At 48.6% G+C, this 72,089-nt stretch overlaps 1 protein-coding gene and 1 pseudogene across 1 annotated transcript; one reads left to right on the top strand and one right to left on the bottom strand.

Moving 5' to 3' along the window:
- The first annotated feature begins 33,871 nt into the window (after positions 1-33,871).
- LOC146005843 (U2 spliceosomal RNA) lies at positions 33,872-34,047 on the top strand (annotated as a pseudogene).
- A 7,671-nt stretch (positions 34,048-41,718) lies between these two features.
- On the bottom strand, positions 41,719-50,610 carry UTP23 (UTP23 small subunit processome component). The gene is made up of 3 exons (XM_083186721.1): positions 50,286-50,610; positions 46,608-46,782; positions 41,719-42,224 (listed from the first exon to the last, which is right to left on the bottom strand). Exons 1-3 carry the CDS (start codon positions 50,471-50,473, stop codon positions 41,847-41,849), a joined length of 741 nt encoding a protein of 246 aa, XP_083042847.1. The 5' UTR covers positions 50,474-50,610; the 3' UTR covers positions 41,719-41,846.
- Positions 50,611-72,089: the final 21,479 nt, after the last annotated feature.

The following is a 72,089-nucleotide window of genomic DNA, read 5'->3' as shown; positions in this document are numbered from 1 at the left end:
CTAGACGAAGTGAAGTGGTGCTGCCACTAGGCAGGCAGAAAAAAGAAGATGGAGGCTGGAGAGGCCTGCAGGGGGTAGCAAGCAAAAGAGCTAGTGAAACTCCCCCCTGCAGCTTCTCCCAACTCCAGGTAGGTGGCTGCGGGCCACCTACCCCCTCCCTAGACCACCTGGTGTTTAGGCATTAGGCCTGTGTGACATATTCAGGCCCTGTCTGCCTGTCCATATATTATTGCCTGGCCCCTTGGTCCGAGGCCAGAAGGATTAGTCGGGCGCTAGGTCTGTGGCCCTTTTCAACCGTGCTGTAGGCCCAGTGGCCCCCACATGCTTTTGGAGCATTAGGCGGGCACTAGGCCTGAGGTTTCAGATCAGGTATTAGGCCTGCAGGTGATTAGGCCCCACCCCCTCTCAAAGTGCGATAAAATGCGTTAGGCCCTGCAAGGCGGTGTTGTTGTTGTGGTCGTCTCCTTACAGGGACCTGTAAGTGGAGGAAGTGCAAGATAAGTGTCACGGAGTATCCTCTCTGTCCATCCTTCTTTGTGTGTTTGTCTCTATCCTCCTTCCTTCTGGGCGGACCGTGGACCGAGGTCGAGTTTGTCACCTGGTGCGCAAGTGCCAATAGTGATACTTCAGTCTCTGAGGCCAAGAGTGCAGAGGATGTCTTTCTCTTAAGCCGAAACTGGATTTGAAGCCACGTCAAAAGATGAAGGGCGAATCGTTCTGCGAAGGACAAATCTCATCTTCCTCCTAGGTCATCGTGTCCGGGTGCAAGTGAATTACGAGGACCCTGGTCCGTCATGGCCTGAAGGTGAGAGGGTGCGGCACCAGGTAAGTAGTGCAGCTACACCTGCATGACAGCAGGCACTGCACCGCACCCACCAAGCCTAACACGAGACCAGAATACTACAGTCCTGAGTCCAGTCCCCGAACAGCCAGAATGACTTTACAGACATCCTAGTGTCCTCTGATGGAATCACTGCTGGAACATTCATAGCTACTAATTCCACCCAGTAAATGAAGACATGGGAACCCAATCAGCTTCTAACACTCCCAATCCCGGACGGTCTCAATGACTTTGTTATCATTTTTGTAGCTTGCAAAGTTAATAGCTGCATGACAAGTGGCGGACATTATAACATTATAGCCGCATCCAACTTGAAATCTCTACTTTACGGTATCATCAATCAGCTGGCGCATAATACTCCTGCTAATGAGGGAAAAGGCCAGCGGACTGTTTAATATACATATATTGGCTATACAGTAATTGTATACTCGCAAATGTCAGTCTTGTGTTTTATGTTCAATAAACTCCTTTAGTTCATTGCCTTATCTGTTGCTGGCGGAATGTATTATTAAAATCCAATACAAAACAAACATTTGTATAAGAGCCGATCCTTCACCAGGAATACGCTGGCGGGTATCAGGGAATAGAACGCGGATATGAATGACTGGTAAATAGGCGGCAAACAGGTGATTTATAGCGCACGTTACGGTGAGTGATCTGTGCGCTGATGACGGCGTTGTCCTTTACCTGTGGAACCAGATAAATCACCTGCTTGCGGAAGTGATTTGCATAATATGCAGCAGGTAAATGGGTATTTTAAAATTCTGAATTGCATATTGCTGTAAGGAAACCGCTATTGGGTGATTTTCAGTAATCTGCGCATACACGCACGTGGTAGTGCGCATGCAGGAGGCAGGGCCGGTGCTAGGCACCGGAGCGCCCTAGGCGGGGGGGCTCCCCGGCGCTCGCCTGCTCCATGGGCAATATCTCTACGGGTGGCGGGGGGGGGTGTTCGATGTGGCGGCGGCAGCATGGGGGGAGGAGAGTGTACACTCACCTCCTTTTGCTGCCGGTGGCCGTGCTGCTGCTGCCGCTGAGTATCTTCACGGGGGGCGGGGGGAGGATGTGCGATGCGGCAGCAGCGCGGAGGGGAGGAAGAGTGTAACAGTCTCCGGCTTGTGCTGCTGGATCTGCGGGGAGCTCCGGGGCGCAGGGCTCTGGCCAGACTCCGGCTCCTCGCTGTGCTGGACGGCCAGGGGGTGAGCCTGGCTGCGTGCAGGGCTCTCCGGCTCTCCCTGGACCCCACCTGGGTTGCTCAGACACAGGCTGAGCTTAGAGCGCACAGGTAGAGCTGGGAGCGGAGGCTGGCCAGGCACAGGCTGCGGTTGTCCCCTTGCTGCTACCACTAGTATCCCCACAGGGGGCGGGGGGGGGGGGGGTGATGCGGCAGCAGCACGGAGGGAGTAGGAGTGTGTCTTCTCACCTCTGGCTGCCGGTGCTGCTGTTGCTGCCAAGTCTCGACGGGCACAGGCGATGCGGCGGGCGAGGACGACACCTAGTCCAACTCCCGCCCTCCAGTGGCCGGCGCCCTAGGCAAATGCCTAAAGCTGCCTAGTGGTGGCGCCGGCCCTGGCAGGAGGACCTAAACTGCCGTCGTATTCAGGAAAATGTGGCCGAAGTGGGGGGAGACACAGCATTGGGAACTTCAAGATGGCGTTGCTGGGGCACTGATAATGCATTGTGGGGCGATGTCTGGTATGTCCGGACCCAGGGCTGCCATCAGGAATTTTGGGGCCCGGGACTCATTTCCAGTCTTGGCACCGGCCCCCCCTCCTCACTTGACTTACCGTAACCCGGCTCTTGCTCCCCATCTCCTCTTCCGCTGAGCTGCAGCCCGTGGGTCCCGGAGAGCAGGCTTCTTCAACTCAGGATGCCGGCGGCCAATTAAAATGCAGCACCGGCTGGTGAGTCAATCAGAGCTTGCATACCGGCAGCCACTCTGATTGGCTGCCAGTACGCAAGCTCTGGTTGGCTCAAAAGCCGATGCAGCATTTTAATTGGCTGCCGGCATCCTGGGTTGAATAAGCCTGCGCTCCAGGACCTGCTTTGTTCAGTGCACTGAGCACAGAGCAGCGGAGGCAGTCTGGGGGTTGCAGTGGGCAAAATGAGCTGCCCGGGCCCTTCCAGTACCGGGGACCGGGACCGCTGTACCCATAGCACCCCCCCTATATGTGGCCCTTTCTGGACCTTTAGTGGGGTGGGCCGTGGTGGCTGTGTGGCATCACATGCAGTGGGGTATCTTCCCCTCTTCCCTACCCCACAGCTCTTATGGCCATAATATAGATGGACCAGAAAGGAAAGAACCCACCCAGCATGGGGGTCTCTAAATGTTACATTTCATAATTGGTCATTATGGTCCACAATGCCTGGAAAGGTGGATCCTTAGGATCCCTCTCCGTCAGCCCCAGCCCCCAGTGACACATGACCGCCTACTCGATCACAACACTTTCAGCTCTTCTCCAGGGTTGATCCCATGTTCTCCCACAAGAGGTTGTTTGCTGAATTCGTGATTCATTATTGCTTTACAAATTTAGGCGAAAATAATTGACAGCGTTTGCATTTAAAATTTGGATTAGTCTCTTTAACGTTTTGGAAATATGTTCCCAGTGTCTACCCAGAGTTGTTGCTTTGCCTGCTCCTCGTAATACTGCCAGGAGCATGGCACAACAGAAGTGGACAGTGATGGGGGTCAGGCAATGCGATGACATCATAGTGGCCACACCTCCCCCTATAAAATACGATTATTACCGGCATTGTGAAGCAAGGGGTGGAGCCATGTTGATGTTATTCAACGAGATTCACGCCATCGGCCATCTGCAGTGGCAACTTCACTCGGGAGACTTACCCATTTTTCAGGAACCTCCCCGATGATCCAGGAGAGTAGGCCAGTAGATCCACTATACATATAGAGGAATATGTATATGTAATACAGATCATCCCTTCCTGGAGATAGTCATGGCGCTGATAGCTGTTTCGGTGCATACTGGCGCACCTTAGTCACCGTATACCTACAATATGTGACACTTGCATAAATTATGGTTGGAATAAAGAGAGTGAGATGTATTTTATCCTGCTAGGATGGGAGTCAGCCACAGAACTAAGTCATATCAATGTTTCAATGAATTGATTCAAACACGCGGGGGAGGAGATGTGCCTCCTTGGGAGCAGGAGCCTGGCGGGAGAGGACTTCGTTGCCTCCCAGAGTTACACCTCTGATACTGAGCTACAGCACATTAAAGGCAGGGAGCTGTCCAGCAGCTAGAGGAGCTCAGACTGCAGAGCACCTATGTCCTGAAAAAGGAGCTCTGAGCTTGAATTCTGACATTACGTGAATCCGTCTAGTTAATCTAGAGCTGTATGGGCGTGAAGGGCAGTTGCCCAAGGGCCCAAAAATGCTAGTGGTCCAAAGCCTGCCACCCCCCTTTCAAAATCAGAATGAATTACAGGTTAATTCTTCATTAATTAAAAACCGCAATTTTTGCTTTATGCCCATTTCAATTACCAAGATCACCGATCACACCCACTGATACAAGCCCATCCCAACATATGCTCAGTGCGACTCACACCGATGCACTGATTTCAGGGATGCAAATACTCCCCCCTCCCCCGCATCAGCATTAATTGACCCGCTATTTGCGGCTTTTCGAATGGAGGGACGGAGCTAAATATGCAAATCACATAATTTAGCCCTGCCCCCTTCCCGAAGACCCGCAAACTGCGGGCTTTGCAGTGCTGGGGGCTGGACTTGATGATGTCTACAACAGGCCCCGCCCCCGAAGTGCTGCTGACAGTTTCCTCTCTGCGCTTCTCCCGAAAAGGAAACTTTTAAAAGTAGTCAACCCTGATTAAACCCCACACATTACGTCCACAAGCCGCTCATGGTGCTGTGAGGAGCCTATGTGTAGTATGGCATTACAGTCTGTGTGTGTGGGGCCAGGCTGAAATATTGCAGCTGTAGAGGGATCTTCACAGCACTCGGTTCATTTGGTTGTGATCTACCAGCGGATGCCCCAAGATCTACTGGTAGATTATGATCTACCATTTGGCCAAGTCTGCCATAGAAGACTGTGGTGCCAAACAAACCTGAACTGTGTGTGTCAGAAAATTAAACAGCGCCACCTAGCTGAATCACAGAAGAACAGCAAAAGTTTTTCTAGTTGGATATGCTGCAATAAAGCATTAAATGGAAGCAGAGCAGTCGCTGTTGGTAAATAAATTTAGATGCTGGAAACGGATTTGGAGCAGTCGGAGTGTTGAAATATGGGGTGCGCTACTGTGCTACCTCCAGACTACTTCTTTAGGGGTGCATGTAACCTTGCAGCTGCAGCTGTGTGATTAGTAGCAGTGTATGCTATATAGCCTCATAGTGATGCAGACCTTATCGCTGCTCTGCTAATAGCCCTGCGATTGGGTATACGCCGCCCCGCCAGAGTGATATCCTGCCCCGTGCAAGCCTGCAAATTGTTTAGCATGGCCTGAAAAATGTAGCAGCATTGGCGATTAACTGCAAATCCACCCGCAAGCCACTGACCATCATATGATTTTCCCAGTGTGTGCAGTCAGATTTGAATAACCCCCCATTGTTAATGTTGATTGGCTTTCTGTCAATCAACTTGCATACAGCCAGTAAGGAAGGCCTTGCGCATGAGCGCTAAGATCAGTAAATATGCACAGTCTATCAATAAGCGCCCAGCTGTGCAGTCAGGTTTGAATAACCCCCCATTGTTAATGATTTTTGCAGCCCCCCACTTTCAGTAAAAAAAAAAAAAAAAAAAAGAAGGAGGTGTGGCTAACCAAGAAATATGGACATTACTAATAAATAAAAGGTGTGCAAGCAACAAAAAGTGGGTGTGGTCTGGGCTGATAAGGTGTGAATTGGGCGAATTAGAGGACATATGCAAATATTGTATTTAATGTCATGGAATATTGTATTTACAGGTGATCAATGTTGCTTATGCAGGGCATACATTATGCAATTAACGGTTAAATCTGTTGATAATCTGGGGATCAGTTAGTGTATGGTCTCACCGATCATTGACAATTGAACGATTGGGCACGAGAAATCATCCATCACATCCAATCTGCCGAATCTGGCAGTGTATGTGCCACATTTTAGGAAATTATTTATTGTACTTAAATATATTTTTTTGTATGATATTTATTTTAAATGGATATTTCTGCCTTCTCCCTTGATCCTTTGCTCAGCCACATCTTTTCCCCTCGTCTTTTAGCGTACCATCCCGAACTAGTTATGAATTGCAAATTCATTCATATTAATCCTGCCCAGACAGCAGACTGCGACCTGTAAGTCACATAAAGTTAAGAGATATGAATTTCCCGGAAACAAGTTTATCCGTATTAAATTCAGAATTAGATTACTTAGAAAATGAGCAGGAATTTAGCGAGTGGATTCAATTAATTTCTCTGCAGTCAGATCTTATTAAGCGATATGAGTAAATGAATTCTGCGATATATTTGAAACCTGCCGAGCACTTATTACATGTAAAATAATAAATAATATATCATCATTTCGGAATGAGTTGCTGAATCCCCCTGTCCATTATCTAAACAGAACATTTTTCATTCCGGTTTAATTTGCTCGGAGAGCATTGATTTAGTTCCTACTCTTATGTATCCACTTAATTTATTTCTATCTAAGCCTCAAACAGCGTCATGGCTGCATTAGACCTAGGCGCTATTAATCACATTATTTTCTTTTTGCCGTGGCAGAAAGATGCATCTCCATGTGTCAAACGGAACGTGATTTTGATAAATTTCCACCACTTTGTTTCGATGCAGTGTTTCAATGCTCAGGGTCTACGAACCACCATTGCAAGAACACAAATACAGTTGTATTGCAAAAAAGTTATGCTACACCCTAAAATATTAAAGCTTTTGGCTGTACAGGGGCCCTGGTAAACTGTAGCGGTTGGGGGTGTGGCCACTGCTTAAAGGGGTGTGGCTTTGTGGCAAGCCCAGGTGTTTCTTTAGGGTATGGGTGAAAACCGGACCAGGACAAAACCCCCGGACCGCCGGACCGGACATCAAACTCTGCATTTTGTAGCTTGTAGCCTCCGGTCCGGGGGGTGTCCTGTCCGGGGGTGCCCTGTACGGGGGGCTGCCTGTGACACCTGTCACCAGGTAGAGGAGGAGGGGGTAGAATAAAGCCTCCCTGTATGGTCCGGGCATGTAGCAAAAACCGGACGGTTCGGACCACACGGGGAGGCTGTAATCTCCACTTCCCCATATCCCTGGTGATAGCTATCAAAGGTATCCCCCCGGACAAGACACCCCCGGACAGGACACCCCCCGGACCGGACTCTACAAACTCCGGACTGCAGATTTTGATGTCCTGTCCGGCGATCCGGAGTGCAGTCCGGTCCGGTTTTTACATAGTCCCGTTTCTTTATGCTGGGAAATCAAGCAGCGCTTGGGGGGGTGGAGCTGCTTGTATTTCACTTCTGGGTTCAGACCCTAATGCGCCACTGTCAGGCTAAGCATGCGTTATTGGGGGATGGCAGAGAGGGTACCTCTCCGAAAAAAATCCACCTAGGTTGTCCATGGGCTACGATGAATTAACGCCATCTTGACTACTCGAGCTAAGCTTGCTTGGTAAATCTAGCAATTTATCATCCCCCAGATGTCTACGATATCTGTTCCCCTAAGACAGTTGCTTAGAATCTGGGGATGCTTAGAATTTGATGTCACCTAAAAAAATATATTTAATGTATCTAGCTGGGGCTGCAAGAGATATCAAATAAGCAGGGTTGCCTACCCTCCCTCAGTGGCAGCAGCCTCCCGCAACTCCCACTCGGCATGATCTGCGTGCAATCTGCAATGCCTGTAATATTGGCATTACACAACTAGGGGCGTGGCCACAATGATGCAATTGTGATGGCCACGCCCCCTCCAATGGTTCTTCTGTTAGCTCCACGCCAGCTCCTCACGATTTCATGGCACAGCCATTGGCCCCGCCCATATCTCCTGGAGCTGGATGCCGTCTGCTGGAGAGGGCAGCCCCAATGTTGACAACCCTGGTTCCCAAGACCTCTGGAATTGCAGTTATCCACAAAAGAGCAGTTTCTTTCTGTGTTGTGAAGGTTACATTAATCTGAAAAATTCCTTGTGTATCATTGCCTATTTATAGAGCAGGGCCCTTCTCCCTCTGTGACTGTCCGTTATATTTTTATAACTGTTTCCAATTGTAAAGCACAACGGAATTTGCTGCACTATATAATACCCCTACGCACCTAATTATCCGGTTCATGACGGTGTATTGCCAGCTCGACGCGGTAATTGGTGCGATGTGAAAGGGGTTAGCGGTTACAGCAAACGGGTAGCAACACAGCACTACGAACCGGTAAAAAAGAAGGGTTCGTTACCGTGTTGCTTTGCGGTGTGAATGGGTTAATCGGGTCGAACAACCTGTTTCCTGTTCACAATATGGAGGAGGCAGTGCTTGGAGCAGCGCCAGCTCTAAGCGCTGCCTCCTCCCCCGCCCCTGATGAGGCTCCGCCACTCAACCCCGCCCCCACATGACATCAGCGAACCGGCAATATTGCAGCTGCATCTGAAGACGACTGTCTCTGGTCAAGCCCTATGTGTTTATTTGATTAATGTCCAGTAAAAAACCTATTAAAAGCCATATATCAGCAGAACATTAGTCTTCATCAAAACATTATTTCATTTGTATCATACGTCCTGGTATTATCATTACGGGTCTGTGGCGGATCCATCGCAGCTGGTCTCCTCAGGCATACGTGTCGCTATTTGTAATCCTCGGAATTGGTAGTGTTCCACTTATCCCCTTATTAATGGCGTCTTGGGAAACTTGGCTTCAGGTGTGATATGTGAGCCAGAACTTTCTATCACTAGAGATTTCTGGAGAGATTAATTCTGATAGCGGGAGATAGACTGTGACAGTGCTGTTGCATTCCTGCTCTTCGCCTCCTTCCCTCTAGGGATGTACAGTGTCTGCAATCTGGGATGGCAGCGATGTAATATCCTCTGTCCTCCTCATATTCCTTCTAGTTGCAAAATTGTAATTTACAACAGCTGCTTGCATCCTCTGCCAAATGCACAGGCCTTATTACAGTACCTGCACACACTAACTAGGAGATACACGGGGCAGTACGGATAGTGTAATGGTTAGCATTACTGCCTCACAGCACTGAGGTCATGGGTTCAATTCCCACCATGGCTCATGGGTTCTATCCCCACCTGTGCAGAGTTTGTATATTCTCCCCGTACTTGCGTGGGTTTCCTCCAGGTACTCCGGTTTTCTCCCACAATCCAAAAATATACTATTAGGCTAATTGGCTCCCAACAAAATTAACCCTAGACTGTCTGTGTGTGTGTACATGTGGTAGGGAATATAGATTGTAAGCTCCTCTGGGGCAGGGACTGAAGTGAATGTACAAATATTCTCTGTAAAGCGCTGCGGAATATGTGTGCGCTATATAAGAAACTGTTAATAAATAAATAAATACACACAGTCATACAGTGGGATGGTAAATAGGAAGCATATGCTGCACTGCATCTGCACAGGAATAGGGGAGACATGTGCTGCATTTTATCTCAGGGTTGTCTATCCTCCCGGAATGGACAGGAAAGGCGAGCAATGGTAAGACCTGGTTAAATGTCGGCAGGTCGAGACACTTTCAGCTGACATTGGTCGCACCACCGCAATCTGCAAGTCTATAAAAAACATTGAATAATATTTGGGTGCGCACCTTTTTCTTTATACTATTACGCGTTACACCCTCAGCGCACACTCCATGGTGCAAATAACCAATCAGACATATACTGTATATGTCATTGTACTGTAAATGACACATTCAAATGTACAAACACGTAATGTGAGAACGGTCTCACTTCCCCCTTACTCTAATGCATTTATATATTGGAGCCAATAAGGCAGGCATGGACAACCCTGGCCAGTCTCCAGCTGTTGTGAAACTACACATCCTAGTATGCTTTGCCAAAGTTTTAACATACCCTAAAAGCAAAACTGTAGCAAGGCATGATGGGACTTGTGGTTTCACAACAGCTGGTGAGCCCAGGGTTGTCCATGTCTGCCTTAATGGCTCCAATATATAAATGAGTCTCCATGAAGGGGTATTGGCCATACTTATCTCCTGGAATGTCCCAAAGACTCCCAAATCTCTGGTGGACCATTCGAGTCTCCCAAGTAAAGTGGGCGATCTGGGCTGCCATCTATGTAATTCTTGTTGGAGTTTGAATCATTTTAGCCACGCCCTCCCTATACAATACCAGTCATTTTGACATTGTTTATAGGGGCGGGGCCACAGTTATGCAATTCTAACATCCAACCCACCTACACTATGCCAACCTATGCCGCACCACACCTGTGCACCACCCATATATCCCCCCCCCACCCGCCATCGTTGTGATCACCATCAATGGTGATAGTACAAATGGTCATCGATGGCAGCATAATATTTAATGGATGACCATCGATGGCCTGTTGGCCAATCAGAATCTGGGATTTCATGGATTTCAGGGGCGGAGCTATGTTCCGTGTCCCAACACCTTCTGGAAAAATTTTAAGAAATGATTCAGTTATGCTGTGGCATCGATGGAGGAGAACCGTCTGGTTATCCCCCATCGATAGCAATACTATTCTACATCGGCCATAAACAAACAATAAATATGAATCATTGATGGTCAACGGCCGTCCCTAGCCAACCTGGCCGCCTACTTCTGGTCCATCTTATGAGCGTCTAAATTTATTTATTATTTTTTAATTGTTTTAATAGCTGTTGGTCCCTTAGTATTGCTGTAAATTAAGGCAAGGTCGGAGCATCCAGAAATAATTGATTGAGGATTATTCTAGGACATTCCTATAGAAAAACGTTAAAAAAGAAAAATTGGTTCCACAATTCTTTTAATTAGAGGGAGGCAACATATGGTTGTCCAGATACTGTAGAACCACAAATCCCAGCAAGCCCTGCTATTATATTGGGACTTGTAGTTATGAAAAATCGGATGAGTTGTCTAAGCTCCATCTGAAGCGCAGATCGCAAAACTATCAAAGGTGACGTCAACAGTTATATATATATAATATAATGTATTAACCCCTTCACGACATTTGACGTATATATACGTCATGGCCGGGAAGTACTTCCCGACACATGACGTATATATACGTCATGACTTTAAACTGTCACTGCGTCTCGAGACGCAGTGACAGAGGGACGATGTCTGCTGTCCCTGACAGCAGACATGTCCCTGCATGCCCAGGGGGGGCTGCGATGTCGCCCCCCCGTCGGCGATCGCTGTGATTGGCTGTTCAGTGTGAACAGCCATTCACAGCGTTTTCCTGTGTTACCAGCGAATCAGACGCTTGGTAACACAGGTGTCAATCACCGCCGGGCGTCAGGGGGCATGAGGGGGTCATCGGTGACGATGACACCTCACCCCACCCTCACCCCACCTGCCCCCAAGGCTGTGATTGGTCCGTGGGACCCACGGACCAATCACAGCCAAGGCGCGACATTTAAACTAACGGTGACTGCGCTGCAGACGCCATTCCGGTCTGGAGTAGCGTGCAGAGCGGTCACCGTGCCTATCTGCCGTGATACTGACCTGATCCTTGCTAATACTTACCTGATCCTTGCAAATACCTTACCTGATCACTTGATCACTGCTTGTAGCGTGCTGGACGCTTCCTGGATCTGACTTCCTGAGACTTCCTGCTGCTGCTGCAGTGTGATAGAGAGATAGAGAGAGAGAGATAGAGAGAGATAGAGAGATAGTGACAGAGAGAGCTATATTTTGTGTCTGCTACCCCCCCTTTTTGGGGGTGCAGGGGTTTTTTATATATAAATAACTGTCGCTGCTGCTGCAGTGTCATAGTGATAGATAGTGATAGATAGTGAGAGATAGTGATAGATAGTAATAGATAGTGAGAGATAGAGAGATTTGTGTCTGCTACCCCCCCTTTTTTGGGGGTGCAGGTTTTTTTTTATATATATAACTGTCAGTGCTGCTGCTGCAGTGTCATAGTGATAGATAGTGATAGATAGTGAGAGATAGAGAGATAGAGAGAGATAGTGACAGAGAGTGATAGAGAGTGTATATTTTGTGTCTGCTACCCCCCCTTTTTGGGGGTGCAGGTTTTTTTTTATACATATAACTGTCAGTGCTGCTGCTGCAGTGTGATAGATAGTGATAGATAGTGAGAGATAGAGAGAGATAGTGAGAGATAGAGAGAGATAGTGACAGAGAGTGATAGAGAGTGTATATTTTGTGTCTGCTACCCCCGCCTTTTGTGCTGATCACTATATCTGAGGTGATCAGCAACTTTTTGGGGGTGCAGAGGTTTTTTTTTTTTATATATATACCTGTCAGTTGCTGCCAGTTGCACCAAAGGTTGTGCACCTGCTGCCCCTCACTGGTAATCAGTGTCGCATCACTGATCACCTTTTTTTTTTTTTTTGTGGGTGCTGTGTGGTCTTTTTTTAATTTTTTTTTTACACACACTGTGATTTTGTGGGTGTCCTGTGGCCACTGTGCGCTGATCAGTGACGTACATCACTGATCAGCTTTTTCGGCACAGGGTTGATCTATTTTTTTTTTTTTTGATCAAATTCCTGTTGCCTTTGAGCGCTGTTCAGTGACAGACGTTACTGACCAACATCTGTGCTCAATTTTTGGCGCAGGACCTTTTTTTTTTTTTTTTTAACCCCTTCAATTTTTTTTTTTTTAACCCCTTCAATTTTTTTTTTTTTTTAACCCCTTCATTTTTTTTTTTTTGTATAAAGTATTTTTTTTGTTCTGCACTACATACACACAACACACTACATACCCCCCGGGTTGAAATAAAGTTTGTACCCCCCCCTACACTATACACGTGTTGAAACATTTCACTACCAGTAACACAAAAATAAAAATGTCATCCCAAATGTCATCCCAAATGTCATCCCAGTCATCCAGAAGAATGTATTCAGTGGAGGAGGCATATGCCATGCTTGCCTCTGATTCTGACACAGCCAGTGATGCAAGCGGGGAATTTGAAGGATTCGTCTTAAGCTCCTCTTCCTCCTCTGGTGATGAGGGACCCCCTCAAAGACGCCCCCGTAGAGCAGCTGAGACCCCCCCCCCCCAATAATTGATCTCGTATGGACCCCACCACCAGACAATTTTGAGCCCCAGGTTCCTGAGTTTTTGGCCATGCCAGGAATCCAATTTGATTCCACAGGTCTCAGAGAAATTGACTTTTTCAAATTATTTTTCTCTGATGATTTTATAAATTTAATGGTGGACCAAACTAATTTATATGCCCAGCAGTTTATTGCTCAAAACCCCACGTCATCATTTGCTAGGTGGACCCCTGTAGATGCAGTAGAGATGATGACGTTTTGGGGTCTGGTGTTTCATATGGGCATAGTAAAAAAGCCACAAATTAGGCAATATTGGAGTACAGATGTTCTGTACAGCACCCCATTTTACCGTATGGCCATGACTCGGACTCGTTTTGAGGCAATCCATAAATTTATACATTACACCGATAATGCACAGTGCCCACCCAGAGATGATCCCACCTTTGACCGGCTATTCAAAGTCAGGCCGGTCATTGATCATTTCAGTGCCAAATTTGCAGAGCTATACATCCCTGAAAAATGTATTTGTATTGACGAGTCCCTTATACATTTTAAAGGAAGGGTTAAATTCCGCCAGTACCTTCCCAGTAAGAGGGCAAGGTATGGCATAAAAATGTATAAGCTGTGTGAAAGCACCACAGGGTACACCCACAAGTTTAGGGTATATGAAGGGAAGGATTCAAGAATTGAACCGCCAGAATGCCCCCCCTCCCTCGTAGGTGTTAGTGGCAAAATTGTCTGGGATTTAATGCACCCCTTCCTGGATAAGGGTTATCACCTCTATGTGGATAACTTTTACACCAGCATCCCCCTGTTTAAGGCCCTTGGTTCAAGAGGTACAGCAGCTTGCGGTACTGTGCGCAAGAACCAAAGAGGCCTCCCCAAAACGCACATTGCCCAAGTAATGAGAAGGGGTGAAAGCAGGGGAATATGCACCGAAAATATGTTGTTGGTCAAATATAAGGACAAGAGGGATGTCCTTATACTGACAACAATTCATGGAGACAGTACCACCTCCATCCCTGTACGAGGTACCAGTACCCACACCTCAAAACCAAATTGTATCCTAGATTACAATAAGTACATGGGCGGAGTGGATCTTTCAGATCAGGTACTGAAGCCGTACAGTGCCCTGCGGAAAACAAATATCTGGTACAAGAAGCTGGCCGTGTATATCATCCAGATGGCACTGTATAACGCTTACGTGCTATTCCGTTCTACCGGCCAGAGGGGGACATTTATGCACTTTCAAGAGGAAGTCATAAAGGGCCTAATATTTGGGAACCAGCAGGCAGAGGGCCCCAGTACTTCTAGTACTGGCCCCCGTATTGTACCAGGGCAGCATTTTCCCAACGAAATCCCCTCCACTGCAAGAAAGGGCAGGACACAAAAAAGGTGCAAAGTTTGCTATAAAAAGGGAATAAGAAAGGAAACTATTTTCCACTGTGAAACTTGCCCCGACAAACCCGGCCTATGTATAAAGGAGTGTTTCAAAATATACCACACATCGATGGATTATTAGGTTCATCATTTCACCGTGCATCGGGGGTCTTGCTAATGCCACATAGCACCCACCATTCATTCCACCAGAATCTGAGCTGCAAAATCCAAAAATCACTCCTTCCCTTCTGAGTCCTGCCATGCACCCAACTGGTATTTTTTGGTCACATGTGAGGCATTGCCGTACTCTGGAGAAATGGGGGCACAGATTTTGGGGTGCTTTGTCTCCTTCATTCCTTGTGAAAATGAAAAATTTTGAGCCAGAAGTACATTTTTGTGTAAAAAAATGTAATTTTTCATTTTCACAGCCCAGTTGTACCAAAATTGGTGAAACCCCTGGGGGTTTGAAATGTACACTATACCCCTAGATGAATTCCCTGAGGGGTGTAGTTTGCAAAATGGGGTCACTTGTGGGGGGGTTCCACTGTATTGGTAATGCAACATAGCACCCACCATTCATTCCACCAAAATCTGTGCTGCCAAATCCAAAAATCACTCCTTCCCTTCTGAGTCCTGCCATGCGCCCAACTGGTATTTTTTGGTCACATGTGAGGCATTGCCGTACTCGGGAGAAATTGGGGCACAGATTTTGGGGTGCTTTGTCTCCTTCATTCCTTGTGAAAATGAAAAATTTTGAGCCAGAACTGCATTTTTGTGTAAAAAAATGTAATTTTTCATTTTCACAGCCCAGTTGTACCAAAATTGGTGAAACCCCTGGGGGTTTGAAATGTACACTATACCCCTAGATGAATTCCCTGAGGGGTGTAGTTTGCAAAATGGGGTCACTTGTGGGGGGGTTCCACTGTATTGGTAATGCAACATAGCACCCACCATTCATTCCACCAAAATCTGTGCTGCCAAATCCAAAAATCACTCCTTCCCTTCTGAGTCCTGCCATGCGCCCAACTGGTATTTTTTGGTCACATGTGAGGCATTGCCGTACTCGGGAGAAATTGGGGCACAGATTTTGGGGTGCTTTGTCTCCTTCATTCCTTGTGAAAATGAAAAATTTTGAGCCAGAACTGCATTTTTGTGTAAAAAAATGTAATTTTTCATTTTCACAGCCCAGTTGTACCAAAATTGGTGAAACCCCTGGGGGTTTGAAATGTACACTATACCCCTAGATGAATTCCCTGAGGGGTGTAGTTTGCAAAATGGGGTCACTTGTGGGGGGGTTCCACTGTATTGGTAATGCAACATAGCACCCACCATTCATTCCAACAAAATCTGTGCTGCCAAATCCAAAAATCACTCCTTCCCTTCTGAGTCCTGCCATGCGCCCAACTGGTATTTTTTGGTCACATGTGAGGCATTGCCGTACTCGGGAGAAATTGGGGCACAGATTTTGGGGTGCTTTGTCTCCTTCATTCCTTGTGAAAATGAAAAATTTTGAGCCAGAACTGCATTTTTGTGTAAAAAAATGTAATTTTTAATTTTCACTGCCCAGTTGTATCAAAATTGGTGAAACCCCTGGGGGTTTGAAATGTACACTATACCCCTAGATGAATTCCCTGAGGGGTGTACTTTGCAAAATGGGGTGACTTGTGGGGGGGTTCCACTCTATTGGTGCTTTGGGAGTCTTGCTAATGCAACATGGCACCCACCATTCATTCCACCAAAATCTGTGCTGCCAAATCCAAAAATCACTCCTTCCCTTCTGAGTCCTGCCATGCGCCCAACTGGTATTTTTTGGTCACATGTGAGGCATTGCCGTACTCGGGAGAAATTGGGGCACAGATTTTGGGGTGCTTTGTCTCCTTCATTCCTTGTGAAAATGAAAAATTTTGAGCCAGAACTGCATGTTTGTGTAAAAAAATTTAATTTTCCATTTTCACATCCCAGTTGTACCAAAATTGGTGAAACCCCTGGGGGTTTGAAATGTACACTATACCCCTAGATGAATTCCCTGAGGGGTGTACTTTGCAAAATGGGGTGACTTGTGGGGGGGTTCCACTCTATTGGTGCTTTGGGAGTCTTGCTAATGCAACATGGCACCCACCATTCATTCCACCAAAATCTGTGCTGCCAAATCCAAAAATCACTCCTTCCCTTCTGAGTCCTGCCATGCGCCCCACTGGTATTTTTTGGTCACATGTGAGGCATTGCCGTACTCGGGAGAAATTGGGGCACAGATTTTGGGGTGCTTTGTCTCCTTCATTCCTTGTGAAAATGAAAAATTTTGAGCCAGAACTGCATGTTTGTGTAAAAAAACGTAATTTTCCATTTTCACATCCCAGTTGTACCAAAATTGGTGAAACCCCTGGGGGTTTGAAATGTACACTATACCCCTAGATGAATTCCCTGAGGGGTGTACTTTGCAAAATGGGGTGACTTGTGGGGGGGTTCCACTGTATTGGTGCAACATAGCACCCACCATTCATTCCACCAAAATCTGTGCTGCAAAATCCAAAAATCACTCCTTCCCTTCTGAGTCCTGCCATGCACCCAACTGGTATTTTTTGGTCACATGTGAGGCATTGCCGTACTCGGGAGAAATTGGGGCACAGATTTTGGGGTGCTTTGTCTCCTTCATTCCTTGTGAAAATGAAAAATTTTGAGCCATAACTGCATGTTTGTGTAAAAAAATGTAATTTTCCATTTTCACATCCCAGTTGTATCAAAATTGGTGAAACCCCTGGGGGTTTGAAATGTACACTATAACCCTAGATGAATTCCCTGAGGGGTGTACTTTGCAAAATGGGGTGACTTGTGGGGAGGTTCCACTGTATTGGTGCTTTGGGAGTCTTGCTAATGCAACATGGCACCCACCATTCATTCCACCAAAATCTGTGCTGCCAAATCCAAAAATCACTCCTTCCCTTCTGAGTCCTGCTATGCGCCCCACTGGTATTTTTGGTCACATGTGAGGCATTGCCGTACTCGGGAGAAATTGGGGCACAGATTTTGGGGTGCTTTGTCTCCTTCATTCCTTGTGAAAATGAAAAATTTTGAGCCAGAACTGCATGTTTGTGTAAAAAAATGTAATTTTCCATTTTCACATCCCAGTTGTACCAAAATTGGTGAAACCCCTGGGGGTTTGAAATGTACACTATACCCCTAGATGAATTCCCTGAGGGGTGTAGATTGCAAAATGGGGTGACTTGTGGGGAAGGTTCCTAACTTTTAGCACTTATGGTGCCTAGAAACCTACATGGTGCCTAAAAAAAAATCTCATAAAAAGGAGGCTCCAAAATCAAGTAGGTGCTCCTTCTATTATGAAGCCTGTGGTTTGGTCAACGTGCACACTAGGGCCACATATAGGATATTTTTGAAAACACAAGAATTGGGGGAATCAATTTTTAGTCACATTTCTCTAGTAAAATCTACTGTATTTGTTAGAAAAATGTATTAAAATTGAAACTCTGCAAAAAAAAAGAAATTTTGAAATTTCACCTACACTTTGTTTTAATTCCTGTGAAACACCTAAAGGGTTAACAAACTTCCAAAATGCTGTTTTGAATACTGTGAGGGGTGCAGTTTTTGAAATGGCATCATTTATGGGGGTGTCTCACATACAAGTCCCTCAAAGTCACATCAGAACTGAACTGGTCCCTAAAAAAATCAGTGTTTGAAATTTTCTTGAAAATTTGAGAATTTGCTAGTCATATTTGAAGCCTCCTAGTGTCCAAAAAAATGAAAAGGGGGTTGAAATAATGATGGCAACATAAAGTAGACATATGGTCTATGTTAGTTATTCACTATTTTGAGTGGTATGATTATTTGTCTCACAAGCAGAAAATTTAACATTTTGCATATTGCTAAATTTTCCATTTTTTCACGATATTTTGGTATTTTTCACAAAAAAACACAGACTGTATCGACCAAAATTTACCACTAACTTGAAGTACAATGTGTCACGAGAAAACAATCTCAAAATCACTGGGATAAGTAAAAGCAAAAAAAAGTTATCCCCACTTAAGTGAGACATGTCAGATTTGAAAAAAAGGGCTCTGTCATGAAGGCACAAACTGGCTCTGTCATGAAGGGGTTAAAAAAAAATATATATAGAGAGAGAGAGAGAGAATAAAAAGCCTGAAAATACCACTTTATTGTCCATAGGGGGCAGTAGTTATCCACCATGCTGCATTTTCATGTAGCGTTAAAGGAGATGAAACGGAAAACGATCTCACAGTATTTATTTAAATGCAAGGGAAAAAAAAAAACGGTTCAGCTGCTCATCTATATAATGTGTTCACTGGAACTCGACATAGATAGGAGATTATTTCCTGCAATCCCAAGACAGTATCTGCTGTGTGATTCACTGATTTACAAGATGTCACATTAATAACGTGTTCATAAAGGATAATTCCTATAAGTCTCGTGTTATAACTCCCTTTCCCGTGTCACTTATATGCAGTCACACGCAGCAAATGTAACCGTACAGGAATTCACTGTATTCGGCTGTAATATCAGCTTGGCAAGTGTGCCTGGGCAGCTGGAAAGGTTTCTGACCATTACCTTTCCTTTATGTAGGAGAATCAAACAGTCGTCGCTAAACCGGACCCAACATTTCCCTTTTTGCTGCAATTGTATGTACAGCAAATTCTGAAGACCTGCACTGCTTCTTGTATAAATGCACTAACTTGTCCTTAGCATGGATTGTCCTATATAAATCAGCTTCATGGTCTTTTGAAAGTCTCCTGTAAGATTATTCTGATCCTAGAATGTGGATAAATAGAAAAAATTTAATATTGCTTTGTTCCTGCCCAGCATAACTTAATAGGGAGAGAGCGGGGTCCTCAGAACGGTCTTTTTTGCACGTCACTTTTGTGCATTTGTAATTTTTTTGGATTATTTTTATTCTTGTTTATTGATATGGCGCTACAAAAGGTTCTGCAGCGCATAAACCAAGAAGAAGAAAACAATAACTTAGAGAACGAGGCAGTTTTGGACAAGTACAGCGTCATCAGGGGACAGAACACTGAAATCATTATTAGGGTGGGAGAGAAGTAGGGTTAGGTGCCATTGAAGGGAGTACGGAGTAAAAAAAATTGTCTAAGAGAGGAAAAAGCACATTAGGGGGGGGGGGGGGGGCCTTGCTCGTGAGAGCTCACGTTCTAAAAGGGGAGAGCAGTCCCCGGTTGGAGAATGGGCCAAGCGCTGCTGTGGGTTCTGATTTGTGCTGCTGTTAGACAAAGAGGATTGTCAGTGCCACAAAATGACAGAGAAAAGGTTATTAACAGCCCTTGTAGATGCGGAAGAATTAAACATTGATTAAGGGATGAATTAATAAGTCAACATGGATGGAAGGTCAATACACATATTAGGTTGACAGTGGCTAGGTCGACATGGGTTCTACACTTTCATCCGGGATGTCTCTGTACATAGCTGCATTTATCTTTCCCTCTATCCGGACACGTCTCCCAGTTCCTGCCACCGAAAAACATCCCACAGCATGATGCTGCCACCACCATACGGTCACTGTAGGGATGGTATTGGCCTGGTGATGAGCGGTGCCTGGTTTCCTCCAAACATGACGCCTGGCATTCACACCAGAGTTCAATCTTTGTCTCGTCAGACCAGAGGATTTCGTTTCTCATGCTCTGAGATACCTTCAGGTACATTTTGGCAAACTCCAGACATGCTGCCATGTGCTTTATACTAAGGAGTGGCTTCCATCTGGCCACTCTACCATATAGGCCTGATTGGTGGATTGCTGCAGAGATGGTTGTCCTTCTGGGAAGGTTCTAATCTCTCCACAGAGGAATACTGTAGCTCTGGCAGAGTGACCATTGGGTTCTTGGTCACCTCCCTGACTAGGGTTGCCACCTCATGCATCATCGCTTCCTGGAGATCCATCCCCCTCCCCCCAACAACAAGCGAGTGGGCGAAGCCTAATTAAGAGGGCAGGGCTATGATCGCAACCATCTCCCTCACTAAAAAATCTTTCGAAACCACCATATATCTTGACACACACGCTAGAAACAGGAAGAGTGCACAAAAAATGTATACTGTAAGGCCTACTACACATTATACCACATACCAAAATAACTACTACACATTATACCAAATGCCATAATGCCCAGTACACAGTATACCACACACCATATTTCCCATTACCTTTGATACCACAAACTGTAATGTCTATAACATATTATGCCACATTATTACCGTTTAGATACATGCTTGTTGCCAGGGGTTGCATGTTCGTTGACAGAGATTTCTTACTCAATGCCAGGGGTTTCCTGCTTGTTGCCATGGGGGATTACATGCTTATTGCCTGGTTTCTGTCTAGCAGCTCAGTCAGCATGGACTGGACCTCTATGCTCTAGTACAGAGCCTTCACCTGTCACTTCCGCTCTCACTATTCTGGGCCATATCATTCTGTCCCGGGGGCAACTCACGACCCGCCAAAGCTTGTCCGCAGCAGCCAGCAAACTGAGCAGCAGGGCAGCGGTAGTGCTGCAGTGGGAGTGGCTGTCCAGGCTTTTCCAGTCACCCGGATTCCGGGAGAATCCCAGAATCCGGGTGACTGAAAAAGCCTCCTGGAAGGTTGCCACCAAATCAGGGAGAATCCCGGAAATCCGGGAGAGGTGGCAACCCTATACCTGATTAGGGTCCTTCTCCCCCGATCGGATTGCTCAGTTTAGACGGCCAGCTGCTGTAGGACCTGTTGGTTCTGAACTTCCATTTACGGATGATGGAGGCCACTGTGCCCATTGGGACCTTCAAAGCGGCATACATTTTTCTGTACCCTTCCCCAGATTTGTGCCACAAGACAGGACTGTCTCAGAGGTCTACAGACAATTCCGTTGGCTTCATGCTTGGTTTGTGCTCTGACATACAAGTGTGGGACCTTATATAGACAGGGGTGCACCTTTCCAAAACATGTCCAATCACCTAAATGTACCACAGGTGGACTCCAATACAGCCGTAGGAAAATCAAGGATGATCAGTGGAAACAGGATGCCCCTGAGCTCAGTTTTGCACAAAGTGGAAAAGGTGCCGGGTCCTTTTTCTGTGTGAAAGGGCACACCCGTGTCGTAAATCCTGTGTCTCCGACCCTGGAATTGACCAGGGTCGAGGACACGGGATTTATGACCCGGGTTGACCCTTTAACACAGAAGAAATACCCGTGTTATTCAGCGAATTACCAGGTAGAAATTTTCAACCCGGTAATTTGTTCTTCTGTGTGAAGGGGGGTCAGGCTGCTCCCGGCAAAATGACACGGCATTTGAAATGCAGTGTATTTGCCAGGATTTTCAGACTTTTCTGTCTAAAAGGGGTATTAGTTTCTCTTTCCACCTTTCCATCATCCTGACTCCAGGCTAACATTGCTGACTTTATGCAATAGATAACCTATCCTTGTGTATCAATGCCTATTTTCTCCATAGATTGGAAGCTTAGGAGCAGGGCCCTCCTACCTTTTTTTCTGTAAATACCCAGTTTTTTGAATCACTGTTTCTAATTGTAAAACGTAAGACTGTAGAAGCCAGCTTGTCTGGCTGAAAACAGCATAAACTCACCTGGCTATTGGCAGGAATCCTTAGCTCACACACTTGATCTGGGCCTGGGGGTTCGGCTTGTCTTGATTGACGGGTTGGCTGATTTGAATGACGGTTCAGGATAGGCTGGTTGAGGTCAGAGGTGGAGATTGATGGGGTGATGTTCTTGCTTCCAGAAGATTCTGCCTCTTGCTTCAGGAAACGTTTGGACTGTTGAGTACAGAACAATTATTAGCCTGTATTAGAGACACATATTTCTTTAAATTCTTCAATCCTATTCTTTCCCTTATTACTCTATTTTCCTTCTGCTCTTATTGACAATCTTTAATCTCATACTATCTATTCCATCCTATCTTTATTCTATCCCCTGCTTTCTGTTATAGTGCTTGCTTTTGCCCTGCTAAATATGTCCTCTAGGCCTAAGCGCACTGCGGGGGCTCCCGCTAGGTACGCAGCGCTAGAAGACAATGCAGGCGGATTAGTGAGGGCCAGAGCTCGGCCTCCATGTAGGAGCGGGGAGCGGCGACTCTCCCCCTCTCCTCTCCGGAGGGCTGTCGGAGCGAGGGCGGGATCGCCCGCTCCGGTGGCCCGCGCGGCATACCGTGCGCCCGTTAGGTCAGGGCTTCGTGGCAGGGCTGCAGGGAACATGGCGCTTCTTCCTCCTAGCCGCGCGCGGGAGTCGCGGGCGCGGGGGAGAGCGGCGGGGACAAGGGCGTCTCAGCCGGCGCCTGTCCCTGCCGCGTCATCGGGCAGTCGGGTCACTCGGCGGAGCTCAGGCACTAGGCCTGAAGCGTCCGCCGTGACAGCTCAGGGAATGGATGCAAGCGGTCACTCAAGACCCGCATCCACTAGGCATAAATCAAGGGCTGGTAAACGGAAGGGGGGGGCAGCGACTATGAGCGCTGTGGGCAGCATGTCTGGACGAAGTAGGAGCAAGGGGGGCGCTGCTGCGAATACAGAGGGTGTTCCAGGCACTTCTCAAGCTGGAGCGCCCTCTGCTGTAGTAAGTAGAAAAGGCAGCAGACCCCAAGGTAGGAAGGATAACAGTAATGTAGGGTCAGCGCCATCTAGTGGAAGTCAGGTTATTAGCAACCCCAAGGACAAATTTATTGAGGGCATGAGGCATAAACTCACTGAGGCTGAGTTTGCCATGCTAAAATCAGCGGTGGCTATGAGGCAATCTAATAGTAAGGATTCCGGAGAATCCGGGTCGTCCAATGACGAGGCAGGTGAAGTCGGTTCCATAAGCAGTGACAACAGGTACCAATCACAAAGGTCCTCACTCGGGACGGATGAGGGAGACGGGAGTAGTGATCAGGAACCTCAAGGTAATTCGCATTTGGATTCGGTACTGGGGGTCCAGAATTCTAACGCCCGGACTAGACGGGCAGTGAGGAGAAGGTTAGTCACAGAAAAGGCTAAAGAGGCCAATAGGGTCCCACAAGGGGACAAGCGGCAACCGGGTCGCTCATATGCTGACGCGGTTGCTGGCAGGAACACAGATTGTAACACGGTGTCCTTGGATGCATCGGCGCTTACATCTATATGCGCCGCAGTGGTGTCGGCAGTGGCTCCCCTGTTAAACACCGGGCCAGGTGGGCAGGGGAACAATGCTCCATCGGCGACTGTGAAGTCAGTATCTGACATCATAGCCAAAGCAATAGCTCCGACAATTACTGCTGCGCGAGGGGGAAACGCCATTTCCCCAGCAGAAAGGGTATCACCGAATCTTTCAACTGTGATGTGGGTGGTTACTGAACCTCTATTGACAGGTCAAGAATCCGCGGAGCAAGCCATGGAAGGATCATCGTCAAGTCGAGGAGGACGTGAACGTGGAAGAAGGAGGGCAGCATCATCTGACACTGGTGAGTCCACGAATGATCCTGACTGGACAAATGAGGATAATGCAGGGTCTAGCAGTGGTGGGTCAGAGGATTCTTCTGTAGAGAAGAAAGCTAAGCGCAAAAGATCTGCAAAGGCTCGGAAGAGACGGCGCAGAAATGAAACCTCGGACTCCTCATTGGCATCGACGTCTTCCGAGGATAAGTCATCCTCGGACGGCGTCACAAGGAGACACAGGCGAAAAAGGCGTAGAGAGTATAGGTCCCATAGCTCGGGATCCTCTAACGTATCGGTCGAGTCCGATGCGGTGCAATGCGCAAACACCGCTGTTAAGCGGGGTTTGCGTCCTAGGGCTAGGGATAGGATCAGAAAAGGGCGCTATGTAGATATCTTTGCTTTAACAAGCAAAGATAGGCGGGCCCTCCTAGCCGCAAGGAAGAAAGGACCCGCTAGCGAGGATGCCTTTCGTACTTATAATAATTGGGTTAGAGGCATACTTATTTTTGCGGCCTATTATTTAGAGACACATCCAGATGAATACGTGAACCTGGTGAGATACCAGTTCCTTATTCATAAACTCTACACATCTTACGTCGGACCCGGTTGGCGGGTCTATGACGAAGAGTTTAGGAGGAAGCAGCATGGCCGGGAGGTGTACGATTTTGGTAAAAAAAGACGTAGAGTTATACGGAGAGGTTGCCGAATCAGCTACACCTATTAGGGCTCCAGAAAATAAAGGGTGGGTAAGGCAGTATGGGAGTAGGCCTTACAATAATATTAATAAGGGAAGTAATACGAAGCATGGCCATGGTAGGTGCTACTCATTTAATAATGGGCAATGCAGCCTGGGAAATCGGTGTCGTTTTCGGCATCTTTGTATCAGATGCGGAGGTCCACACGCAATCAAGGATTGCACTAAACCACCAACTGGAGGGGGAGGTGGGGCCCAGTCCACGACAAAACAAAGCCGCGGTCCAGCGGCACCTGTCGTTGGATAGAGCCCCAACTCCAATAATGTTGGTCAGGATGTTACCATGGCTGGAACGGTATCCAGACAAAGATGGAGCAAGATTTTTGCAGTATGGATTTTCAGAAGGTTTTCAATTACCTGTTTCCGCTCCAATTAGTACGGGAAGTAAGGGAAACTTACGCTCCGCCATGGAACATCCTGACATAATATCACAAAAAGTTGAAGCCGAGGTAAAACTAGGTCGCATGGCAGGCCCGTTTTCAACACCACCAGTTGAGGGACTAATTTTGTCCCCTATTGGGGTGGTTCCCAAAAAAGTTAAGGGGAAGTTCAGGCTGATTCAGCATCTTTCTTGTCCTAGAGGGTCGTCTGTTAATGACGCCATCAATGACGATTTATGCACAGTTAATTATTGTTTATTTGAGGATGCTATAGACATCATTCGAAAAATTGGTTCTGGTGCCCTCATGTGCAAATTGGATGTTGAATCAGCTTTTAGACTATTACCTTTGCATAAGAACGCATTTCAGTACATGGGATTTAAATTGAATGGGGGTTTTTACATAGATAAATGTTTGCCCATGGGTTGCTCCATTTCATGTGCTTATTTTGAGCGCTTTAGCACATTTTTGCAGTGGTGCCTGCAGGAAGTGTCGGGAGTTGACAGCATTACTCATTATTTGGATGACTTTCTTTTAGTGGGTCCTCCAAGTTCTGACCTGTGCCTTAGGTTACTAGAAGCAGCGCTTGATTTATTTAGAGATTTCGGGGTTCCCGTGGCAGGGGAAAAAACCGAGGGACCCACTACTGATTTGGTGTACCTTGGAATTGAAATTGATTCCGAACTAGGTCTGTGTAAGCTTCCTCTAGATAAAGTACGCCGGTTACATGACGAAATACGTTATGCCATCGCGGCTGCTAAGTTAACACTTAGACAGGCTCAATCTTTATTGGGCCTGTTTAATTTCGCATGTAGAGTTATACCCATGGGCAAAATATTTTGTAGAAAACTTCAGCGAGCGACTGTCGGGATTCGCAAACCCCACCATTTTCTACGTCTATCTTCAGAAATGAAGAGGGATTTGAAAGTGTGGGAAATGTTTCTGGATAATTTCAACGGCATATGCATATGGCAAGCTCCAGCCGTTGCAAATGCGGAGTTGGAATTATATACAGATGCTGCAGGATCTTCCGGATTCGGCGCATTTTATGCGGGACGTTGGTGCGCAGAGGCCTGGCCCGAATCTTGGGCTCGAGACGGCATGACCAAGAATATGCTATTATTGGAAATATTTCCAATAATGGTCGCCTTAGAGCTCTGGGGCGCAGAACTGGGAAACAGGGAGGTTGTCTTTTGGTGCGATAACCTAGGGGTGGTCCAATCCATTACACAACTAAGGTCAACCTCTCTCCCAGTTTTGCGTATTTTAGCACGGATGGTGATGATGTGCTTGGCGAACAACATTACGTTGCGAGCCAAGCACGTCCCAGGCGTTCCCAATGAAGTAGCGGATGCATTGTCCCGTTTTGAATGGGTAAGATTCAGGCAACTTGTGCCTTTAGCCCAGAAGTATGGTGAACAATGTCCATCTTTTTTATGGCAGGTGCCTCTGGAGGGGTAGAGGAGCTGGCCCTGCGGTCGCTAGCGCCAGCTACATTTAGAGCTTATCTGGCCTCATGGGAGCGCTGGAGCGAGTTCATGCTTGAACAGGGTGGCACAGGTAAGAGCTCCAAGCGTCTTATTAATGCCTATGTATGGAACCTGTACACAGAGGGTAAGTCCAGAAGTTTTGTTGGACGCTCTCTGGCAGGCATATCATTCTTTTTGCGTCTTGGTGGGAAGAGAGACATCACCAAGTCTTTCATGCTTTCCAGGATGCTAAAGGGATGGGCCAGAGCCAGGCCGGTTTTGCCCGACAGGCGACGGCCGATTGATGCCGGCTTGTTGCGTCGAATCTCGAGGTCCCTAAGAGTAATTTGCTCAAACGATTACGAGGTTCGACTTTTCAGGCTGGCCTTTGCCATGGCTTTCCATGGGGCGTTCAGAGTAGGCGAACTGGTGTCCGCAACCAGGGCATCTCCCTCGCCTATGCTGTTCGGCCATGTCGACGTGCACCACGACGGTTTATGGTGCAAGATACAGCGCTCAAAGACTGATGTAGCGGGCAGGGGGCAGTGGGTCCATTTGGGTCGGAGTGGCGACCGCCGGATCTGTCCGGTGGCGGCGGCTCTGGCTTACGTGGAGTTGTGGCCCCAATTGCCCGGGGCCTGGCTGATGCACATCGACGGGTCCCCCCTTACCAACTTCCAGTTCAGGTCGGTTTTCAGGCGCTGTATATTGCATCAGGGTCTTTCTCCAGCCGACTTTGGGACACACTCTTTCCGTATCGGCGCCGCTTCGGCAGCCGCTGCGGCGGGTTGGTCTCAGGTCGACATAAGAGCACTCGGAAGATGGCGGTCTGGTGCATTTAAGCGATACATCAGGCCGACATAGTCCAGTGAGCCCATTTGAGGAGTAGCCGCTCGCCCAAACACGCTTTAGTGTTTGAGGGGCCTTGAGGAATTTTTTGTGTTATCACCAGTCTTAAATTAGGCTCTAGCCAACTGGTGGAAGATTTGTGTTTTTTGCCTCAAGTCAAATCGGGTGACCCACTCCCCCCCCCCCCCCCCTTTTCCCATAGAATGACAAGCAACAGGTATATTTTACATAAGTTAAGTGGGTCAAATAATCAATTAGTTTTTAAATAGATCACCCAAATCACAGTCCTATTAGTTATCAACAATTTAATATAGAACTCCAAAATCACCTTTAAGGGAATATCCCGGGCCCCCCCCTTTTAAAATTTTGCCAGATGTTTGCCTTTATTTCAATTTTCTAACAGTACTGTCATTTCGACTTGCAGGTCAACGCTTGGACACCAATATGATTTGGATGGTGGGGCATTCATTTATGTATTGGTTGTCCCTGTCCCAGGTAACCACGGATACGGAACGTTTCCCTGAGACGCGATTTATCCGTTGGCTGGGGCGTAGAGGTATGAGGTGGTCCGCGTTGAGGGGTCTTTTGGATGAGTCAGTTAGGGCGTTTGGTTACCCACTTTTTGTCATCATCCACTTGGGGGGCAACGACCTCACGCATAATTCCGGTCTCAATATTCGATTTGAGATTAGGAATTTATTGCTGGACCTGATCAGAGAATGGAGATTTTGCCGTTTCTTCTGGTCAGAGATTATACCTAGGAGGGTTTGGAGAGATGCACTCAATCCGGGTGCCATTGATTTGGTACGTAGGCGGATCAATTCCGTAGTCGGCAGGGCTATAGTAACGGAGGGCGGAGTGGTCGTCAGGCACGAGGCCATATCCTTTAGAAACGAGACCCTGTACAGGCCGGATGGGGTGCATCTCTCTTTAGTCGGGATGGATTTGTTTTTCCAGAATTTAATAGACGCATTGAGAAGTTTAGAGGTTTAGCTGACGGAGTATTTGGAATTAGGTTGGTGGCGGGTCAGTTCAAGTTGAACTGATATGGCGGAAAGAACGGTAATTAAATTAGAGCTGTATGTACACTTAGCTGGTGGTTGATGTCGGGATGTGGGCATCACCGATCCAGGTGGGCCCACATCTGGACCTTAACGATCATCTACTTCGGATAGCGTAAATTCTTGCGGACATTTGTAGTTTAGGGCAGGTGGCCCAATTTTTTGATGACTCGGGCAGAGTGGTGAGCTCTGCCTTAGTGCTATTTGCGAGGTCAGGGGCAGAAGCAGAAGGTCAACCCCCTGGCCTTAAGGGCAATTGGCCCCTTTTGAAAAGTCCGCTTCATAATTGAGCCGTTGTCTTGGACGCTGGCAGGTGGCCGGTCCTTGGCAATTAAGGGCAATTGGCCCTTAGATCCGGAGTTTGTTATTTTTATTACTTTGTTATTTTCCAGCAATGTTATTTATTTTGCATGCCGTTCTTTGCCCGCCACCTTAGTTAGAGCAGGGACATAAATTTTAGTTAGATTCAAATAGGCCGCCCCTGCTCAAAATAAATAAGCCGTCCCCTTTAAGCCCATTCAGTTGTACGCGTCTTTATTTCTTAGATAAGTGGGGTGAGTGTGGATGAATGCCTAAGTCTGTGTGGGGTTTAAGACTGTAGAAGCCAGCTTGTCTGGCTGAAAACATCATAAACTCACCTGGCTATTGGCAGGAATCCTTAGCTCACACACTTGATCTGGGCCTGGGGGTTCGGCTTGTCTTGATTGACGGGTTGGCTGATTTGAATGACGGTTCAGGATAGGCTGGTTGAGGTCAGAGGTGGAGATTGATGGGGTGATGTTCTTGCTTCCAGAAGATTCTGCCTCTTGCTTCAGGAAACGTTGCCCTCCCGCCCGCCCCAATTATTAGTCAGAATTAGTTGTTGAGAAGTCGTTTGCATTATTCGTTTAGTTGTTGTCGGCTTATTTTGTCTTGGCGGAAAGAACGGTAATTAAATTAGAGCTGTATGTACACTTAGTTGGTGGTTGATGTCGGGATGTGGGCATCACCGATCCAGGTGGGCCCACATCTGGACCTTAACGATCATCTACTTCGGATAGCGTAAATTCTTGCGGACATTTGTAGTTTAGGGCAGGTGGCCCAATTTTTTGATGACTCGGGCAGAGTGGTGAGCTCTGCCTTAGTGCTATTTGCGAGGTCAGGGGCAGAAGCAGAAGGTCAACCCCCTGGCCTTAAGGGCAATTGGCCCCTTTTGAAAAGTCCGCTTCATAATTGAGCCTTTGTCTTGGACGCTGGCAGGTGGCCGGTCCTTGGATGAGCCTGTTTAGCGTTGGTATAATGATTTTTAGAATTGATGGGAAAAATTACTTTCCCCAGCAAGTCTAGCATGGAGCCAGGTTTTTTGTATAGTTCTGTTCTGATACCGGCATTATATCTGCCATGATACATGATAACATTAGCTTCCCCATACATATCTTGCAGAACATGCAACAGATATCAAATCCAACTAATGGAAATAGGGCTTATTTTCCTGTCAGAAACATTCCCGTCAGCAGGGCTGCCATCAGAATCTGTGGGGCCAAGGACTAACAAAATAGGCAAGGCCCCCTTTACCAATCTTGAACCCCCAGCATGCTCAGTGTCCACGGCACTGACCAACCTCTACATTGATTCAAGGGAAATGTGAATGTTGTTTATGCCAAATTATAGACTCCCGTCCTGGGCCTCCTTTTCTATCTGGGCCCGGGACTGTATTCCTGGTAGTCCCCCCTGATGGCAGCCCTGGACGTCAGTGAGACACGCATCGTTTTCCTGTTGTTACAAATAGGACCTGCAATTCTTGGGCCAATGCTGTGTTGCCCTTGATTGCGGGGTGTATCATTGATGTTTTTGCACCATGGATGCTCTGGAGCCACATGCATGTCTTCCACTGACTAAGGAGATGTAACTTGGCTAGAACTTAGCGTTCTCATGTACAGTAGTTGAAGTTCGGTGTGTCTAAGAGAGTAAGAGGCCACGGGGGGAGTCTAGAAGGTTGAATAACCACAGAAAAGAAAGGAACAGTGACTGACCACAGAGGAGTCTGAGAGTTAGTGATCACAGAGGAGTCTACAAGAGGTAGTGACCAAAGAATAGTTTGGAGAGTGCATGACCACAGAGAAGTCTAGGAGAGTAAGTGACCCCTGAGGAGTCTAGTTGAGTGAGTGACCCCTGAGGAGTCTAGATGAGTGAGTGACCCCTGAGGAGTCTAGATGAGTGAGTGACCCCTGAGGAGTCTAGATGAGTGAGTGACCCCTTAGGAGCCTAGATGAGTGAGTAAACACAGAGAAATCTGAGAGAGTGAGTATCCACAGAAGAGTCTAGGACAGGCATGTCCAAACTGTGGCCCTCCAGCTGTTGTGAAACTACACATCCCAGCATGTCTTGCCATAGTTTTAGCATTCCATTATAGCAAAACTGTGGCAAAGCATGATGGGACTTGTAGTTTCACAACAGCTAGATGGCCAAAGTTTGGACATGCCTGCCTTGCACATGCACACCGGTACTTAGGCCACCGCCAGGTCTAATTGCCTCTGGGCAGTAGATACTTATACAACAGGCAGAGAACCGCTAGGTGGTGTTAGATGGCAGGATAAAACTACAATATAGTTGCTGAAGGTGCAACTGTAAGCTAGTCACTAGGATTACCCCCAAGGTGGTAAATAGGGAAACTGGCAATAAGGCTAAGCATAGTCACTAAATCGCAGTCAATGGTTGGTACAGATATAACAAGACACGGCAAGGCAACTGGAATACATGAGGAATAAACTAGGACTTAGCTTGACTGGTGACAGGAATCCCAGTCATGGATGACAGGGACATGAGTGATCTGGACAAAACACAGACTGGAACTATGATTATTCTTTCCACCGGGTGTTCTGAGAGTCCCCTTGAGCAGAAATCAACCGGACCTTCTTGGAGATGTAAGCGACAGGATCCTCCAATGGACTCGCAGCACAAGGTTTTTCCAGAATCCTTGCAAATGGAATCTTTCACCACAGAAGCAGCAGTAGAGTCTTTCTACCTGAGAATTAAAGGGATCTTCTGGATAAGCATCCACCGGACCTTTCCGGAGTTGTTAATGCGACAGAATCCTCCAGCACATTGGGCAGCAACAGACCTTCCCAAAGTTTGCCTAGTAGAATCTCTCATACAAGGACAGAAACAAGCTTGAATCTTTTTCCAATATTAGCTTTGGAATCTTCCCTGACTGAATCAGCATAAGACCTTCTTGGAGCTGTAAATCATCAAGATCTTCCTAGAGGTTCCCAGATGGGATCTTTCCAAAGTTCTTAAAATAATCTTTCAATTAGTTTTATAGGTGGAATGACACAGCCTACATGAAGCTATCACCAACACTGACTGAGCAAACAGAAATCCTATTTATAAGCAGCTCCTGGAAATGGCTTTCAGCCCTTGCGGCAGTCATTGGTTGGCGTACAAGTCCCCAGTGATGGTGCCCTACAGCATGAGTAGTAGGATAGCTACATGAATAGTCTTGGTGACTTAAAAAGCCACCATCTGCTTGGCCACGGTGTGATCACATTGGAACTTCAGTGGCAGCACTCCTCCAACTGGAGCCTAATGGGCCAACTGTTGTTTGGTTTTGGTGTCGAAACAGGAGACCTAAGATTTTTCACATCAGATGGAACTATGGGCCTTATTCTGGTTGACACGCAAAGATGCAAAATTTGCAGCTTTGCGTGTCGTTTTAACGCCGCCCTCACAAATGGTCACCCCCCCCACCACACCCCCGCTCGCCGAATCTCCCTGCACGCAGGTGAACGGACATTTTGCATTAACATTCATTCACAGCCGAACAGTCTCCGACCATCAAATGATTTCTACAATGCACGTAGATGTAAAATACCTCTCCTATCCAATTCGGTCCAATAATGACAGGTGTCACAATGGACTTAGTATTTGATGGTGAAAACATTTCTTATAAATTCGGTAAATTTACCAGTGTGTCTCCTCAAGCTGCTAGCATAGCATATATGCAGTATATAGCTACGGAGGGTGTCCGGCACTGCCGCTTGCGTATCACTGATGGATGGGAGCCCGCGTCCAGGATAGATACAAAAGAGCAACCACGCGGCACAATAAACCTGCTAAACAAAGTTAAGAAGCTTGGAGTGCTGCGTGGTTGCTGTTTTAGTGGTAGATGCTCAATTAGTTCAGTAACATTACCCAGGTGCATGAGGGAGGGGTTAAATACTGAGTAAGTAAACAAGACATTTTTTCCCTCAGCACACTGAGTAATGTTAGTAACCAATCTAGAACACTACATGATAATAGAATTCAGAGATATTGGTTACATATACCTGCGCAGGTGTATGCTATGCCCCCAAGCCGTGTCAAGGCTTCTCTGTATATTGGGGGTCCCTAGCGCTTTCCCCTTTTCTGTTGTATTTGTGTGTGTGGGGGGGGGGGGAAGGATTGTTTAATCCTGGCTGCATACTAGAGGGGAGAGGGTAGGGTGGTGAAATGATGGCAATGGTGATGGGCCACTTGCTTGTTTTGCCCCCCAGGCTGAAAGTTGCCAGCCAGCCCCTGGGTAGGGAATATAGATTGTAAACTCCACTGGGGCAGGGACTGATGTGAGTGTTCATGTATTCTCTGTACAGCGCTGCGGAATATGTGTGCGCTATATAAGAAACTGTTAATAAATAATAAACAATAAATATATATTGTGACAAGAAACCATATAGACTGGATTGAAACAAAGTATAGTTCTTTATTTGTAGCAGGTAGACTGCATACCAGAATAACAGCTTGGCAATTCCTAAGGTGCAGCAATGCAGTTCTCAGGCTACAGCAGTGGTTCCCAACCCTGGTCCTCAAGTACCCCCAAAAGTGCACGTTTTCCAGGTCACCCGGCAGGTGCACTCATTATTCAGACACATTTGAAAAGATCCACAGGTGGAGATAATTATGTCACTTGTGATTCTGTGTGGAGACCTGGAAAACGTGCACTGTTGGGGGTACTTGAGGACCATGGTTCGGAACCACTGGGTTACAGCAATGGCAGGTTTCAGCAGACAACACACATAGGCTTCACAATAAGGGCACTCCATAGAATATATAACGTAATACCACCATTCCTCCCAGCCTATGGCCCAGCCGCTAAAAGGCATTGGGAACACTGACCTACTGCTGCATACAAACATGAATTATGCCCATTACCAGGGTAAGATTGCGTTGCCCACTAAATAAATTACACTAGGCGAAGCTTCAATTAACGGTTGCTTAAAAGGGTTCATAACTCAAATTCAGTTTAGGGGGAAAGAGAAGGAAAACAAAGGTTTTTCTGCTGAAAGGCAAGTTCTGTATGTTTGTCATTACTCATCTAACTTTTACATTAAACAAATGCAGAATAAATAAATAAAAAGTTCTAAATTTTGAGCGAAACATTATAGCTGACCATTAGGAATTGTTTGCCAAGTAGGAAATTAAAATGTTTAAATAATATTTGCTAGTTATTCAACCTCTGACATTGGACCACTGGCATTGGCATACCTCCCGTCACTGCAGTTCTGAGAACGGAGACAGACTGTGCCTTACCATGGGCATAACCGCGAATGCGGCACCTCACCGCCACATAAAGCAGCTGTGGCAGAAGCTCAAGATCACTTCTTGGCCTATTGGCTAAGATCAAGTGTAGGACCTGTTCTTATCAGATTTGATGGTGAGTGAGATGCGAATGGATTTGCAGCTGGGGAGGGGCTGGGGTCATCGCTAGAAGCTCACATTAGCCCCTGGGCCATGACCCCACAGTGGCAAAACTGGGGCGTGGCCTCGCGTGATGGCGCAAATTGTAGGCCACGCCCCCAAATGTCCCGCTCCGAAGACACTGAAAGTTGGGAGGTATGCCTTACACCTGATGTGCCTCGTTTTTTTCATATATGCAGTGAAAGTGTACACATCTGTTACTATTATTATTTATATGGCGCCACAAGGGTTCCGCGGCGCCTAACAATACATAAATGAGCAAAACCAAGAAAATAACGAATTACAGTACCAGGCAATTTAGGACAAGTACATGGTGAATGAAGACAGTTCCATCAGGGGACAAGACACAGATGCAATGATCAGGGTGGCAGAGATATATTCTAAGACAAGCACATGAGGAGAGAGGGCCCTGCTCGTGAGAGCTTACATTCTAAAGGGGTTTAAATTCATCAACGAGGTCTGTACGGAAGTGTCCGTTGTCTAAGACCGCACCCGACTCGTTAACAGCCCTACCTGATGCAAATCATCCTCTGTAACACGAGTATCAACTAAAAAGCCACCTTTATCCAATGAAGTGCTTCCATATGTGAGAGGCATCACAGATGAAACTCTCCCTGGGAAATCCCCATGGAAAAGTCTCATTACAATCAGCGTTGTTTCTACCTCTTCCCTGGTTTTCTGCTAAATCAGATGCAGCCTCGTCCTTGCCCTCAGCAGGGCGAACACATATACAGTAAATCCATTCAGCAGACATCACAACTTAAAAAAGCACTGCGCCCCCCTTGGGCTTACCCTGACCTCCTGGTCCAGGACCAATCTTCCTTCCTTGCTCGCAGCACAGTTCCCATGTTACAATGCAGAATAGACTGAAGGGATCCGTCTGAAATGAACTTCCTGGACCATTTTGATGTTTAAAGCATACATAGAATTTGACGGCAGATAAGAACCCATCTAGGGCCAGAAGCACTAGGTTTCAAAAAGTGATAAAATGGAGAGTGATAAACCACCAGCCAATCAGCTCCTGCCTGACATTTTCCAAACACAGCCTGTGACATGACAGTTAGGAGCTTATTAGCTGGTGGTTCATCACTCTCCACTTCATCACTTTTTGAAGCTTATACCCCTTTCACACCAGCTAAAATTCCCGTACACACCCGCGACTAGCACTGGTGTGCAAGGTTCCTGGGAAAATTTGCACATTTCTCTCAGTTTTGTGCCTTAGTCTGCATATAGGGCCTAATTCAGAATGAGTTGTAATTTGGCAAAGATTTGCAAAACTACAAGTTACGGTGCTAGCATGCGCAGAGGACCACCCTGCATGGGCAAAGCCACCCCACATGCCGGCTCCCACCCCCTGCTAACAGGAGAATGCTTTGCAAAGTGCTGGTATGTTTACAGGTAGCCATTAGCTGTGCAGCCTAGCCGCAAAGCCCTCATCATTTGGGTCACCCCGCAAACGGTACAGACATGTCTGCGTTGTCCGGACCACGCCACTTACAGATGGCCAACACTCTGCCCGGTTAACTCTCCGGTTAACAGCTGAGCAGCAGGTGAGGAGCCCCTCACCCTCTCTAACCCAACAGTCGGTGGGAAAACAGGACAATCCCCAAAAACGGGACTGTCCCACCAAATTTAGGAAAGATGGGAAGCACGCATGAACCCTCCTTGGCCATCATCCCATTAGCGGCATATGTTTATGCCCTTCGCTCTTTTCACCAAAAACAAACGCTTCTGTTTCATAAAATGGCGCTGACTGTGGCTGGTCCCCACTGGGTGCACCGCCAGCTGTGATGCAGCATCGCAGACAGCGGGTTCATAGACCCATGACTCTTGGCAGGTTTATGGGATTCCCAGTTGCACCCAGGAGCTCTAGGTTATGCTGGGTATGGTGGTGCACCAGGTGTGTATGGCAGATTATCCCCAGTGGAATCTCTAATACAGTGCACAGTGATGATGTAGTGGGATTATGGGGTCTATATACTCTCAAAAAGTTAAAATTAATCAGGAGGGAGACTCATTGGGAAGCCGTGCACATGAAAAAAGTCCCGTTTAAAAAAACAAAAACAAAAAAACAGTTGCGACCCAGGAGATGACATATATCTGATCTGGGTTAGTCAGTGGCCAGTGCACTGTTGTGACTGTGTGATGTGAGGGCAGGACATCCAGGGAAGAGGGCAGTGGCGTAACTATAAATTTCGCTCCCCCTCTCCAGCGTGTTTCCCCAGCGTGTGACGTGATGACGTCACACGCATAACGGAGAAGCTGAACCAGGATAGAGGAAAAGGGACCGGCAGATACTGCTGATTTCCTTGGCTCAGACACATCCCAGGCCGCTCCATCACACCCATCCTCCCGCCCATCCTGTACACAGTAGCCAATAGCCGGCTCTGTGTACAGTCAATTTAATCAGTGGGGGGATTTGTCATCTCTGCCATGGCCGCACCCGCGCTGCGGCTGACTCGCCTCTGGTGCTCAGCCAGTGGGCCGTGGGAAGCAGCAGCATGTCAGTGCGTCCAGCGGGTGCTGGCGCCCACATAGACCCCACTGTGGCTTGCTCCCCCAAGTGGCAGCTGGGGCTGCCTTACAGTAGTTACACCACTGGAAGAGGGCCGGGGAACTGCTGGAGAGCACGCACAAGCATCAGAGTCCCTGAGAGCACAGATAAATGAGGCATCATCTGCTGCAGAACGTGCACGGTAATACTGTGCCATATGAAATACCATCCAATGTAAGAAACACATATGTGAATAGCTTATGGTGCTACCAATTCTAACTAGAGATGAGCGGTTCAGATTCCGTTGAATCCGAACCGCTCCGAAACATATCTGGCCCAATGTCCCGAGAGCAGCGCTCGCAAGTTTCCGGCTTTGTTCGGAAACCCCAGCGCAGCCAAATGCAGGAATCTAGCGTCGGATTCTCGCAAGACGACAAGTCTATAAAAGCTCAGCGTCCCGAGAATTCAGTGCCATTTCACAGTCACGCTTCCAGCTGCGCACAGCTCTGCGGTGGGGTGTTGTGCAGGCTAGAGGGGTGTTGTGTCATAGTGTGCAGAGGGGTGCTGTGCAGTGCAGACAGAGGGGTGTTGTGCAGTGCAGAGGGGTTCTGGTGTGTGGTCACTGTGGTGCACTGCACTGCAATCCAATACACCAAACATAATATATACTACTGTCAGAAGCAGAACAAGTTGCGTGTGTGATAGTTCTGCCTCCACGGTCCATGCAGTGTTATCCAAGGCCTGTCCATAAAAAAAAATACAGTAAAAATAAATTTTGCTGTTCTTTATTTTTTTGCTGTATACTGCACCCCAAAAGTATACACCACAAGTTCTGTGTGTGATTGTTCTGCGTCCACGCAGCGATAGACAAGCTGCGCATTAAAAACTTAAAATTTAAAAAATCCTAATCAATTTTTCTCGTCTTTTAATTATTCATTCTTTGTGTGTTCCGATTGATATCGTCATTTTTTAACAAATGGTGCAGTGTCTACTGTAACTAGAGACAGCCCACATTTCCTAGACAGTACTGGAAAACACAGCAGCTCACAGGTTGCAGCAATTATCTGCATATTTATTTGGCATAACTTCAACGTTCTATGAAATGCACCTTACCAAAGAAAAGGCGATTACAGCATTGTGAAAGATAATGCTCTTACATGTGAGAACAGGACACCGGCCTGATCATTGTAACACATTTACATAGTACCATGGGGGTATGTCAAATTAAACTGACCAAATTACTAAAAAAGTCACCTGTGCTCAAGCATAGATATCCTTAAAACCTGGACTATCAGAGCAGTGCATGCTGGGATGTGTAGTTCCGCAGCAGCCGGAGCGTCGCATCCCCACCGTACAGTATTAAGGACCAGCGTAAATGTAGAAGAGTGACAGAAATAAAACAAGTCCGCGGACAAGGGCTTTCAGTCGCAGGATCGGCAAACGCGAATAAAAGTCGAGAGAGATACGAGCGGGCCAATGAGAAGCCGTGATTTACTACTCTCCCCGCATGGAAGGCAAACAGACAGAGATGGCATTTACCGGCAATTTATGCAGCTTGCGCTTGGCTCTGACTAGTAGATAAATACAGGGTGGTATATCTATCTGCTAACCCAGAGAAATATAACTCAATTAGCTTGAATCAATGTGGGGAAACACTGTGTAAATTACCCCAGAGATCGGCCTGTACAATATTATACTGCCTAGAAATAATAGTATCTCTTATTTAACATCAAAGCCAGCGCGGAAGATGTATACGTGTAAGGGGCTGGCGGCTCGTTCCAGGACGCGGCGGTGCACGGAAAGCATTAAATAAGCGCGCACGGATGGAGACGGCTTGACAAGCAGGACAAAAGGAAATCTGGTTCTTTTAACCCCTTTCGCACAGAGCGAGCAAACAAAGGATCAGCCATGCAATAGATTACAAGGACCTTCCAAGAGCACGGGCATGAACGGCGTATATTAATAGAGAACATGGTATTAAAAGGACTGTCAGTGCCCGGAGGATTGATCAATCCAGGAAACGCAATCTACACTGGCAGTGGCAGTAAATCTATTACAAGCTACTCAGCGTTGGCTTGAAATATGTCACCCAGTAACACCTACCACCCCGGCTTCTCCCCCAGCCTGGTTCTCTACGTGCAAATCGCACTCATTGCATTTTATCAGTTTCATTCCGCTAATGGGCTCAGAGAAATGGAAGTATGATTTATACCGGACTGTAAGTCATGCTGATGGAGAGCCTTAAATGCAGGGTGTCTCCGCTTGGTACAGATCTATCCGTTATCCAGACAATGGGAGAGAAAACGCTGACAAAGCAGGACGATGGCGATAGAATGCGCCAAGCCCGGGGTTGTACTCTTCAAGGGCAGCGGCACAGGGCAGTTTATATGGCCGTACCGGCTTTAGCATGAGGTGTGGTTGAAAACGCAACCATTGCTTCGTAGTTAGTTGCTGGGATAAAGTACATTACTAACTGCACTAAATATAGATCAGAACGAGGAATAGTAAATGGACACAAGTTTGTTGGGTAGTTATCCTGCGCACCAGCAACGACTGGAGAAAGAAAGTTAAATGGGAGTACCCTTGTTACACACACACACACACACATATAGATACAGTAGTACCAACACACTCGCCATTCCTAAGAATGGGGTGCAAACAGCACCCACTTCCCAGGATGGGGTGTAGTGGCCTGTGACCACACATTCTAGTAAATACAAACACAGGGGGCCCAGCACTCACTACAACAAACTAACTGTTTTAGTTCATGAATTGATCAATGCATTTAAGCTTGCAGCCCCTCGCCAAGAGACCCCAAAGTGGCAAGGGGCTGCAAGCCTAAATGCATTGATCAATTCATGAACTAAATCCCCATTATTTATTTAATTGATTTGAATATTAATGTGAGTCATATATAGCCAAAGTGTATCCGGTGCTCCCCGTTCTCCAGTATTTCCTTGTCCGGGTGCCCTCCTAGATGGAAATTCCACCATACTAAATATTTTAACCTCTGTAAGGTTTGTACATGGGCCACAGTAAAAAAAAAAAAAAAACAATCAAACTGTACAGATTTCTTTATATTTATTAAGTTGTTTATATAGCGCACACATATTCCACAGCGCTTTACAGAGTATAGTTGAACATTCACATCAGTCCCTGCCCTGTGGAGTTTACAATCTATGTTCCCTACCACATGACCTCAGTGCTGTGCGGCACCAACGACAAAGAAACGCGTTGTGCGGTCAAAATTATGATGATCATTGACCATTGGTCAAAATGCCAATATTTAAAATGTCAACAAATCGTCAAGTTTTTCATGATTTTTTTTCTTTTAAAATGACTTCTGAATTCTTACTTCACAATCCAAGTGGGCAGTGTTATGTGCCCGAAGCATGGAGAGTCAAGCAAGGAGGAGTACAGTTATTCGGTGCCCATGTCGACCTATCAACACAATCCCAGCAATGTCTGCATTTTGACCAGCGATCAATGGTGGTCGGTATTTTGACTGTAGGTAAAACCCCTATGCTAACTAAAAGTCTCAAAAATACGGCCGGTCCGAAACCCCTGAACAAGGGTAAAAGCACAATTGTACCCAAAATAAGTCACTGTAAAGTGTTCATCTTAATATAATGAATGGTTTAAACAGGTGCAAACACTGGCCCTTATTCTGGTTCACTTTCAAGGGCAAATTCCATCTCAAGTGGACAAAACCATGTGCACTGCAGGGGGGCAGATGTAACGTGCAGAGAGATTTACATTTGGGTAAGGTATTTAGTTTCTGTGCAGGGTAAATACTGACTGCTTTATTTTTACACTGCAATATAGATCTCACTTTGAAGAAAAACCCCACCCAAATCTAACTCTCTGCAGTTACATCTGCCCCACCTGCAGTGCACATGGTTTTGTCCATTTGACAAGGAATTTGCCTTTACAAGTGAACCAGAATAAGGGCCTCTGTCCTCAGGACCCCACACAGTGCATGTTTTCCAGGTCTCCTCAGAAACACAAGTGAAATAATTAGCGCCACCTGCGGACTTCTGAAATGTTTCAGTAAGTAATGACTACACCTGTACACCAACTAGGTGACCTTTAACACGTGAACTGAGGATCTGATACAGATTTGAACGCTTACCTCCAAATTCGCAGATGAATGTGAGTAGGCCGTCATGTGTAAATATACGAACGGATCACCATTTACCCTCGAATCCATACGAAATTCACGAGCCAGCAAATGATTTTCCCAGTCTGTATAAGTCTGACCCTACCGGTCATCTGCGACTGAGACCGATCGAGGCCGGCACTGATGTCACAGACCCTCCTTTAAAACACCTGGGAACGCCTGAATTTCTTCGGACACTCCCAGAAAACGCCAGGTTGCTGTAAACTGCAGGGGGAATTACGATCCATATGCTGTATCTTTTGCTGCACATTCATTCAATAACCTATCTGCGAACTTGCACAACAGCGAGGAACTCTGAACCGGGCCCAGAGTTTGAGACTCCCAGGTCCGAACGCATCAACCAGAACAAACTTTCCGCATTAATCACATCACTATTGAGATTTTTAGCCCACAATCTGCTAGGCTTTAGCTGGGAGAGATTTTTCAAGCAAAAGATATTTTCAAGGTCTGGACCACTGCAATACACATAGACCAATTTTAAATATAGAAAATGAAATCCTTTCCAATTTGCAACAGATATGACGAGGGATTACACAAGGTCGGTGCTGGAGCAGGGCCTCTCCGCGTAACACTGCACTGGGGCTACAGGACAATGGGCCTCTTATTCTAGTTCACTCTTAGAGGCAAATTCCTTCCCAGATGGACAAAACCTTGTGCACTGCAGGTGGGGCAGATGTAACATGTGCAGAGAGTTAGATTTGGGTGGGGTTTTACTTCAAAGTGAGATCTATATTGCAGTGTAAAAATAAAGCAGCCAGTATTTACCGTGCACAGAAACAAAATAACTCACCCAAATCTAACTCTCTCTGCACATGTTACATCTGCCCCCCTGCAGTGCACATGGTTTTGTCCATCTAAGAAGGATTTTGTCAGAAAGAGTGAACTAAAATAAGGCTCAATGTCTCAGGTATCCTGCTAGCCACAGTCAAGAGCAGTGTGGCAATAGCGCCGTCCCCAGTGTCCTACACAACCTCACTTCTTGTACAACCCAAATGTGACTTGGACTACTAAAAACGCTGAATTGCAGAACTTATTGCTTATATGGTAATTACAAAAGACAAGTTCTTGCTTTCTTTTTGCTAACAAGCTTCCATTTTACTGAAATACGTAAGAAAACAAGCAAAATAATTGTTTTTAATATAAAAACACAAACTACACAATCGGTCGCACCATACACACAGCTCTTTGGCTGTTCGGTTACGCAGTCCTCGATGTGTCCTGCGCTAAGGACTTTCCCCTGTTTCTTTTCCGCTTTCTCTTCTTCTGATTGGTTGCTGCCTCCGTTGCCTGCGGCTGTGTAATCTTCCTCTTCTTCTTCAGGCAGCTTAGAGGGTTGGGACCGCGGACGCTTCGCCGCTTCCGTCCCCTGCTCTCCGGGATCTGCGCCACCCCCTGCTCGTCCTTTAGCTGCTGGAGGTTCTGTTTCTGGTGCTCGGGGACGAGCTGGCTGGCCTGCACAGCCTGGATGTGGGCCAGGGAACTGGGAGACGGCTTGTCCAGCACCATGGTGTTCTGAATGATGAACAACAGGGGGACTCCGGCTTGTTTCTTTACTTTGCTCGCCAGATCTTGATCCTGGGGAAACAAGACAAAGTGGTGACAAATAGAACTTGTATACGGAAAGCAGTATTGTTTCCTGGATGCACTAATCCTCCAGAACTCCCGATGAGTGTGTGTCTCCCCCCCCCCCCATATATAAATACACCCAGGGATTGTCATCTATCCTTCTGAACAGGTATGTCGTGCTTTGCCGAGCCGGTATTAGAGCGTTACACAGGGGATTAAAGTGCGGTACTGCGATAACGGAACAATACACAGAGAGTGATCAGAGGAATAAAGAAAGAATTAGTCTAATTGATATATCTGATTATCAGCGCTAACACCTCGTTACCTTCATGGTTTGCATAATTTGTATACAATAGAAAGATAGAGGACATCAGGTACAGGCTATTGTCAAGCCCATTAATGTATGCCTGGTCAGACTCCGTTATATGCAGATCAGTGGATATCCGGTTAACCCTTTCCCCACCTCTTTACCTCTGCAGCTGAGAGGTTTATCTTCAACCAACTCTCCTTTCATACTGGAATTGGGCTACATCACGCGACCATCCACTGAGACTGCAGGCACACAGATTAACGGTACTTACAGAAATGGGCCCTTTTAATTATGCGCAATAATCGCGCTACGCAGTTCTGCAATATCCACATCGCAAACATTGCAGGTTCTCGCTCACACCCCGTTTCGACAATCCGCGGCCTTTTTGCCGACACACCCACTTTCCGACACATGAACATTCCAGCTGTCGAGTTCCAGTAAGGGCTATTTCACACGCTCCAGCTCCTGCCGGGCGGCAAAACCCTGCACGGCCAGGAAGCTGTGCAGCACACAGCAGTTTAGAATGTAGGGGATGGCCACAGCCCGGCAGCCGTCCCTTCCAGTGGTGGGATCCGGCTGCAACAGGGCTGTGGCCGCCCCGTGTGAATGGACACAATCGTGCCCATTAACAACTACTGTGTGCGGCATTTGGCCATGCGGGGTTTCGCCGCCGCCCGGCAGGAGCCGGAGTGTGTGAAGTAGCCTCAAAGCTGAGCAACAACGGCCCGGAATCCTGACTGTCGGGATGATCCAACAGTTGGAAGCTCGTATTGAATACCCCTCTTATGAGTAAATAGCTTCTAAAAATGAAAAGAGGTGATGTTACCCATAGCAACCAATCATTTTATAATTTCTCTATTGCATTGTTGAAAATTCTAGACACACTTTTCATTTTTATAAGACTTAGTAAATGTACCCCTCACGTCCATGCACATCTAGCCTCCTTTCACATTGAACAGCCCTTCCAGTCGCGCCATGCCATGGCTGGGTGTCTTTTTACAACTTTTCCGTTAGTTTTATTTGCAAAACTGAGCAAACAGGACTCAAAAGCAGCTTCTGCTGATTAAAATGATATGCAGCATGCCTGTATTGCACGTGCGATCCTGACTGGGTTAGGGTGCAGGTAAGGAGTTAGGAGAGTAGGTTTATTTACCAAACCTATGTCAGGATTGTCTCCCATCTTTGGCATTCCATCCATCATTCACCCATATGTATTCTGGATAAACTACCAGTCGTGTGATAGCATGACGTTTGCAGATTTCAGCCATTGTCGTTACAATATTACTGTCCCTGATCTTCATAAATAGCCAATTAAATAAAAAACTGACACTGCCTGTCTTCTATATGAGGCGGAGTTTGTGTGGGAGTGGCTTCTTCGATAGTGGACACTTCTGAATCAATTGGGTGGGGCTAATTTTGCCCCAATGTTGGGATATATGGGGTTAATAACTGGTTTGCAAGATGGCTGCACTTTAAGCATTCTTTGTCTTTCAATGACCTGTAGGGAATCCCAAGAAGTCCCAAGATTCCAACATAACAAAATACCAAATAAGAAATCGGTTAAACAGATTAAACCTCGCTCTTAACATACTTCAACAATTAAAACCTTCTTGGGCATTGCAGTTGTGGTAATCCATTTCAATGGAACACTGAATTGCTCCGAGATGGGAATTTAGATTTGAAATTTAATCTAGTTAATTCCCTCACTGTATATCAATCACCCAACACAACAGATTTTTGTAGACTGTCAAAAGAATTTAGATCCACAAGGAGTTTATTTCCAGGCCGGATAAAGCCGCCAACCGGTTTCATTTCTGGTATTAGACGCAATCATATCGATGAAGAATTATCACAGCATAGACGAGAGCAAGGCATTAGAGGATTCCCTAACCGGAGGTAAATGATTTTATGGAACCGATGATATTGTATCCAAATCTAAACGATCCTTGAAAAAACAAAGCCCGCCCGAGTCTGAATTTATTTCTGGCCAGGAGCAATGTAGGACCGCAGGTAACGGTTACGCTGGGTACATATTAGACAGATCGTCCATTCTAGTGATAATAGATATATCTGTAGCTCATTGGTGGGTGTGTAACTTAACATTGTACACAGACACACAGTATCCAGTCACCCATGCAGCCCCCTACATCGGTTGCAGGGACCGCCCACGCTGACATCACAGCTGGGCGGGCAAATTTAAATGCTCATCCAATCGCAACATTAGGCCAGATATATCGAGAATATAGGATACCTTATTGGCTGCTCAAATGGCCTGTCAGTTGCTTTGTCTTTGTGGGGTGTACCCAGCCTTACAATGGAGCCATGATCCTCACGAAACATCTACACAAGACACTTTGCCGAACAGTTTTCTTAACTGGTTAAGGTTCAGGGTGCATATTATTTTATTTAAATATATTTGACCAATCTGTCCAGACTATGAACAAGCTAAGACATTGGAGACTGCCCTTGCACGGTCCGCCATCTTTCCAGGACTGACATCACCAAGGCTCCCTCCTCTCCATACAAAGCACAGGGCCCATCTCAGTGACCCAGAGGCGTGATGTTGTGTGCTGCAATAAGCGTGTTATCGGGGGAGAATTAACTTGCTCATTTCTGCAATTGGATCTGCCCGATAATCAAGTCAACAAATGCTGAATTCCTACTTATGGTAGGTGCAATGTGCGAGTGGGTCAAAGGTAGAGGGGCGGGCGCTGAGCAGCCGATAAGCCCCAGGAACTTAGGGTCTGAGTCAGCCCTTAGCACTTATCTGCTCTTTTGCCGGTACACATGAGAAACTAAATGCTCTAATTTCCTCTCATTACACCAAATTAATGGGAAATTCTAAAAACCAGGGTACTTGTGTACTTTCACAGTGGCTGCTTAAGCTACGTTGTCAGAGTAGCGCAACAGCTGCCTAGTGTAGTCACTGTATTGTCCCAGCGAGCTACAGCTCTGTCCCCGGCGTCCCTGGCAAGCCTAGTGAGCGCCTCTCACACAGCCCGGTAACCGCCAGATCCCCTGCACTGGCGGACGCCAGCAGAGAGGCGATCATGCAGGCGCCGGAGGAAAGGTGTGCCATCTGCCTATGACACACGCTCTAATTGGAACAGGAACACTACTAATCGGAACACCGTTGCTTACACATCGCAGCCGGACGCGATCCCAATGTGACCAGGTAGAGGACACAGGAGCCACTGCTTTCATATTATCGGTTATTTATATGGCGCTACAAGAGTTCCTCAGCGCCTGACAATACATAAATGATCAAAGACAAGAAAACAATTATACCGCTTTCACATCGCAAACGCCAAGTCGTACCCAGGATGTGGACACGGGTCTGTCCTGGGTGCAACCCGGTGAAGCTCCCCTCAGCGACCCAGCAATAACCAATAATGTTGCTGACATCACACGGGGCAAGCAGGGCGGAGCATCACCAGAGTGCGGGGAAGGAGGCAGTGCTTGGAGCTGCCTCCTCCTCCCTATAGTGTAAACGGGACCGAGTCGCTTGACCCCAGTTACCCATTTACATTGCCCAGCAACCCAGGTCCAACTCAAATAAAACCCTTCTCTTATACCAGGACAGAATGCCGAGATGCTGGATCCGGGTTTTTCCTATTGGCGCTTACACAACACACGGTGGCTCGGGTCGACCCGGCAACAACCCAGGTCAGACCTGGGTTTTTTGTGCAGTGTGAAAGGGGTATTAGTTACAGTACAAGGCAATTTAGGACAAGTATATTGACAATAAAGACAGTTACTGTAGAGGACAGGACAATGAAATTAATATTAGGGAGGCAGAGACCAGAGATATCTGTCCATGACTGCACAACACTGACAGCAGCTCCCGTGTAACTGAATATAAGACTATCAGAGCATTGGATTCTACTTGTTAGCATCATTTACATTGCTAAAAGTATTGGAACCACTGTAAGCTCCTCCTCAATGCATTGCATCACAGTACACATAGCCCCGCCCACTTATTACTGTTTTCTCCAAGGCTGCACTTTGCCAGTCAGGTGAGGAGGGCTACCGGTAACTGCTATAGGAGTTAATTGTTTTCTGATCACACTTCTCACAGATACCTGAGTGGCGATGAAGTAGTGGTGAGCATTGCCATTGGCGACCATGGATAACAGACACTCCGAGCCGCTGACGGGACTCTTGAAATGAGCGCAGTGCCGTTCCTGAAATCTTTGGGCAATTAATTTGGCTCCGAACAGCTCCTTCCCCAAGGACTCCAGCTCCTTCAGAACACAGCTAAGATATAATAAATGTATGGTGTTAGATGATCTGGAACGCGTGAACTAGCACAAATAAATGTAAGCCGCGGATTCATACACAACTCGCGCGTAAGGATGGTTATTAATCTCTCCTTATAGCAGCTTGGAAGCATTTCAGCACATAATTGCAGCAATCAGCTCATGGTGTAACACATCCTGAGAGTGTCCATACACTAGGACAGTGGTTCCCAACCCTGGTCCTCAAGTACCCCCCCCCCCCCCCCCAACAGTGCACGTTTTCCAGGTCTCCACACAGAATCACAAGTGACAAGTGCGTCGCTGTCCTGTACATAGCATCACTCACTGCCTGGTGCGCCGCTGTCCTGTACCATAGCACCGCTCACCGCCTGGTGCGCCGCTGTCCTGTACATAGCATCACTCACTGCCTGGTGCGCCGCTGTCCTGTACATAGCATCACTCACTGCCTGGTGCGCCGCTGTCCTGTACCATAGCGTCACTCACTGCCTGGTGCACAGCTGTCCTGTACCATAGCGTCACTCACTGCCTGGTGCACAGCTGTCCTGTACCATAGCGTCACTCACTGCCTGGTGCGCCGCTGTCCTGTACCATAGCGTCACTCACTGCCTGGTGCGCCGCTGTCCTGTACCATAGCGTCACTCACTGCCTGGTGCGCCGCTGTCCTGTACCATAGCGTCACTCACTGCCTGGTGCGCCGCTATCCTTAACATAGCGTCACTCACTGCCTGGTGCGCAGCTGTCCTGTACCATAGCGTCACTCACTGCCTGGTGCGCAGCTGTCCTGTACCATAGCGTCACTCACTGCCTGGTGCGCAGCTGTCCTGTACCATAGAGTCACTCACTGCCTGGTGCGCAGCTGTCCTGTACCATAGAGTCACTCACTGCCTGGTGCGCAGCTGTCCTGTACCATAGCGTCACTCACTGCCTGGTGCGCAGCTGTCCTGTACCATAGCGTCACTCACTGCCTGGTGCGCCGCTGTCCTGTACATAGCGTCACTCACTGCCTGGTGCACAGCTGTCCTGTACATAGCGTCACTCACTGCCTGGTGCGCAGCTGTCCTGTATCCTAGCGTCACTCACTGCCTGGTGCGCCACTGTCCTGTACATAGCGTCACTCACTGCCTGGTGCACAGCTGTCCTGTACATAGCGTCACTCACAGCCTGGTGCGCAGCTGTCCTGTACATAGCGTCACTCACTGCCTGGTGCGCAGCTGTCCTGTATCCTAGCGTCACTCACTGCCTGGTGCTCAGCTGTCCTGTACCATAGCATCACTCACTGCCTGGTGCGCAGCTGTCCTGTACCATAGCATCACTCACTGCCTGGTGCGCAGCTGTCCTGTACCATAGCATCACTCACTGCCTGGTGCGCAGCTGTCCTGTACCATAGCATCACTCACTGCCTGGTGCGCAGCTGTCCTGTACCATAGCATCACTCACTGCCTGGTGCGCAGCTGTCCTGTACCATAGCATCACTCACTGCCTGGTGCGCAGCTGTCCTGTACCATAGCGTCACTCACTGCCTGGTGCACAGGTCTTCTTTACCGTCACTGATGCACAGAGGTCCCGATTTAAACGCCCCTTACTACCTGGTGCACAGTTATGGATCATTGGACAGAGAAGCATTAGGTCGACATGCATGAAGGTCTACGGTTAGGTCGAAAGGGTCATTAGGTTGACAAGCATTAGGACGACATGGGGGAAGATCGACATGCGTTTTTTTAACCCAAAAGTCGACATGAACACTGGAAAGTAGCACCGCTGCACTCGCCACGCACTAAGTTATTCTCCCTCCATGCACTAGTGGATTGTAGGGTATAAAATACCACCTGTCGGCACAACATTTTTTTAAAAAGCCTGTCGACCTTTTGACTGTCAACCTTACCCCATGTCGACCTAGTGTCCGTATACCCTGGAGCACAGCTGTCCTATATTATAGTGCCACTTATAGGATGATGCATATACTACAGCGCCACCCACTGGTCAGTATATGCTTGTGCTATGACACCACTCACATGCTGGTGAGTGCTGATGCTATGGCGCCACTCACTGGCTGGTGCAGGTACTATAGTACCACACACTGGCTGGTACAGGTACTATAGCACCACACACTGGCTGGTACAGGTACTATAGCACCACACACTGGCTGGTACAGGAAATATAGCACCACACACTGGCTGGTACAGGTACTACAGCACCACACACTGGCTGGTACAGGTGCTACAGCACCACACACTGGCTGGTACAGGTGCTATAGCACCACACACTGACTGGTACAGGTGCTATAGCACCACACACTGGCTGGTACAGGAAATATAGCACCACACAATGGCTGGTACAGGTACTACAGCGCCACACACTGGCTGGTACAGGTACTAGAGCGCCACACACTGGCTGGTACAGGTACTAGAGCGCCACACACTGGCTGGTACAGGTACTAGAGCGCCACACACTGGCTGGTACAGGTACTAGAGCGCCACTCACTGGCTGGTACAGGTACTAGAGCGCCACTCACTGGCTGGTACAGGTACTAGAGCGCCACTCACTGGCTGGTACAGGTACTAGAGCGCCACTCACTGGCTGGTACAGGTACTAGAGCGCCACTCACTGGCTGGTACAGGTACTAGAGCGCCACTCACTGGCTGGTACAGGTACTAGAGCGCCACTCACTGGCTGGTACAGGTACTAGAGCGCCACTCACTGGCTGGTACAGGTACTAGAGCGCCACTCACTGGCTGGTACAGGTACTAGAGCGCCACTCACTGGCTGGTACAGGTACTAGAGCGCCACTCACTGGCTGGTACAGGTACTAGAGCGCCACTCACTGGCTGGTACAGGTACTAGAGCGCCACTCACTGGCTAGTACAGGTACTAAAGCGCCACTCACTGACTGGTGCACGCAGATACTATAGTGGGAGGCGCAGGTACTAGAGCACCACTCACTGGCTGGTACAAGTACTAGAGCGCCACTCACTGGCTAGTACAGGTACTATAGCGCCACTCACTGACTGGTGCACGCAGATACTATAGTGGGAGGCGCAGGTACTAGAGCGCCACTCACTGGCTGGTGCAGGTACTATAGCACCACACACTGGTGCACGCAGATACTATAATGGCCGGTGCACGCAGATACTATAGTGGGAGGCGCAGGTACTAGAGCGCCACTCACTGGCTGGTACAGGTACTATAGCGCCACACACTGGCTGGTACAGGTACTATAGCACCACTCACTGGCTGGTACAGGTACTATAGCACCACTCACTGGCTGGTGCACACAGATACTATAGTAGGAGGCGTAGGTACTAGAGCGCCACTCACTGCCTGGTACAGGTACTATAGCGCCACATACTGGCTGGTACAGGTACTAGAGCGCCACTCACTGGCTGGTACAGGTACTAGAGCGCCACTCACTGCCTGGTACAGGTACTATAGCGCCACATACTGGCTGGTACAGGTACTAGAGCGCCACTCACTGGCTGGTACAGGTACTAGAGCGCCACTCACTGGCTGGTGCAGAGCTGCACGTCCCCCGTGAAGTACTTGGGCAGCTGCTCCTTGATCTGAATCTTGTTCTTCAGCGCCGCCTGGCAGAAGGTCCCGTCCAGCAGCACCTGGTACGGCTCCCGGAAGCGGAAGTTGTTCCGGTAGAAGCTCAGGTGCTTCTTCACGTGCTTCTGCCGGGTGATCTTCATGTCGGCCGGATCACGGGGCAACCGGGTGAGTCTCCGCTCGCTCACACCTGGATACAGTGAACCTCCACCACGTGTGCGGCCGGCGCCCTCCCCCGGAAGGGCGTCACATCATGTCCTTGCCAGCACCGCTCTGCCTTGCTGTTGCTGGGAGACGGCTCGCGTGACGGAGCCGTCACATGACTCAATACGATAACTGGTGACGTCATTTACACGCCCACACTCTCCTATTATTTAATAAATGTAATAAAAATGTCTTCAATTTGTCTGAGATCTACTGCAGCAATTGTTGTTGTTTTTTTTTTATCTCCTAAAAACTCCACTTGTGGGGTGTTTGGAGATTGTCTTTTTCAGAGTTGGGAAAGACACTGCCCTCATTGGGACATGTGAAGTCGCAGTTATTAATATTGTCAAAAGTTATGTATTGTATTCCATCTTATGTATGGTCTAACTCTAACTTGGAGGTAGCGCTTAAGGGTGTTGACTGATTTTTCTGCACTATAGTTCTATTGTTGATTGACAAACCCATAGTTACCTCCCCTCCTGTATTCTGCAGGAGACTCCCTGACATAGCAACAATCTCCCTCTCTCCCTCATTAGTCTAGCAATCTCCCTCATGTCACCTAGCCCACATTACACTGTTACATCATAGTTACCTCCCCTCCTGCATTCTGCAGGAGTCTCCCTGCCATAGCAGCAATCTCCCTCTCTCCCTCATTAGTCTAGCAATCTCCCTCATGTCACCTAGCCCACATTGCACTGTTACATCATAGTTACCTCCCCTCCTGCATTCTGCAGGAGACTCCCTGACATAGCAGCAATCTCCCTCATTAGTCTAGCAATCTCCCTCATGTCACCTAGCCCACGTTACACTGTTACATCATAGTTACCTCCCCTCCTGCATTCTGCAGGAGTCTCCCTGCCATAGCAGCAATCTCCCTCTCTCCCTCATTAGTCTAGCAATCTCCCTCATGTCACCTAGCCCACATTGCACTGTTACATCATAGTTACCTCCCCTCCTGCATTCTGCAGGAGACTCCCTGCCATAGCAGCAATCTCCCTCTCTCCCTCATTAGTCTTGCAATCTCCCTCATGTCACTTATCCCACATTACACTGTTACATCATAGTTACTTCCCCTCCTGCATTCTGCAGTAGACTCCCTGACATAGCAGCAATCTCCCTCCCTCATTAGTCTAGCAATCTCCCTCATGCCACCTAGCCCAAATTACACTGTTACACCATAGTTACCTCCCCTCCTGCATTCTGCAGGAGACTCCCTGACATTGCAGCAATCTCCCTCTCTCCCTCATTAGTCTAGCAATCTCCCTCATGTCACCTAGCCCACGTTACACTGTTACATCATTAGATACCTCCCCTCCTGCATTCTGCAGGAGACTCCCTGACATAGCATCAATCTCCCTCTCTCCATTATTAGTCTAGCAATCTCCCTCTGCCACCTAGCCCACATTACACTGTTACATCATAGTTACCTCCCCTCCTGCATTCTGCAGGAGACTCCCTGACATAGCAGAAATCTCCCTCTCTCCCTCATTAGTCTAGCAATCTCCCTAATGTCACCTAGCCCACGTTACACTGTTACATCATAGATACCTCCCTCCTGCATTCTGCAGGAGACTGCCTGACATAGCAGCAATCTCCCTCTCTCCCTCCCTCATTAGTTTAGTAATCTCCCTCATGTCACCTAGCCCACGTTACACTGTTACATCATAGTTACCTCCCGTCCTGCATTCTGCAGGAGACTCCCTGCCATAGCAGCAATCTCTCTCTCTCCCTCATTAGTCTAGCAATCTCCCTCATGTCACCTAGCCCACGTTACACTGTTACATCATAGTTACCTCCCCTCCTGCATTCTGCAGGAGACTCCCTGACATAGAAGCAATCTCCCTCTCTCTCTCATTAGTCCAGCAATCTCCCTCATGCCACCTAGCCCACAATACACTGTTACACCATAGTTACCTCCCCTCCTGCATTCTGCAGGAGACTCCCTGACATAGCAGCAATCTCCCTCTCTCCCTCATTAGTCTAGCAATCTCCCTCATGCCACCTAGCCCAAATTGCACTGCTACACCATAGTTACCTCCCCTCCTGCATTCTGCAGGAGACTCCCTGACATTGCAGCAATCTCCCTCTCTCCCTCATTAGTCTAGCAATCTCCCTCATGTCACCTAGCCCACGTTACACTGTTACACCATAGTTACCTCCCCTCCTGCATTCTGCAGGAGACTCCCTGACATAGCAGCAATCTCCCTCTCTCCCTCATTAGTCTAGCAATCTCCCTCATGTCACCTAGCCCACGTTACACTGTTACATCATAGTTACCTCCCCTCCTGCATTCTGCAGGAGACTCCCTGACATAGAAGCAATCTCCCTCTCTCCCTCATTAGTCCAGCAATCTCCCTCATGCCACCTAGCCCACGTTACACTGTTACACCATAGTTACCTCCCCTCTTGCATTCTGCAGGAGACTCCCTGACATAGCAGCAATCTCCCTCTCTCCCTCATTAGTCCAGCAATATCCCTCATGCCACCTAGCCCACGTTACACTGTTACACCATAGTTACCTCCCCTCCTGCATTCTGCAGGAGACTCCCTGACATAGCAGCAATCTCCCTCTCTCCCTCATTAGTCTAGCAATCTCCCTCATGCCACCTAGCCCAAGTTACACTGCTACACCATAGTTACCTCCCCTCCTGCATTCTGCAGGAGACTCCCTGACATTGCAGCAATCTCCCTCTCTTCCTCATTAGTCTAGCAATCTCCCTCATGCCACCTAGCCCACGTTACACTGTTACACCATAGTTTCCTCCCCTCCTGCATTCTGCAGGAGACTCCCTGACATAGCAGCAATCTCCCTCTCTCTCTAATTAGTCCAGCAATCTCCCTCATGCCACCTAGCCCACGTTACACTGTTACACCATAGTTACCTCCCCTCCTGCATTCTACAGGAGACTCCCTGACATAGCAGCAATCTCCCTCTCTCCCTCATTAGTCTAGCAATCTCCCTAATTTCACCTAGCCCACATTACACTGTTACATTTGGGGGGGGGGGGGAATGAGAGACAGATACATTTACATTGAATCATCAGCACCATTTCCCAGCACTTTACCAAGTATAGTATCTCTTACTAACTGCTTTGGGGCTCATCTACATTTGGATATAAGTCATTTTACAAGACTCCTCTCAGATGTAGCAGTACACACCCACGCTTCTAGGTGCCACGTTCACAATCTCTTTTCACAATCTCTCCATACTGTATATGGAACTAGACACGCCCTTTGGATGGAGCATGACACGCCCCCTTAATGGGGCACTGTGCAAAATTCTACTACCAACTATAATCTCCCTGAAACTAGTTTTCAAAAGTAGGCAATTATGCAAACACTGATTCTGTTGATATCTGAGCTGCACAACCTCCTTTGCGCTATAATTCTAGAATAACTTTTCCAAGTACTGTGGAAGGCCACAGGTTGAAGACTCGTGGTTTAAAACATACCTTTATTAATGTCTCATGAGAAGAATTTGAATATGTTATGCAGATACATTGTTCCTCCTAGTGAGTCCTGCCAATTATATTTTAATTCAAGACACATCATACCTCCCAACTTTGTATGCTGTCGTAGCGGGACCTTTGCATAAAATTTGGGTGCGTGGCTTCATGATGAGGGTGCGTGGCCTTCAAATCCCATCACTCACGTGAGGCTATGCCCCGTTTTGCCACTGCTGCCCCTCTGCCTGCGGGAATAGATGTCTATTCGCTGCCGCCAGAGCACAGTTCCCATGGGCGCAGCCCCTCACCGCCGCCCCACACGTAGGCGCAAACGGGAAGGCGAACAGGCAGTTCACCATGCCCGCTTGCACCAAGTATCTGCACATGCCCATAAATGTGAAAATACTATGTGTCAAATACCATCTATTATCTTCTAGAAGGTGCAAAATAAATAAAAAGTCTATTCTGATTGGTTGCCCAATCATAGTAAATTTCCCCCTTATACCCCTTTCGGTACTCTTTACCTAGAAGGGCGCCCGTCGCGGGCATCGCGGGTACATTTATGTATGGCCGCGACGCGACCGACGCGATGCCCGCGATTTCCCATTGAAACCAATGTTAAACATGGAAATCGTGTCGGTCGCGTCGCGGCCGGCCATAAATGTACCCGCGATGCCCGCGACGCGATGCTCCCGATTTACCATAGGAATCAATGTTAAAAGGCGCGATGGACCCGATTTTACTGTTAAATGGCTCAATCCACCCGATTTGGCCATAGGAATCAATGTTAAATGGGCCACAGAGGCCATTAACCCTTAAATGTCCCCCCAAATTTTTAACGCCACCCCACGATCCACGGCAACCCGAAGCGTGGCAAGCGCAGCGAGCCCGCGAGGGGCGGCGGTACGCGTCCTCCGGCCTTTTCATGCCCTACTATCCACTAGGGCATGGTGTGAGAATATAATAGTGTGGCGAGCGCAGCGAGCCACCGAGCCCGAAGCGTGGCGAGCGTAGCGAGCCCAGCGAGGGGACGCGGATACCTTCACAGGTAGACGCGTCCCCTCGCGGGCTTCACAGGTGTCCGCCTCGCCACGGACACCTGTGAAGCCCGCGAGGGGACGCGCATAACTGTGAAGGTATCCGCGTCCCCTCGCGGGGCTCGCTGCGCTCGCCACGCTTCGGGCTCGGTGGCTCGCTGCGCTCGCCACACTATTATATTCTCACACCACGCCCTAGTGGATAGTAGGGCATGAAAAGGTCGGAGGACGGGTACCGCCGCCCCTCGCGGACTCGCTGCACTCGCCACGCTTCGGGTTGGCGTGGATCGTGGGGTGGCGTTAAAAATTTGGGGGGACATTTAAGGGTTAATTTGCCCTATTTGGCCCCAAATCGGGTCCATTGAGGCATTTAACAGTAAAATCGCGGTCAATCTGCCGTTTTAACATTGTTCCCTATGTAAAAATCGCGGTGATCGCGGTCATCGCGGGCATCGCGGCCATCCCGATTTACCCGCGATGCCCGCGATGACCGCGATTTTTACCCCCGACGACCGCGATTTCAATCGCTGGCGCCGTTCTAGGTAAAGAGTACCCCCCTTTCAGACAGAAAACAAAATTGCCGGGTGAAGCAGTTCCACCCGGTAATTTTGTGAATAACACGGGTCCTTTTTCTGTGTGAAAGTGCACACCCGTGTCGTAAATCCTGTGTCTCCGACCCTGGAATTGACCATGAAATTTTCAACTCGTTAATTTGTTCTGAAGGGGGGTCAGGCTGCTCCCGACAAAATAACACGGCATTTGAAATGCCGTGTATGTGCCGGGATTTTCAGACTTTTCTGTCTGAAAGGGGTATAAGTGTCAGTTTTGCAAAGACCCCTTCTGCTGTCCTTCAGTCATGCCCTTTGGTATTGGACGGAGGATGAGAGAGGGGAACTGAAGAAAGGTGAGGGGAGAGATCAAGCACCTGTTTGGTGATGAGTTCATTGCATGGATCAGATAGAAAACAAAACCATTACCTGTGCGATCTGCTCCTGAAGATAAATACAAGAGTGTACTACACATCCTGATTTAATATAAAATGAATTTGACATAAAAGTACAGTCAATGGCAATGTATGCAGCTCGCTACTGTCTCAGTTAAGGGAAATCAGTCTGATTGTCCAGAACTGTGCTTGTTGCATTATTGTAACAATTAAGGTGATACTAGTATTTCACAGCGAATTGTAACATTTCAATGTCTGCAGGTCAAATACAGTGGAATAGTTTTGCAGACATATGAGTTGAATATATGGTACTTGTTTCCTAGAACGGCCACAATCGTGAGTGATCGTGGCTCTTAATTAAGGGACACGATCCTCACGATGTGGCCGATTTTTTTCAATTTTTTCACTTTGATTGACAGAAATCGGGTCAATCGGTCGGTCGCGACCAATTAAAATCGGCCGCGATGCGACCGACCGATTGACCCGATTTTTCCATAGACTTCAATGTTAAAAAATCTTTTAACATTGAAATCGGTCGGTCTTGTGCCATTATAATGGCACAAGATGAGATGGACTTGATTAAGTCCATCTCACATAGGGAAAAATGATAAAAAAGGTGAAATGGGCCAATATGACCCATTTCACATTTTTTATGTGCCCGCCATGACCCCACGATAGACGTGAACCCGAAGCGTGGCGAGCGCAGCGAGCCCGCGAGGGGCGGCGGTGCGCGTCCTCCGACCTTTTCATTCCCCTACTATCCACTAGGGCGTGGAGTGAGAATATAATAGTGTGGCGAGCGCAGCGAGCCACCGAGCCCGAAGCGTGGCGAGCGCAGCGAGCCCCGCGAGGGGACGCGTATACCTGTGAAGTGAGACGCGTCCCCTCGCGGGGCTCGCTGCGCTCGCCACGCTTCGGGCTCGGTGGCTCGCTGCGCTCGCCACACTATTATATTCTCACTCCACGCCCTAGTGGATAGTAGGGGAATGAAAAGGTCGGAGGACGCGCACCGCCGCCCCTCGCGGGCTCGCTGCGCTCGCCACGCTTCGGGTTCACGTCTATCGTGGGGTCTAGCACAGTTATTAACATTTGGGGGGGCAATTTAAACAAATCTGGTGTAAAAAAAAAAAAAATCGGGTGAAAAATCGGCAGATCGGATCGGTCGCATCGTATGCGACCAAATCGCATGCGATGCGACCGATCCGATTTTTTATCTTACGACCACAACGATCTAAATCGTTGTGGCCGTTCTAGGAAACAAGTACCGAATATATTCACACTAGTAAGCCCGCTCAAAGCAAAAGCTTCGAAAGCTAATCTGCTATCTTCTGTGTTTGTGCATGTGTCAGAAAGAGATGTAGTTTCATTCTGTGCCAGCAGATGGCAGTGTTTCAGAGACTCACGGGCAGGTGTGTGGGCGCGGCTCTGGTGTCACCCGACTGAAGGGTGACACCAGGGTGCGGCCCGCACTCCCCGCAACCCCCTTGTGACGCCGCTGCTAGACATATATATAGATGATCGACAGAACACTGTCAGAATTATTGTGACACGTTAATAAAGACTTAGAATACTTAGAATACTAGGGATGTTTCACAACAAATTATAGCACCACAAGAATAAATGGATATCTGCTAATGTCTAGGCTGGGTCTTATCTAAATAGATGTATATGCAGGCAATTGAGGACCATTTTTACAAAACATTGGTTACTGCTAATTGCACCTGATGCTGATAAACCATGAAAATGTTATTTATGATCATGGTATATTAACACTGAGGGCAGTATTCAATGAGAAATATTGCTGTGTGCAGCGAATTCTGTTTAGGATTCGCTGCACACTCGCTGTATTCCGGAGGGCTGGCTGCCACTCGCTCTCTCTGTATTCATGTCGGAGGGGCGAGTAGCCCTTCGCGGCGAATCTTAACCCCTGCAGCGGATGAGCGTACGCGGCAGGGAGCCGTGGGACGGTGGCAGGCAGGGAGATTGAAGTCTCCCTGCCTGCCCCAGAACGTATGTGGGGGGGAGGTGGGCTTCCCGGGACCCAGGCAGCACAAGCTGCCTCCCAGAGCCAGCAGGGGACCGGGTATTCACTGTACCCGATCGTGCATATGTAATGATCGGGTGCAGTGAATATATGAATAGCTAATGAGCGGCTCCCGGCCCCCTGCTGGCTGCTCTGTGTAAAAATATTTTTTTTTTTTAAATTTTAATATATATTCATGTGCTATAAGCACATGAATAAAAATAGCTAGCCCATTCACAGAATAAAATTCCTGTTTTTTTTACACCAAAATTAAAACCAAAAAACTTTTATTTAAAAAGTTCACATTCCACTTCTCCATGAAAAGATGGAGAATTGCTACACGGAGAGACACGGCGAAAATCACTCAGAAAGACGTAGAGAAGTGCACGTTGAATAGGGTTGCTCGTGAGAAAAGCACAAACTCGCCATAAAACACGGAGAATTTTTCTCATTGAATACTGCCCTTAATGCTGGTGGGTGCTCTTAATTCCTTGGAGAAGCATTTATAATGTTCTCTGAGTGCTGTATGTTCAGGGCCGGTGCAAGGCGTCAGAGCGCCCCAGGTGGGGGGGGAGAGGAAGCGGCGCGTCTCGGGAGGTGGGGGGAGAGAGTAATGTAGGGTACACACCAGGGCGACCCGCTCTCGATGCACATCGTGAGTGGGTCGTCAGTGTCTCGTCCGACCCGCTCACGGTGACGCGGGGGAGCACGACCCGCTCACGATGTGCACCGTGAGCGGGTCCGATCCGATGGCGACCCGCATCCGGCTGTATGGTCGTCATTGAGATCCTACCTGCATCAGGTAGGATCTCAATAACGACCGACCGACCCGCGGGACCGACTCGGATCGGTATCGGTCCACACCAGGACAGAAAAGGGCCCAATCAGCACACAATCTACATCCAATTGGTCGGAATTGGATCTAGATTGAGGGGATCGGGCCCTAGTCGTCCTGGTGTGTACCCACCTTTAGTGGCTCGGCTTGGGGGGAGGGGGGGCGATGTGGCGCCTTGGAGAGTCTCTGCTACTCCAGCTGCTGCTGTGACGTGAGAGCATCCATGCATATGACAGTGACTTGAGAGTCACTTTTATATGCGTGCACCTTCGCTATCATTCCTATGGTCGCCGACCATTGAATGATAGGGGTGGATCCCACTAGGCTGCGAATGGGTGTTACTGTGTAAGATACATTTCTAGGCCCTGAAAGGGGGGCCGGGGTCACTTTAGACAGGGGAGCCCCCTCCCACTTGTTATTACTGGCTGAAAACTAGACGGGAGAATATTGCACTGTCAAAACACAGAGTAAAGGCAGCATAAACTTGGTCATAAACTTGGTCAACGGGTAATTGCAGGGGGGAATTAATATAAGCATAAATATATATAAAATACCACATGAAAAGCCTGTGGTTGTCGCTCTGTACCTTACTCTGTAGGAGCCCAGACAGGCTCCGTGCTGCCTCTAATTAAAAACCCTCCCATGATGATGCCGCTGTTGCTGTCCTCCATGGTCCTGAAAAGCATGTGATGAGCTCCACCAATCAGAGCTCAGTACAAGCCTCTCAGCCTCTTGTGCAGTCTCATGGGACTTAGTCAACTCCCAGTAATGCATTGCAATTTTTTTTTTAATGCATTCCAACCACAGGGGGGCAATGGGTACTGTAAATAAATAAATAAATAAATAAATAAATAAAAGTTGGGCGTCACACACACACATTACAGCCAATATGCATTCACATAAATAATTGGCTGAATTTGCATCCGTACTAACAGATCTGAATTGGGAAAAGGAAATAAAATCTGAGAATATACCGTCATTATAAATGAGCAATATTGTCCCTGTAACACAGCATATAGCAGGTGTTTTCTGGCATCTTCCAGGGTGAGAACAGAAATAAACCGTATACATTGCACAGAAATGCAGCAGAGGGGCGCGAAGCTGGCACATAGACGGATGGGGGTTTCTAGGTTGCATTAGCAACCAGCAGAGGAGAATGTGATTTATTTTCCTGGGTGTCAATGGGCCATGACATTAAAGAGTCTGTCTCTTTGTAGCTATGATTGCTATGGTGCTGTACTTTATCATTATGGATTGGTTATACAGCCGAGCTGGGCACAGAGAGGATTATCATTTGTCTGGCTTCAAATAATAAAATATGGGCCTGGCTCGAAGCTGCATTGTCAATAAGATGGGGAGAATGTATTGGAAACAGGGACGATTCTTTACAGGATTACTTCAATGGGCGAAAAAGTAATAAAGCTAATGCGTGACACGGATTCATGCGGAGGGACACGTTCCACTAGAATAGAGAACTGAGTGGAAGTGTACATACACGGACCTATTATCCAGAGGCTGGATCAATACACAACGCTGTAATGAGGGTGGCCCAATGCTTACTTTTAAAGTATCTTCTCTAAGCTTCTCCAGCAGCACTTTGGGGGGCGGGACCTGATGTAGAAGTCATCAAGCCCTGCCCCCGGTACTGCAAATCCCGTAATTCGCGGGTCTTCGAGGAGGGGGCGGGGCTAAGTGATGCAATTTGCATATTTAGAACCACCCCTCCCCCCTGAAAATCCACGAATCACGGGAAATGCGGGGGGGGGGGGGGGGGAAGGGTGCCGGTATCCGGGAGGGTTGCCCACCTTTCTGGGGTGCCGGGAGAGGGATCCGATTTTCGGTAACCTCCCGGCCTTTCCAGGAGGGTAGGCAACCCTGGTGTAATGAGGCTGGGCTCTGGCGCTGAGCCACCAATAATACCTGTATGCTGATGTCACCCAAAAGTATCTTTCTTCCAGCGAGCTCTTTTATCCTATGCTCTACTAGGTTACCTGCTGCCTGTGGACCATTTCACCTTGGATCAGAGTTGCCTACCCTCCTACATTCAGTGGTGTATTACTATTGTAATGTATGTGGATATTGTGTGCGTAAGCGGCACTACTCCTGTGGTCATTGTGTGCGTAAAGGTGCACTACTCCTTGTGGCATTGTGTGCATAAGCAGCGCTACTCCTTGTGGCATTGTGTGCATAAGCTGTGCTTTTCCTGTGGCATTGTGTGCGTTTGAGCTTTGTGTGTGTGTGTTTAAGTGGTGCTACTACTGTGGGAATTGTGCGTAAGGGGCACTACTGCTGTGCCATGCCCCCCACAGTGAAAATGGAGCATGAGCTCGCATAAGTGCCATAATAATAGGAAACACTCCCTGAGCACAAGACCACGCCTCCTATTTCTCAGCATGCATAGGCAAGTATAGCAATAGTATATAATACAGGGACCGGTATGTAGAGGTGTACATGATGCGGGGGCAGGTATGTGGAGGTGTTAATGATGTGGGACAAGTATGTGGAGCATACTTGTCTACCTGACCCTTTACATGAGGGAGAAATCGCTCTGTTCCTGGACTTCCCTGGTAATGTATGATTACCAGCACCTGTGGGGAGCTAAGTTATTGATAAGAAAGGTGTCACCACAGGTGATGGCAATTATACATTACCAGGGAAGCCCAGGAAGGGAGCATTTCATCCCTCATGGAGAGGTTCAGGTAGACAAGTATGATGTGGAGGTGTAAATGACATGGGACATGTAGTGGTGTAATGACGTGGGACATGTAGAGGTGTTAATGACGTGGGACATGTAGAGGTGTTAATGACGTGGGACATGTAGGGGTGTGATGACGTGGGACATGTAGAGGTGTTAATGATGTGGGACATGAAGAGGTGTTAATGACGTGGGACATGTAGAGGTGTTAATGACGTGGGACATGTAGAGGTGTTAATGACATGGGACATGTAGTGGTGTAATGTCGTGGGACATGTAGAGGTGTAATGACATGGGATATGTAGTGGTGTAATGACGTGGGACATGTAGAGGTGTTAATGACGTGGGACATGTAGTGGTGTAATGACGTGGGGCATGTAGAGGTTTAATGACGTGGGACATGTAGAGGTTTAATGACGTGAGACATGTAGTGGTGTAATGACGTGGAACATGTAGTGATGTAATGACGTGGGACATGTAGAGGTGTTAATGATGTGGGACATGTAGAGGTGTTAATGACGTGGGACATGTAGAGGTGTTAATGACGTGGGACATGTAGTGGTGTAATGACGTGGGACATGTAGAGGTGTTAATGACGTGGGACATGTAGTTGTGTAATGACGTGGGACATGTAGAGGTGTAATGACGTGGGACATGTAGATGTGTAATGACGTGGGGCATGTAGAGGTGTTAATGACGTGGGACATGTAGTGGTGTAATGACGTGGGACATGTAGAGGTGTTAATGACGTGGGACATGCAGAGGTGTTAATGACGTGGGACATGTAGAGGTGTTAATGACGTGGGACATGTAGTGGTGTAATGACGTGGGGCATGTAGAGGTTTAATGACGTGGGACATGTAGAGGTTTAATGACGTGAGACATGTAGTGGTGTAATGACGTGGAACATGTAGTGATGTAATGACGTGGGACATGTAGAGGTGTTAATGACGTGGGACATGTAGAGGTGTTAATGATGTGGGACATGTAGAGGTGTTAATGACGTGGGACATGTAGAGGTGTTAATGACGTGGGACATGTAGTGGTGTAATGACGTGGGACATGTAGAGGTGTTAATGACGTGGGACATGTAGTGGTGTAATGACGTGGGACATGTAGTTGTGTAATGACGTGGGACATGTAGAGGTGTAATGACGTGGGACATGTAGAGGTGTAATGACGTGGGGCATGTAGAGGTTTAATGACGTGGGACATGTAGAGGTTTAATGACGTGAGACATGTAGTTGTGTAATGACGTGGGACATGTAGAGGTGTTAATGACGTGGGACATGTAGTTGTGTAATGACGTGGGACATGTAGAGGTGTTAATGACGTGGGACATGTAGAGGTTTAATGACGTGGGACATGTAGTGGTGTAATGACGTGGGACATGTAGAGGTGTTAATGACGTGGGACATGTAGTGGTGTAATGACGTGGGACATGTAGTTGTGTAATGACGTGGGACATGTAGAGGTGTAATGACGTGGGACATGTAGATGTGTAATGACGTGGGGCATGTAGAGGTGTTAATGACGTGGGACATGTAGTGGTGTAATGACGTGGGACATGTAGTTGTGTAATGACGTGGGACATGTAGAGGTGTAATGACGTGGGACATGTAGTGGTGTAATGACGTGGGGCATGTAGAGGTGTTAATGACGTGGGACATGTAGTGGTGTAATGACGTGGGACATGTAGAGGTGTTAATGACGTGGGACATGTAGTTGTGTAATGACGTGGGACATGTAGTGGTGTAATGACGTGGGACATGTAGTTGTGTAATGACGTGGGACATGTAGAGGTGTAATGACGTGGGGCATGTAGAGGTGTTAATGACGTGGGACATGTAGTGGTGTAATGACGTGGGACATGTAGAGGTGTTAATGACGTGGGACATGTAGTTGTGTAATGACGTGGGACATGTAGTTGTGTAATGACGTGGGACATGTAGAGGTGTAATGACGTGGGACATGTAGATGTGTAATGACGTGGGGCATGTAGAGGTGTTAATGACGTGGGACATGTAGAGGTTTAATGATGTGAGACAGGTAAATCACGTCAGCGCTGGAAGCTGCGTAAGCCCAGCGTTGCCTACTTTTAAAGTCTTCTCTCAGGCTGGGGCCTGATGTAGACATCATCAAGCAAAGCCCCCAGTACTGCAAATCCCCGGTCTTCAAGGAGGGGGTGGGGCTATATTATGCAGTTTGAATATTTAGCCCCCCAGCTCAAAAAGCCGCAAATCGCAGTAATTTACTGCTGCGGCCAGGGAGATTCTGGGGGTGCAGCCAGTATCCGGGAGGCTTGGCCACCATTCCGGGGTGCCGGGAGGGAAACCCGATTTTTGGGAGCCTCCCTGTCATTCCGGGAGGGTAAGCAATCCTGCATAAGCCAAAATGTAGCAACACATGAATTGCTCCTTCGGTTGCCATCACTTGAATTCCCCACACAGACTTTAGAGTTTTATTATATAGGATTTGTGTTACATTTAATTTAGGCCTAGCGCTGGAAGCCTAATCACGCACTATGAAAGCTCCTACTCCAGCTCACATCTGGCACAGTAGCACACGTAAGACCAATACCGTAACGGTAGCAGCTAGATTCCCTTCGTGGAAAGGAGGTTTGATGACGTCACGGCCATGTGACTGCTGTCGTCATCAGGGGGAGGAGTCAGCACGCAGCACAGTTTTCCCGCTGCAGGAAACAGGCAGCACGTTCGTGTCGTGAGTCCCACAGCGGCGTCAGGTACAGTTTCCCGGGGGTTTATTACACGTTTCCACTCTTCTCCCCCCATCTATGCCCCTGGTGTGTTAGATGGGTGGAGGGGGAGAGAGTGCACTGCTGCGTGGTTTGGAAGGGAAGGGGGGACTGTGTCCCCCGTCTGACGTCCCCTGTGTGCCGCCGGGGGATTTAGGAGTCCCCCGGGAGCCGTCCCCCTGCATGCTGTCCCAATGCTTGTCAGCCCCCCGCCCGCTGTCTTCCCTGCGTGTATGCTGACCGGTCCCTGTTCCAGAGCTGCCGCATAAGTAATGAGCGGGGGACCCAGCTCGCAGTACTCATGCGGCTGTCAGTGCCGCTATCCCGGCAGCTCTGGAACAGGGACCGGTGAGCATACACGCAGGTATGCAGGGAGGACAGCGGGCGGGGGACTGGCTGCTTCTCCGGGCTTCTTGCAGGGACACCCTCCCGCTCCCCCCTCAGACAGCCTGACCCGGCGGCTGTGTCCCCGTCACTCCCTACTTCAGACTGGGTCTCGGGGTGCACACATCCCCTGTACCTGCAGCCGCTGCCTGCTCTCCGCCAGCTGCCATGTATTGATCCGTGCCGCCCTCCATGCAGCCCCCCTGCCGCCCTCAATGCAGCCCTCCATGCAGCCCGCCTGCTGCCCCCACCTGCAGCCCGCCTGCTGCCCCCACCTGCAGCCCGCCTGCTGCACCCTCCTGCTGCCCCCACCTGCTGCACCCTCCTGCTGCCCCCACCTGCTGCCCCCACCTGCACTCTCCTGCTGCCCCCACCTGCACCCTCCTGCTGCCCCCACCTGCACCCCCCTGCTGCCCCCACCTGCACCCCCCTGCTGCCCTCTTGCACCCCTGCTGCCCACCTGCACCCTTCTGCTGCCCACATGCACCCTCCGTCACCCCCTGCTGCCTTTATGCACCCCCTGCCACCCTCCATGCCGCTCCCACTGCCGCCCCCCCTGCCGCCCTCCATGCTGCCCCCACTGCTGCCCTCCATGCCGCCCCCACCTGCACCCTCCTGCATCCCCCACCTGCACCCTCCTGCATCAGCCGCCTGCTGCCCCCACCGGCACCCGCCTGCTGCCCACCTGCACCCTCCGTCACCCCCTGCTGCCTTTATGCACCCCCTGCCGCCCTCCAGGCCGCCCCCCTGCCACCTCCATGCCGCCCCCCTGCTGCCTCCACCTGCACCCGCCTGCTGCCTCCACCTGCACCCGCCTGCTGCTCCCACCTACACCCTCCTGCAGCCCCCACCGGCACCCCCCTGCACCCGCCTGCTGCCCCCACTGGCACCCGCCTGCTGCCCCCACTGGCACCCTCTTGCACCCTTCTGCTGCCCACCTGCACCCTCTTGCTGCCCACCTGCACCCTCCGTCACCCCCCTGCTGCCTTTATGCACCCCCTGCTTCCCTCCATGCCGCCCCCCTGCCACCTCCATGCCGCCCTCCATGCAGCCCCTCTGCCGCCCTCCATGGAGCCCGCCACCTGCACCCGCCAGCTGCCCCCACCTGCACCCGCCAGCTGCCCCCACCTGCACCCGCCAGCTGCACCCGCCTGCTGCCCCCTCCTGCAGCACCCTCCTGCAGCCCCCACCGGCACCCTCCTGCAGCCCCCACCGGCACCCTCCTGCTGCCCCCCTGCCACCTCCATGCCGCCGCCCTCCATGGAGCCCCCCTGCTGCACCCTCCTGCTGCCCCCACCTGCACCCCCCTGCTGCCCCCACCTGCACCCCCCTGCTGCCCCCACCTGCACCCTCCTGCTGCCCCCACCTGCACCCTCCTGCTGCCCCCACCTGCACCCTCCTGCTGCCCCCACCTGCACCCTCCTGCTGCCCCCACCTGCACCCTCCTGCTGCCCTCCATGCACCCTCCCGCATATTCCTGCAGCTGATTAGCACTATTGGCTGCCTAGCGGCCTTGCGACTCCTGATTGGCCAATAGGCGGTCAATTAACCAATTTGGGTGGAGGAGCCGCTGGTTGTATATAGACATCCTCTGGCTCTCCTCAGTCCATGCTAGTATGGTAGTGGCTAGATTCCCTTCGTGGAAAGGAGCCTTGATGACGTCGTCCCCCATGTGACCCGCTCCCTCAGTTGACGTCACACCCATTTGACTAAGAAGTTTGAAGCGGCAGGAGCGCGGGGAATCGGGGATAGCTGTAGCAGCGGGAGCGCGGAGATTGTGCTATAAGCACTGCAGGTACACGTTTTACACCCATGGCTGCACCTAGCCCCCGCACACGCCCGGCGGCCGTGCACAACACCCATGATTACCCCGGCCACCCCCATCAGTTCTCACCCACGCACGCCCTCGCACCCCTCATCCGTGCACTCACCCTCCACCCGCGAACCCCTCACCCACGCACCCTCCCTTCTCCATCTCATCCACCCAATGGCTGCGTACTCCTCCCTCCTCAGTTCTCACCCGCAGCTGCTCCCGCCACCCCTCCTCACCCCGTGTGTGTCACCCCCCGTTGGCTCACCCCATGGGAGCTTGAGCCATGCACCGCCTGGACCCACCTGCCCCCTCCCATGGGAGTCCGAGGCTGCGCACTGCTGGGACTTGTCTGCTACCTCTTGCGGGAAGCCAGAGCTGCACGCCGCTGGGAGGTTGAACAGGACAGAGGACGTGGAGCACAAGCAGAGCCACTAAGTATGTATATACACTGTCACCTCTGTCTTCTGACTGTCCCCTCACTCCCCCACTCTTCTCTCTTTTTCTCTCTTACTCACTGTGCCCTGTCGCCCACTCTTAAGGCCCCCATACACTATGCGATTTGGGCACGATTTCAACCGATTCAGATGAATCGGGCCATGAAATCAGCCCAAATCGCATGTTTAGACATCTCCTCCGATCTGATGCGCGGTCCCGTGCACCTCTGAGTCGGCAGTCGGACCGGCTGCACATAAGATTTCCTAAATCTTATGTGCAGCCTCCAGGCAGGATCAGCGGGTGGGGGACACTGCAAGGGCAGTGACAGAGGCAGGCAGTAGTAGCGAGCGGTGACGCCGAAGAGACAGGTAGATGCTGGGGAGCTGCAGGGGGGGGAGCTGGGCATTGTAAGCTGTCAAATAGGGGGGGGGGGGGGGGCGCTGGAATGCTGGGCAGGGGACACAGGCAGTGGGGGGGCGGGGCGGTGTACCGGCGAGGGAAACGAGGGAACTGGGCAGGAGGATCGGGGACTAGTCTCTGCAAGGAAAAAAAAAAAACCATTACAAATTAATGGGCAGCCAGTGATTGGCTAAGAGAACTCTCTCAGCCAATCAGCAATTAACTGAGAGAGCTCTCAGCCAATCACTGGCTGACCATTTATTTGTATTTTTTATTTATTTTCTTTCAAAGTGAGTCCCCAATCCTCCTGCCCAGCTCTCTCGTATCCCTCGCCAGTTCACCAGCGTCCCCCCGCGTGCTGCCTCTGTGTCCCCTGCCCGGCTCCCCAGCATGCCCCGCTGCCTATTTGTCAAGTTACCATACCCGGCTACTCCCCAGCGTCCCTCGCCTGCTGATTCTGCCTCGCAGCTCCCACTGTAGCTCCCCGGGAGTTGCGATATATCATATGCAGAACTTGGCACATCAAATGCCTAATCATGTGTGACTCCTCCCGGGAGGCTGCCAGGGAAATCAGGTCCGACTTGTCCCTTGGACAAGTCAGGCTAATGTATGGGGGGCCCATTAATAGGGAGCCACCCCATCTTTCCTCTTTTTCGCTCTTTTTTTTTTCTATAGCCAGCAGGGCGCATTTTGCCCTTTAAAAATCGGGCAGGGCGCAGTGCCCCATTAAAACAGCCTAGCGGGAACACTAAGCTCACGCCATCACCCACCCCCCGTCGGCTCACCCCTTGTCTGTCCACCCCCCCGTCGGCTCACCCCTTGTCTGTCCACCCCCCCGTCGGCTCACCCCACCTATCCCATCTCACCTCATCCTCCACTCTAAGCTCGCCATCACCTCCTTCCTACTTCTCATCTCAATCCTTTCTCTGACTTGCCTCTCTCCCCTTTTTTTTTTCTCACCCCCCTCACCCCATCTGTCCTCTTTTCTGCTCCTTCCCCTTTTCTCCTTTTTTTTTTTTTCCCTTTCAATGGTCCTGGTGACACAGCTTCACATTGGGATGTAGGAGGGTCCGCAGAAAGATGAGGTGTGGTGAGATGAGTGGGGCGAGATGAGGGGGTGGGTGATGGTGGGGAGCAAGAGAGCGAAAAAGAGTAAAGATATGGGGTGTAAAAGTGAAATGAGAGGATGGGGGGGGGGGGGTGAGCAGACTAGAGAGAGAAAGGAGGGGGATGGGGGGTGTGTGGAATCATGGAAAAAGAGGGAATGAGAGAAAAAAGCCAACAGGGCAGAGTAGGGTCCGCAGGAGCCAGGCACCTATACCAAAGCTTTTGAGAGGTAGGCTCCTCCCTCTGCATCCCAGAATCCTCAGTTTCGTTTAGGTGCCCACTGAAGTGGGTGCTATACTGAAGAGGCTGCTGCGCAGCCGAAGATTAGAGAGAGATAGGTATTTTTTATTTTATTAATTTTACACTTATTCTATGAGAATCCTCACACTGCCAGCACGGCAGGTGCTGACAGAAGCGTGTCCTGTCAGTTTTCCTGCGCACAGAGGAGACGCTGTCTGGTCTCTCTGTGCGGCGCTGACAACTTCTATTAAGAAGTTTCCTGGGCTCCGGAGCGTCCCTGAACTGGCTTCACGCAGGTGAGGGTAATGGGGGACGGGCACTCCGTTATGGTGGCGGCCATTTTACGCGGAGCTTACAAGATGACCTCCTTATTGAAAAGGACAGCTGCTTGTTACAGGATCAGTCCAAGTGGTCCCCATACGAAGGGGAGACACTGGACATAGGAAATCCTATAGTGGGAGCGGCTGCTGGGGGTGGTTTGGCGCCAAAATGCTACAGACCCTGCAGCAACAGGGACATTTGGTCACTTCCCTCACTCTGCTTGGCGCCGTTTTGGGAGACGCTGTTGTGGAGCTGAAGAGCTGTATCTGGCTGAGTGAGTGGATTTCCTGGGCATCGCTACCCCCTTCTGGAGGAGAATTCCAGAGCTTCAGACAGATAAGTGCTGTGTTATACATTGACTCTGTATAAAACGCCTGTCACTTTGCACTATGTGAAATTGCTGTGTCATGTCAGTGTTCCCTCTAGGAATTTTTGTGGGCAGGGCGCCGCTGCACAGGGGCAGCGCAATTGGGGTGGACCAGGCCCGCCGACGTCATTGTTGTAGGCGGTCCCGGGCCGCCGCGTCACTAAAGGGGCCGGGCCGCCGCGTCACTAAAGGGGCCGGGCCGCCGCGTCACTAAAGGGGACGTGCCCGGGCTGCCACCGTCGTTCAAGGGGGGCGGACCTAGCTACACCGAAGTCCCTGAGCTGCCAGGGAAGCCCAGCACCGCAGAGATTGAGATGTCTTGAGCTTTCCCGGGTACACCAGCAAGACAAGCAGCAGGCTCTTTTAGCGGGCGCATTTTGCCCTTTAAAAATTGGCCGGGCGCAGCGCCCCGCTAAAACACCCTAGCGCGGGAATACTATGTCAGAGCAACAGTCTGTAGCTTTGGGGGAGGGAGCCCCACTTGCATTGAGTGTGCAGTGGTTGTGCACTTTAAATTTCCCCTGAACAGATGGCCAAGGGGGAATTGTGCCCGGCTTGCACAGTTGTGAGACCCATGGGCAGTGAACCCCAGAGGGTAGAGCAAGCAGAGCCTGCGTGGGCTAGTGCCCTGGGCAGGTCAGTGAATGCCTTAGTGCAGTTGTTGGACAGAGATGTTGTGGTGTCTTCCCCTAAACCTATGTCATCCTCTCAGCAGTCCTCAGGCTCCTTGCCTCTGACTCAAGCAGTTCCGGGCCTGTTACAGGTGATGCAGGATACTGGAAAAAAGGTTATGATTGGAGAATGCGCAAATCAAACCACAGTGCTGCTTCACCACAGATACACAGAGTAGAATTACACCTCGTAACTACTCTAAAGAGTGGACATATAGTAGAAGAAGCAGTGAATCTGGAAAGTAGCGCTCAGTGATTTACTATGTTCAAGATAAGGTAGTTAGCCTTATAATACAAGATGATACAAAACCAAATACTCCGTAATCACACTGGAATGGTTCTCAGATGATAAACCCAAACCTCCGTTTTCTCAATGAAGAGGTTATTATGATGGATTTTCAACACGATCTCCCCTAATAAACATACAGGGGAGACATAATAGAACAAGGCATAGTGCAGACCATAAAGGTAAAAAGATTTTTAATCTAAAAGTTGCACTTACTATGGACAATTCTCCCGCATAAAGCGAAACTGTACGGACCCTGTTGTGTGTGATATACAAATAAAAGAAGTTTCTGATAGACTACAGGCCAAAGGTTACTCTGACAAAATATTGGACACTGCTAAAGAGAGAATTAGTCAAACTGAGAGATCAAGTTTATTAGAAGTGAGACAAAAAAATACCACAAAGGAGGACCGCTTTAAATGGGCTTTTGTAAGTCAATACAGTTCCATACATAAAGATGTAGAGCGAGTCTTTAGAACCAACTGGCACCTTTTAAAAAATGATCCGGTTATAGGTTGTGACTTACCAACTAAGCCACAATTTATCTATAAAAAAGCACCATCTTTAAAAGATCATTTGGTGCACAGTTTCATTCAGGAAAAACCACGCCAAGCGATAAGGACCATTGGGTTCCATCGCTGTGGCTCTTGTTTGGCTTGTAGAACCATAAAAAGTAAAGAAAGAAAAATAGAACATTTTACAGTGAATGGTACAAAAATTTCCATCAAACAGTTCTTAACATGTCACTCCAGAAATGTTGTGTATTTACTCCAATGTAGTTGCAACCTGGCATATATAGGAAAAACTAGCAGGCAATTGAAGGCAAGAACTGCCGAACACATATATAATATCAGGAAAAAACTTCAGACACACACTGTATCTGAACACTTCAGGGTTGTACATGATGCCAAAGAATGCCAAATTATTAACTTTTGCGCCATTGAACAAATCTTGCCAAAAAATCGCACCAACGATATGTCCAATCGCCTATCAAAAACAGAGATGCGTTGGATACATAAATTGGGGACATTGGTGCCAAAAGGACTCAATGGTGAATTTGAATTGAAACCTTTTTTAGGCTGATTTCTTTTCTTTTTTCTTTTTTCACCTTGGTGTCATATCTTTTATATATGTGGTGTAGGCATTTTATTGTATTTTTATCGTATATTAATACTTTGATTTTTGTTCTTCTCTTTTTCCTTGCAGAGTGCATTTTTATTGTATCATCTGTAAGCAGGATCCGACTTCCTTGTGATAAACCATCCATCCCGGCGATTAGATCAAGTGGAACGCAAAACGCTGCTCCGTTGACACGCAGGGAGCGCTTCTATTATTAGCAGCGACAAACTTCCGGTGAATGGTACGCATGGGGTGACGTAGTTCCGCTCAGTGGAACGCACCGCCATGTTGGATTCGCACGGAAGGCGGATGCTGTACGCCGATTAGCGGCACATGTTGTGTATTATGTTTTTAGGGAAGAGGGGTATATATATGCCCCTCTACTGAACAAGGACTATACGCTTCTGAGGAAGGAACTTGCGTTCCGAAACGCGTTAAGCGTGTGCTAGAGACATTGTGGACACTGGTGACCAGACGTCAGCGCAGCAGCTAAAGAGGACCCTGGACCCTGGACTGAGCCCCCCTTGGTACCGGACCAAGGGACCCAGAACAGAGAAGGACCCGCTACCATCCTGCTTGCTGTATTGCCTGGGAATCATTGTGTTGTGCCATTTTATCTTCTACACTTTGTAAGTGCAACTTTTAGATTAAAAATCTTTTTACCTTTATGGTCTGCACT

This window comes from Crinia signifera, chromosome 5 (assembly GCF_055691185.1).
Source record: "Crinia signifera chromosome 5, ASM5569118v1, whole genome shotgun sequence".
Classification (NCBI taxonomy): Eukaryota; Metazoa; Chordata; class Amphibia; order Anura; family Myobatrachidae; genus Crinia; species Crinia signifera.
The sequence above is the reverse complement of the archived record's forward strand: the minus strand, read 5'-3'. Positions and strand labels throughout refer to the sequence as shown.

What these genes read in the sequence shown, in the direction of transcription:
- UTP23 (XM_083186721.1), bottom strand. Translation starts at nt 50,473, where the DNA reads ATGAAGATCACCCGGCAGAAGCACGTGAAGAAGCACCTGAGCTTCTAC. An exon ending in GTGCAGCTCTGCACCAGCCA is followed by an intron (nt 46,783 to 50,285) that starts GTGAGTGGCGCT and finishes ATTATATCTTAG; the next exon opens with CTGTGTTCTGAAGGAGCTGG. An exon ending in ACTACTTCATCGCCACTCAG is followed by an intron (nt 42,225 to 46,607) that starts GTATCTGTGAGA and finishes TTGTTTCCCCAG; the next exon opens with GATCAAGATCTGGCGAGCAA.